This window comes from Hibiscus syriacus, unplaced genomic scaffold, assembly GCF_006381635.1.
Source record: "Hibiscus syriacus cultivar Baekdansim isolate YM2019G1 unplaced genomic scaffold, ASM638163v2 tig00110346_pilon, whole genome shotgun sequence".
Classification (NCBI taxonomy): domain Eukaryota; kingdom Viridiplantae; phylum Streptophyta; class Magnoliopsida; order Malvales; family Malvaceae; genus Hibiscus; species Hibiscus syriacus.
In genome coordinates, this window is record NW_024062697.1 from 2,334,913 (window position 1) to 2,407,001 (window position 72,089).

General features: G+C 33.5%; 1 non-coding gene and 1 pseudogene across 1 annotated transcript; both read right to left on the reverse strand.

The window, feature by feature from the left end:
- Positions 1-19,796: 19,796 nt before the first annotated feature.
- LOC120120746 lies at positions 19,797-27,614 on the reverse strand (annotated as a pseudogene).
- A 36,354-nt stretch (positions 27,615-63,968) lies between these two features.
- On the reverse strand, positions 63,969-64,075 carry LOC120120751. Its single transcript, XR_005515928.1, has one exon. It is a non-coding gene; the product is annotated as a small nucleolar RNA R71 (small nucleolar RNA).
- Positions 64,076-72,089: the final 8,014 nt, after the last annotated feature.

A 72,089-nucleotide genomic window follows, 5' to 3' on the forward strand; every position in this document is an offset into this window, starting at 1 on the left:
CTAACAATCAAACCAATGATTCAAGCATGGAAATAATTATATATTAAAACCAAATGATAGAGAATTTAATATAGATCATTTTCTATATCATAACATAATCTGAAGATCAAAGGAAAAAGGATTAAAATGAAGAAAAAGAAGAAAGCATACCTTGCCCCTTTTTCCATATGGAACACAATTTAAAGGGGAGGAATAAACTCTCTTGAGTTTTCTACAAATATATATATATACACATGGCTTAAATTTTAGAGAAAATAACCTCAGTGACCGAAAATGTCTTATAATATACGATTTTAACCAACTTTTTTTTGATTTACCAAAATGACCAACAAAATTGCAACGCGATCTTAAATTTGTAACGCGAACTCTAACTTCGCAACCCAGTTTCCAAATTCGCGTTGCGATATCGCAACGCCATCTTAAATTTGTAACTCAGTTTCCAATGCGATAGTCCAAATTCGCATTGCGATTTTCCATTTCGCGTTGCGAAAGTCCAAAATCGCATTGCGATTTTCCATTTCACGTTTGCGATAGTCTAAAATCGCATTTGCGATAGTCAAAATTCGCGTTGCGATTTTCCATTTCTCATTGCGATAGTCCAAATTCGCATTGCGATTTTCCATTTCGCGTTGCGATTTTCCATTTCGGGTTGCGATAGTCTAAAATCGCATTTGCGATAGTCGAAATTCATGTTGCGATTTTCCATTTGGCATTGCGATAGTCCAAATTCACATTGCGATTTTCCATTTCACGTTGCAATAGTCCAAGCGATTTTCCATTGCATTTGTTTCTTAAGAATTTTCTCTAAAAAGATGATATCCGCGCGGACGTGTCGAAGATACGTATTACCACGACCATGACCACGACCACGACCACGACCACAACCACGACCATGACCACGACCACGACCCGACCACGACCACGACCCGACTCGAGATGAGATGGCGGCGGCGGCGCACGAGAGTCCCCCTTGTTCTCTTTCACTCAACAAGGAAGTGTGAAATTCAAGCCTTAAATATCCATTCCCAATAGTGTTTCCAATACAATATGGGATTGAGCATTGTAAGTTGCATGCATTGACTATAAATGCAAGAGCAAGACTATCGCAACGCGAAATGGAAAATCGCATTGCGAATTTGGACTATCGCAACGCGAAATGGAAAATCGCAATGCGATTTTGCACTATCGCAACGCGAAATGGAAAATCGCAATGCGATTTTGCACTATCGCAACGCGAAATGGAAAATCGCAATGCGATTTTGCACTATCGCAACGCGAAATGGAAAATCGCAATGCGATTTTGGACTATTGCAACGCGAATTTGGAAACTGAGTTGCGAAGTTGGAGTTCGCGTTGCTAATTTAAGATCGCGTTGCGATTTTGTTGGTCATTTTGGCAAATCCAAAAAAGTTGGTTAAAATCGTATTATAAGACATTTTCGGTCACTGAGGTTATTTTCTCTAAATTTTAAATAAAATGAATTTTAAATTTATTTTAGTAAAAAAAAGTCAATTCCACCCTTAATGAATCATGATATCTACCTCCATTCCACCCTTTTATCTCCATTTTAATAACATTAAATAGATATAAAAAATCATATTTATCAATTTCCATCTTTGCCTTTTCAATTTTCCAAAAAATCAATTTATTCACTAAATTTTACTATTCCACTTTAACATGGAAATTCCACTGATCCACTTCAAATTCTACTGATTAAAAATATAAATATAATATTAGTAATCTCATACTATCATCCTTCAAATTTTTGTTAATTTTCAATTTGATCCGGTTATCTAAATACTTTATCGAACTTTATTGCTTAATAGCTCTTTACACAAATTTCATATCAAAATCTAAATTCCATATAGGATACATTCCTAAGAATGAACTATTTATTTATGGGATCAAAATATTATAACTTTTAAAAATTACACATTTGGTCCCTAAACTTTTTAAGTTTGTACTTTAGCCATTGAACTTTTAAAAATTTCATTTTAGTTACTAGTTAAAATTTTGGGGTATTAATTATTTTGATATTTAGATGATTTTCATTCTCTTGGATGATTTTTCATACTTTGGTTGTGGATTTGGATGTTTTGGATATTTGAGTGTTTTTATGGATATTTACGCTTTTTGATGATTATTATTGTTTATGATATTTGAGACATGTTTATTTTTTATTTATGAACATTTTTATTGCGCAAGGATATTATTTATGTTGACTAATAATTTTGGAAAGTTTTTCCTTCAGAGCATATATATATTTCTATCTTATTCTATCATTTTGATTTAATAAAAAAGGGATAAAAGTTAGAGTAAAGGGAGCATTTATTTTTAAAAAATATTAAAAATATTAATTTTTTTCAAAGGTTTTGTTAAATCAAAGTGGGAGAGACTGTTGAACCAGTCTTTGATATTTTGATATACCAAAATTTAATATTTTTAGAGAAATTTTAAGATTATTTTTAGTCGATTTTAATGTTTATATTCAATTCAATCGTTTGAATATGAAACTTTTGAAGGTTAAAAACTCCACTTTTACTCCTTATTCTTTTGAAAATTCAAGTCATATACTAGAAATAATTTCAAACGTTTTTATAAAGGTTTTGGATTTTAATTGAGTCAAAAATTTAATTTTTAACCTTGTAGTACTGATACTGCAAGAACATGACTGATACTGCTCATGTGGTACCAATACTAGTATCGATACTATTAGCCAAATACTCAGAGTATCGTTGCTCAGGATAAGAGTACTGATACTCCCTCTGCGATTTTAGTAAACACAAACTCCAATAGCCTATTTTGGTACCAATACTATGCAAATATCAATATCGATATCGATACTCAAGTTAGAGTACTGATACTCCCCTATGCTAATAGATAACTTTTTTTTGTATTTAATGTAGGAAATATCAATACTCCGAGCATGAGTACTGATACTCAAGATGTCTGGGAAACATTTATTGCAGGAAATTTCATCTAATAGATTTATTAAATCCCATAACAACCTAAACGGTTAGAATTGAATGAAGGGGTATACAAACAAGATTCCAAGTCATATGTGAAGACAAGAGATAAAAAAAGCCAAAGTAATCACATTGAGCAAAATCAAAGTCAACATTCTTCAATATTCTTTTTTCTTTCAAATAACACTTTTGTATTCATTTGTTTTATTTGTCAAGTGTTTTTATTTGTTCTTTAACTGTGCAAACAACTTCCTTATGAGGTTTTTTTTCTAAGTTTACAAATTTGTAAATTTCTCTTTAAGATAGAGTGTCAAGAATTTAGGGTATAATTCTTAAGGGAGTTATAAGGATACACATTGTCCTCAAAGGTTGATACAAATTAGTGAATTTATGAAAATCTTTATTGTGGATAGTTGTAACGTACTTTGGGAGGCTGACAGCAAAAGTTGTGTTCTAGGAATGGCATCCATTATCTCCATGAGAGTGAAAATTAAACCTCTGAAGAAGGTCGCCTCTGCGACTCCTACACCTAATGGGACCATATAGTTCCCAGCCCTAAGCAAGAACTCCTCATTAACTCTTTCAGGATGAGAGGCTCGACTCCTTATTCTAACATTGAGACCACTCAGAACCATCAACAATTGCAAATTTCTATAAAATAAATTAATAAATGAGGCGCCATGAAGATTCCAAACTTATACGAGTATTTTTCAATACCTAGGGGCATGTATTCACTGACACCTCACTATAACTAACCACTGGCTCTTAGGACCGACTCAACCTGACGTTCTGATACCATTAAATATAACACCCTAAACCTGATTGGGCCTAAAGTGCCACATTAGGCTACTATGGTAAACCTTTTATTCAAAAACATGCCTATTCTCATTTCAAAACATACTACGTGGTACCAAAATAAATATATAGAACAATTATGAAAATTCTTTTATAAAACTGGAGCTTTGTAAACCTAATTTAAATCAAATAATACAACTCAAAATTTATAAATCCCAATACGCAAGTAAGGGCCCTATGAATACACATGCCCACTACAAGTAACCAACTAGTACTCTACGATAAATACTGGAAATCCTGCTGCGACGTTGCTACTCGAACATCTCAACATACTAACCTACAAACAGAAACATATGAACGTTGAGATTACAAAGCCCATTAGTATAATCTCTAATCTAGAACAATATAAGAATCTCATATCATAAACATGCTAGAGGATAAGGTATTAAGCAATAGGTACATGCATGATCATAATCAAGAAGATTCCAAACTTATACGAGTATTTTCAATACGTAGGGGCATGTATTCACTGACACCTTACTATAACTACCCACTGGCTCTTAGGACTGACTCAACCTGATGTTCTGATACCACTAAATATAACACCCTAAACCTGATTGGGCCTAAAGTGCCACATTAGGCTACTATGGTAAACTTTTTTTTTCAAAAACCTGCTTATTCTCATTTCAAAACATACTATGTGGTACCAAAATAAATATATAGAACAATTATGAAAATTCTTTTATAAAACTGGAGCTTTGTAAACCTAATTTAAATCAAATAATACAACTCGAAATTTATAAATCCTAATACGCAAGTAAGGGCCCTATGAATACACATGCCCACTACAAGTACCAACCAGTACTCTACGAGAAATACTGGAAATCCTACTGCAACGTTTCTACTCGAACATCTCAACATACTAACCTACAAACATAAATATATGAACGTTGAGATTATAAAGCCCATTAGTATAATTGCTAATCTATAGTAATATAAGAATCTCATATCATAAACATGCTAGAGGATAAGGTATTAAGCAGTATGTACATACATGATCATAATCAAGTGCTACCTACTTAGGGTTCAATAATTCTATATCTCTAGTGTATGTCTCACACTTCCCTTAGTCTTCGGTAAGGGTTTCACCATGAGTAAATGTATACTAGGACTCTAACCTTAATATTATACTATAATGCACCACCATGCAACACACAATGATAGTACCTGGTATCACAAAGATGCTTGGTACCATCACACAAACAAATGTATGCATCATGGTGTAGACGGAGGGTCACTCAGTATCTCAAGACTCACACCCCTCTTTCCTACCAACTGTACTATATATAAAACCTGGGTCACTTAGCATGAGAATCTTCATCTAGAAAAGCCCTTATTGTCCAGTACATAGGACGTCTCTGGGTCACATAACATCGGAGCCTATGTTCTCCTACTCTACTCCTTAGAGTACTTGGGACACCTCTTGGTCATATAACATCAGAGCCTACGTTCAACTAGCGACTAAAGTGCTCTTGAACTAACTTTGGATATATTTGGATATTTCTCAGACAATTGGATGATCATCACTTACACACATAAGTAATTCAGGGGTCCTCATCATTTTTATATGAAAACCAAAAGAATAAGTCTTATGGAATCTTACCTCATAAGGTTCTTATGATTGGCATACAATTAACACTATTATTATCTCATTTTTATTATAAGGCTTTTTTCTAGAGTGTCGTCTCAACACACGTCAACTGATGCCACACTAAGGCAATAGAAGTAGATCGGCTACTCGGTGTCGAACTTATTAAAGTCATGTGAGGTCAGTACACTTTTTTCATATACTATCTCACTCGTCATGTTATCTAGAATGTTATGGAAAGATTTATTATTTTTTATTACTGATAATTTATTAAACGACTTTATTATGGTCATTAGCATTTAAAGGGTATTTTAGTCATTTTTATCTCTAGAAATATCTCTAAGCATTTCATGGTTTCCTAAAGATTATTGTGATTGCTATTCATAAGCTATATCACTAGTTTGCTCGATATATGACTTGGGTTCATTATTGGGTACCGACTTTCTATCACTCTTATCGTAATTCCCTTTAACACCCCTTGAATTGAAGGTACGACTTATATGTCCTTGATTCACTAACGTTTTTAAAGACCATTCTTTTTGTCATTACTGAATCTGACCTACTCATCATATTGCTTGTCGTTACATACCCTACAATAATCCTCATTCTTAACCCTTTGAATACATGCTTGATCTAAGGAACTTTGTCGTATTATGCTTAGTATGGTTACATCAGATGTAACCCACTGCTACAAGTGTTTCTAGGTATGTTTGGTCATTTATGTCCCTCATAAACCAAGTTCTACCATTATAGATCATCCTTAGCTCTTATGGGAATTAAACCAGACAATTCTAACCATCAAACATGAGTAGTATTGATACCCTAGGATCAAGTATCGATACTTTATGAGTATTGGTAACCAAAATGCATTCTATTGCTGAAGAATATGCACAATATCGATACTATTACCCTGAGTATCGATATTTTAGGGGAAATATTGATACTCTCCCCTACACCTTTCAAATTTCTCCAAAATTCATTCTAATTCATTCAATATCCATAATGTTTATCCATTATCGATACTCAAACCTAGAAAAGTCTTATTTAGTCTCGGGAAACACGCAAAAATCACCCTAAAGGTCTTAGTTTGGTTCCTAATCATGTGCTAAAGGTTTAGGGAGTTATTTAGGGTCTTAAAGTGGTATAACAACACATTCTTTACAATAATTTCGTCATCTAATCATGAAGTTAAGCATAAAACCTAGAAATGCCTAAAACCCCAAATCTCAACAAAACTTCATGATTATGAAAGCTTATGTTGAACCACTTTTTTATAATATTTTGATATAACAATTTAAGGCAAAATGTTTTTGGACTTGAATTGAATTTATTCAAAGTTTTCAAAAATAATTCAAAGTCCATTAAAAGTTAATTTGAGCATAAAACTGATTTTCAACGTACGTAGTAACGATACTATTCTTACAGGATCGATACTATGTGAACAGTACTGGTACTATTCATGTGAGACTGATACCCTAGGTAAGAGAAGTGTCAATACTCTCAAGGTAGTATCGATACTACTAGCATTGCTAAAATCCCATAATATAAAATAGGTACCGATACCCAAAGGGGTACTGATACTACTTTACATAGTAGCAATGATACCATAAGCTTATTATCGATACCTTCAGGCCTAACAGCTAGTAACGACTAGTTTTATTTAAATATTACAAAGGTAGTACCGATACGCCTATAGGAGTAGCGATACCCTATATACTGGTAATTTATTTTTGTAGAGAAATCATTCCCAAATGGCTAGAAATCATCCTCAACAACTAGAAACAACTAAAAAATCATTCCAACATATAAATACAAGTTCAAGACAATTGAAGAAGGGTTAGAACATCTATCCAAGAAATCAAACACAAGAGAAACTTTTCAATCTTTATTTATATTCTCTTGTAAATATTTTGTTCTTGTGAGCTTTAATTTTGTAAACACCCTACCTCATAGAGATTTATTATTTACTTATTTTTAGCTTTTGTAAAGAGGATTGGTTCTAGTTTAACTAAGTGAAAAACTAGGGAGTTTGTGAAGGTTACTCTTGATCCTTGAAATAGAAAGAACAAATTACTGGATTTGTTAGATAATCCTAAGTGAGGAGCTTAGGTAGTGGAGGTAGATTTAGTTGAGAAGTTGAACCACTATAAATCTCTGTGCAAAATTGTTTATCCTTTCTTTCTTCTTACCCCCTAATTAATTTTTGCCAATTCACCCCCTTGTACATTTTTCGGTTGTTCAAATTGAGCTTCATCAATCCTAATAATTGGTATAATAGCTTGACTTATTAGAAGGTTTAATAACCTTGAGACGATCCTAAAAGAAGCTCTACAGATTCCCAATGCAACCGATAAGAAGATAGCTTTGACCTCCAACTTTTACTACATTGAAGACTCTTAACCGATCAACAATCCATCTTACTTAAATGGAGAAAATTATGCCTATTGGAATAATAGGATGATGCTATTCATTTAAGCTAATGATCTAGGAGCTGGAAACTCATTCATGAAGGGATACTCCATTTCACCCGGTGAGATGGATGATTGAAGTGATGGAGAGAAGAAGAAGTTCCAACTCAATGCTAAGGATATGCACATTCTATTTAGTTCATTAGGCCTAAATGAATATGGAAGAGTCTCATCTTGTTCTAATGCCAAGGAGATATAGGACAAAATCCAAGTCACTCATGAAGGAACAGATGAAGTGAGGGAAACCAAGATAAGTCTTCTCAAACATAACTACAAAAATTTCAAGATGAAACCGAATGAAGACATCAAAGCTATGGTGGATAGATTTTCTGTGATTGTCAATGGTCTCAAGGGATTTGGAAAAGTAATCCCTAATGAGAAGCTTGTGAGGAAGATGATCTACTCTCTTCCAAAGTCTTGGCAATCGAAGAAGACGACGATCATTGAGACTAAGAATCTAAAGTATCTCACTCTTGATGAGTTTATTGGTTCTTTTCTCATTCATGAGCTGATGGTGAAGGAAGAGGAAGAAGATGAAGTGAAGCAAAACAAGAAAAAGAATGAGGTAGGCATTACCTTCAAATCCACCAATGAGAGCACTCAAGATTCAAATGAAGAGGTGGATAAAGACGATGATGAAGAATAAGTGATGTCCAAGCACTTCAAAAGATTCAAGAGATTTATGACTTCTAAAGAAGTGAAGCATGAATCGAGCAAGAAGAAGAGTCCCCCAGTGTGTTTCAATTGTCAAAGAACGAGGTATGTTAAGTATGATTGTCTAATCCTAAAGAAGAAGGGATTAAACAAGAAAAAAGCAATTTTAGAGGCTTAGAGTGATGAATACGACTCCAATGATGAATATGAAGTAGCCAACCTATGCCTCATGGTCATCGGAGAAGATTCATTGGTAACTTCTAACTCTAGTGAATTAGATTCTTATTCTTTTGATGAGTTACAAATTGCTTATAATAAGTTGTATTTGGAATTTGAGAGCATGAATTCCAAATATAAGGCATTAATTTCAAAACTTAAAGTTGAAAATAATTTAGTTTTGAAAGAAAAAAATTGATTTTGAAAAATTAAAATGAATCTTCAAAAAATGATTTAGAGCTTTCAAAAGTCAAAGTCAATGATTTAGAAAAAGAAAATTTTGATTTGAAAGTTAAGCTTGAGAGCTTAACAAAAGAAAAAGAATTAATATCTAAAAACAACTCATTATGTTTAAAAATGACAAAATGCTCACATTGTCATTTTCATGATCATATGTAACATGCTTTTCCTATAAAGAAAAGAAAATATTTTAAAATTATACAAGTATGGGTTCCTAAGGGAATAAGGAACATTAAAACTAATGTCCAAAGATCCAAAGCAATTTGGATACCAAAATCTACTTAAATGTCTCTTATAGGTGTGTGAGAGCAATGGTGATGAAAATGAAGATATTCAAATTATCTAGCCACACTTGAAGAGGAATGAGTATCCTCTTAGCTGAATGCTTTGGTTATTTAATTAATTGGTAAGAGAAGTATCGATACTCTTAAGGTAGTATCGATACTACTAGCATTGCTCAAATTCCAGAATACAAAATAGGTATCGATACCCAAACGGGTACCGATACTACTTTACATAGTAGTATCGATACCATACTCTTAGTATCGATACCGTCAAGCCCAACAACTAGTAACGACTAGTTTTATTTAAATATTACAAATGTAGTACTGATACTCCTATAGGAGTACCGATACCCTATGTACTGGGCAGTTTATTTTTACAAAGAAATCATCCCCAAATGGCTAGAAATCATCCCCAACGGCTAGATACGACCAAAAACTCATTCCAATATATAAATACAAGTTCAAGACACTTGAATAAAGGTTAGAACACTTATCTAAGCAATCAAACACAAGAGAAGAGCTTTTCACTCTTTATTTCTATTCTCATGTAAATATTTTGTTCTTGCGAGCTTTAATTTTGTAAACACCCTACCTTGTAGAGGTTTTATTGTTTACTTCTTTTTACCTTTTGTAAAGGGGATTGGTTATAGTTTAGCCAAGTGAAAAACTAGGGAATTTGTAAATGTTACTCTTGATCCTTGAAAAAGAAAGAACAAATTAGTGGATTTTTTGGAAAATCCTAAATAAGGAGCTTAGGTAGTGGAGGTAGACTTAGTTGAGAAGTCGAACCACTATAAACCTTTGTGGAAAATTATCTATCATTTCTTTCTCCTGACCCCCTAAACAAATTTTTTCCAATTCACCCCTTGTACATTTTTCGGTTGTTTAAATTGAGCTTCATCAATCCTAACAGTTTAACACCAAAAAAGATTAGAAATACACTACCTTAGTGTGGGAATCTCGAAATGAAGCTCCTTTAAACACCAAACACTTTCCTCTAGGACTTGGATGATAGAACCCCCACTTTCTCTTACAAAATAAGAAACCCAAACTTTAATCCTTAAAACAAAGTTTAAGGAGGAATTATGGATGAATTTGAAACTTGAAAGAAGCTCAACAACATACCTTGAGCTATGGATCTTGAAGAAGAAGAAAGAGAAAATAAGAATGAAGAGAAATGAAGGGAAGAAGAAGATGAAATGAGATAAAAGACCTCATCTTTGCAAAATGGGAAAATTACGCTTTTGGTATTTTCTCATATTTTCATTATTCAAAAACCCTATTCTTATGGCTAAGTGGGACCAAGTCCTACTCAATTAAACCTAACTTGGCCCAATGATTGGACTTATAAAATTCACATGATCCACATACCTCTCAAGTAAACCAGAAACTATTAGCCTAGAATTTGGGATGTTATATGTGAAGTATGATTGTCCCTAATTTAAGAAAAATGGATCAAGTAAGCCAAAGAAACTATTGGCCTAAAATTTAGGGTATTACAAGTGAAGTATGATAGTCCCTAATTGAAGAAGAATGGATCAAGTAAGCCAAAGAAGAAGACTTTTGTTTCTACTTGGAGTAATGAGGACATCATCGATGATGAAGAGGATAAAGTAGCCAACCTTTGCCTTATGATAAGTTATAAGATGATTATGATGAATTGATTTTGGAGTTTGAGACAATGAATTCTAAATATAAGAAAATATTTCTAAATTTAAAAATGAAAATGATTTTCTTTTGAAAATTAAATTGGATTTTGAAACCAAAAAAGAAATTTTGAAAAAGGATTTGGAGCTTTTAAAATTGAAAAATAAAAATTTTGTAAAAGAAATTATTATTTGAAAATTTATGCTTTATACCTTAATAAAAGAAGAAAAAATTATTTATAATAATTCATCAAAGTCAATAATGGCAAAATGTTCACATTGACATTATCATGATAATAATTCTAATACTTGTCCTATTAAGAAAAGAAAATTTTATTAAATAAGACAAGTAAGGGTTCTTAAAGGAACTAGAGGCATTGAAACTAACAATCAAGGATCCAAATCAATTTGGATACCAAAAATCAAGTAAATTTCTCTTGTAGGTGTGTTGGAGTAATGGTGAGCAATGTCAAGTTATTTGGAAGCTTTAGACACACTAAGGAAGGACACTTGAAGAAAGGGAGACCTAAGAAATCAACCTTAATTAAAGTGGTAACAAAGTTTTAATTTCTTATAATTTCTTACTTTTATGTGATTTTATATACTTATATGCATGATTGAGTTCCCCACATAGTGCTTAATTGCAATTAGTTAGGAGGAGTTATTTTTGCATGAGTTGCATTTTTATGGCCTAATATGCTTATGTTGATGATTTTTTGCCTTAGATTTGCAAAGTTGATTGTTGGTACAAAATCATATTCTCCATTCTTTTTATTCATCATATTTGTTGATTTTGAGAATATGGTGTTTAAATGTAGCAAAATAAAAAATATGCATGTTTAGGATCTTTAGAGCAATTGTATGTTTTTGTGACTTAATTTGGTCTTTATTTGTGCAAAATAAGGACTAAACTGATCAATAATAAAAATTTGCATAATTAGATGTTTCAAGTTGACATTCATGCATATTTAGTATCTTTTAAGACATAAAATTAATTTCCTATCAATAATATGACTTAGGTTGCATCAAATTTGAGTATAGATTCATCTAATTTGGTCTTTGAAATAAAAATGAAAATTTCTAGAAAAAGAATTGATCCCTTTAAGAAAATGATTGATCTCTTGCATTTTCCAGAAAAAGGATTGATCCATTTGCAAAAAAGGATTGGTCCCTTTTGAAATCGCCATTTTTGTGCCGCCACCATAAACTTTGTAACTGCACCAAATCCATGCTATCCTTACTTCAACCATACCCTGCATCAATACCATGCCCTACATGAAGGAACAACATCGATCATAAATTTGACGTCCTGAAGTGAATGATCAGATATTCTAAAGGCAACTAGATCTCCTCAACATGAAGAAGCATATTGTCTGTCTCCCTTGAGACAATTTCTCTTGAAACAAATTTTGTCTTGCTTGAGACAGTTTCTCTTGAAGCATAAACCTTTGAGATTGTTTCTCTTGAAACCAAATTTCATCTTGCTTGAGACAGTTTCTCTTGAAACATAAACCTTTGAGATTGTTTCACTTGAAACAAAATTTTGTCTCACCGAGATAACTTCTCTTGAAACAAATTTCTTTTTACTCATTTCTTTTCACTTAAATGTTGAATATTTGACAGGAATTCAAAGAGTTAGCAGAGAATTTCATTGCAGAAAACCATGTTGAAGAATAATATTTCATTTCAAATCAATCACAGAAGAATATGGATAAATATTTCCAATAGAAGGGTTTATAATGAGAAGAACTTGTAGCTAAGGAATTCAAGCAGTTCGGTACAAAAATGGTGCTTTAAATCTTTGTTCCATTCCTGTTCCACAGAAACGAGCAAAGAGGGGCAACTGTAATCATAATTTTTTTACTGCCACCACCAACTTTGCAGTTGTATCGAATCCCTGCCATCCTTACTCCAGCCATACCTTATAACACCACCATGCCCTGCCACTACTCCCACGTGAAGCATTAGCTCTTACCCATGCTGCACAAACCATAACCAACCTAATTACACGCTAAATATGGCTACCAAATCAACAATTTATTCATGTACAAAATAGGGTATAAAACCCCAAAAAATCATATTGTAATGAGGTTTTCATTTGTCATCTTTTTTCTTTCCTCTCTAAAAAATAGAGATTTGTAAAAGGGGTTCTCCCTTTTTCTGAAATCAATACAACATTCAAAGGTTAAATTTTTTTGGTGCACTTTATTTCTTTGTTTTTGAATAAAAACTTTAAAGGAGGGGGTCGTTAGGCACTAAATTTTTGGTTGCTTTCGATGACGTTGGAGTGAGGAGGCCACTGTCGTGGAGGCCGGATGGTGGAGCCTTCGATCTCCTTTAATGAGATGCCGTCGGGTTAAGAGAGTGGGGAAAAAGGATTGAGCAAAAAATGAGTGGTTTAGTTTTAGGTTTTTAGGTTAGTAAATTAGGTTTATATTAAAATTTTAGGGGCAAATCTCTCTTTAGTTTGCCAGGTTTGCCGTGATTTTGCAACTTGGTCACATGATCTTCCTCTTTATTTTGTTAATTTTGAATTTAACATGCGAAATTCATTTTTTTTATTTTATTTTAGTCACTTTTTCATGTTATTTATTTTAGATTTGGATTATTTTCTTCATTTTGTTTCTATTTAGTCACATGTTTACTATGTAATTCTTTGAAATTTGTCACTGATCTTTATATTATTTCATTTTAGTCACTAATGGGTTCTGCTTTGTTATCTTATTTAAATTTGATGTTGTAGTTTCAATTTATGCATCTTGGTCACCATTGCTTCCTGCTTTTTATTATTTTTGTTCTTGACTTTTCGTTTTGTTTTATTTCAATATGGTCACTTACTTGTTTTTTTAATTTTAAATATAGTAGTTCTTTTATATATATTAAAATATAACCCATATTTTTAATCACCATTTGTTAAGATTGCAACTACTCTTATATTCAATATTAATACCTGGTAAGATTTCATTATACTCGATGCTTTCAAGAACACTCTATCATAGTATGGGCGTGAAAAGCTCTACTTAATCGAATTAGTGTGATTCGATACAATATTAGAACGAAAATTGAACTTGAAATAAATTGAGTTTATTTTTATAAAAGTGATTATTAATTCCTTTTTATTTTAATTGAATTGATGCAATGCATGTTTCTTTAAATAGTAAGCTATCTTATGCAATTACTAATATTCAATTTACATTCGATTTGTGCTTCTTGATAACGTTGAGAGGGGATATTTTTCTTATAAAGGAGAAATAGATGGGATAGCCTTCCCATTAGAGAGTGTGCAAATCTCATGATTTCTTTTCAAGTTAAGGAGTATTCCCTAATAACTAATTCGATATAAATTAATTAATGTTTAATAAAAGGATCACACTTTAAATATTGATTCAAATTTTTTAAATTTTTACCACGACAATATACAAGAGATTAAGTACCAATTTTTGGGCGTTGTGGGGGTGCTTACCTTTCCCATGCATAATCGATTCCCGAATCCTTAAAAATGAATTTCTGGTAAACATAAACCAACTTTTGTCTTAAAAACAATTTTTCTTAAAATTGTTTTAAAATGTATTTTTAGGTATTCGACCTACCTAACCCAAAGGTCGATGGCGACTCCTACTCAATTTAATAAAAAACATAAAATTTTGATTTTTTCCAAATAAGTCAGAAATTCGAGGTTTTCATCAAAACTTATCGTTCGTCAAAAAAGATGTTACGAAACCTTTTTTTAAAAGGATCGATCCCTTTCTACGATGGATCGATTCCTTTAGGCCAAATGTGCGAAGAAAGGCCATTTTAAGTCTGTTTATGCGCATTTCAACCATACCAAGCCTTATTTCGAAGCAAAATACCCAAAATCCTCCCAAACTTTGAATTTCTTAAAAAAACTTCATATTGGATCAATTTCAACTGGGTTTTGAGTGAAAATCAATCCCCTTTCACCCTTTCAACGAATCATTCTTCAATTTTTGAAGAATCAACCTTTGGGTAAGATTTATCAAAAGCCTAACTTTTCAATTTTCTAAATTCGAACAAATTAGGTTAAATTAGGTGATTAAACAACAAATTTTAAATTGTTTATTCCTTGTTTTGTTGCAGGGAGCATTACCCATTACCAAAATTGTCAAAAATCCCAAATTTTTATCTTACACACATAAGTTGTTCAATAAAAGTCCCTAACTAAAACAACCACCAAAACCATCTAGCCATACTATTTTTTAACCTAAAAAGATTGTTTTGATTCTTTTTAAATTATTTTTAAGCATCTTTAAACACATTTTTTTTGTTCAAGAACATTTTTTTATTTTTTTACAAAACCCCAAAAAGAAAAACCACGACTTTAAAGGGGAAATCCAAGTAACACTCAAATCGATTCTCAGATAAACCAATGTTTTCAAAAATCCAAAGCTCGTGAGTGTTTTGACTCATTCTTTGCATATCGATATGTTAAGAAAACATGAAAAATCAATTTTAATTTTGAGAAAAAAATTGGATTTTCTTTACGAGTAAAATTTAAAAGATATTAAGCTTTTTACTTTTCTTAACTTTCATGGCCCTACTCACCCTTATTTGTTTCGATTTTTTACTTGAATGCTTGTGTGTCATCCGCTTCTCATGATGGCACCACTTATTGGACGAGTATTTCTTACCTTATGGGTATTACAGTCCCCATTTCCATCAATTTCATCACCCAAATCTTTGACCTCCCTCTTACCGACGATGACAATGATAAAGGCCATTTTCCTCTCGATATACGCCTTTTAAACAATAGAGCCATCATTTTCTCAATTAATAATCGTTTGCTTCATCTCATTATCACCCATTTCAAACGTGCTTGTGGCACAGAATTTTCCACCGTCCTCAAGAGTGACTATTGGTGGATGTTCTGCATCTGACAATGTCACAAGCTCTATCTAGCTAGTATGATCTTTAATGATATTGTGAGTGTCATCAAATTGAAAGCTCAACCAAACCTTGTATATGGGATGTATCTTAGTCATTTGTTTGAGCTTCTCAATGTCGACACTTCATATGAGACCGTGGCATTCCTTTCCGATGAAAAGATCATTAGTCGTGACACTATGGTGCAGATCGACTATATGAAGGATCCCGAGGGATAAATGCATTGAATCCGTAGTCACCATGGAGAGCATATGGATGATGATTACGATGGAGATGAGCATATGGAGGAGGCTCATGACGACGATGTCGGCACCTCCCATAGACTTCTTTTGAGGTTTTGAGGAGATGATACCTTAGTCTATTGGTTCTATTTGAGCCTATGTCGAATCCCACTTTGATGTGATCGAGCATCGTTAGGATACTTATTTACATATATGAGTGTACTATAATATGGCACGCAAACTGTGCATGTATACACAATCAAACAAGTAATATAGTAATGAGTAAGTATCATCTCCACAAGGATTGAAGGGATTTTCAGGTTAAGTTAATGCACTAAAACTATAGACTTTAATGTATAGATATATGGTGGTTTGAATAATTTATGGGATGTTTTGGCAAAATAACAAGTATGAAGGTGAAATGTTTTGGAAAACAAAGAAGTAAAGTTAAAGAATGCTATAACAATTAAATCGAGAATCTGGGTATAAAATAAGATAACCAGATAACCTTGAACAAACAAGCTACAATGGGGATAAATGGTAGGGTCTAATAAAGAATCATATGCTTTGTCTTCTAGAATGTTCCATGCCTTTCATGAGTATATTGCTTGAAAAAGTTTGCTAAATATTCTCCTAGGCGATCTCTAGTAAGGAACCTGACAGTAAAATGCTACGGTAATGCCTCTCAGCGTAAACAATAGCAAAATTATATCGACTAAGTATTACTCCTTTTTGTCATTGAAATCCTCTCCTTATATCTAATTTGGATTAGGGCTTTGCTTCCCAGCTTATCCCCATTGCTCACGTTGATCTCACCTAATTCTCTCGATATTAGGCATAAAACTTAGGAAATGGCTAACTCTCGGAAGCTCTTACAATTCTAAGTAAATAAATACAATGAGCAAAGCAAGTATATAACATGAAAATATAAAACCATTCATTTCAACAAACACATAATCATCCAAAGAAAACCCACACCAAATAAGTTAGTTCATGGAGTGGTACAAATCATCCACAAAGATCATTTATTCTATTGCAAAAGCTACAATAAATAAGAGTGAAAAATAAAAAAGGAGAAGAGAACTCCCAAGTGTTGTCGTGAGCTTTCTTGAACTACTGTGAACTACCTTAACAAGCTAGCTTCTCTCAAAGGCCTAGCTTACTATCCCATTGAAGCTTGACTATGGAGGACACCACGAAAGTAGAAAGAAAAGAAAAGAAAATTGAGAATTTGTTTTAGCTGTCTCTTCTCTCTCCTATCTCATATTCCCAAAAGCTCTCTTTTAAAATGTAGGGTATCCTTATCTACTTATACCAAGGGAATCCCTAGGGTTTTGTTCAAAAATTCCCTTTGTGCCATATGTATCATTCCCTTTACGTGAAAGGGTAGGCACGACTGGCAGTGGGGCTCACAAGGGAAGTTGGTAGAGGAATTCACATGTGAACATAGATAGCTGGTAGCTCTCATAAAAATATCTTCGTCATTTTTGTCATTTTCTGTTCAGAAATATAATCCAAAATGTTGTAGCATTTCACCAAATCTCCTCATCCAGTATGCTACGACAAATCACTGTTTCTCCTCTAGCCCTATTCACCTGCACATCAGCACAAGAGCACAACCTTTCCCATTAACCAACACCAGTTTTTCAAAAAAAAATGATGCAGTAAAACAACAACACCATATGCAACTATATGAGCCTAAATGCAACTACATGCAACTAAATGTGCTTTTAGACAACAAATAACCTAAGTAAAAAAGGCACACAACTTAGCCTTTTTAGGGGGTTATCAATGCTCTTGAGGCTCGTATGATTGAGGAGTTCGAGCGATCCAGCGTCAGCGTGACAAATTTTCCTTCCCTCATTCATCACCATCTTAGTTCATGCACACATATCATATCATTTTACCGCATTTTTAGACTTTGTTATATTTGGTTATTTAACTTTTAATGATTGGTGTTATGAACCTATGTTTATTCGATATTTGGATGCTTTTCATGTTAGATATTTGAACTTATATGCATTTGATATTATGGGATATTTATGTTAAAGTACCTTGATGTTTCATATATAATTCTTCATATGTGCTTAATTGACTCTAGCTTTATTTTTATTACTTTATCTCATTTGTTATATGATACTAACATTGTTGAAATATTTTTGATATAACAAAAATGGAGAGAAGTAAGTATAAAATGAAAAATGGTTTTTCAAACTTAAAAATTGGAACTTAAACTTTTCACAAGTTCTCAAATTGTTTTATTATTTTTCAAAAACATTTTTTCAAATAGTTTTGTTATATCAAAAAGGGGGAGATTGTTAAATTAAGATTATGATATAACAATAAATTGCAAAATTAGTTTTGGAATTTATCGAATTTGTCAAAAGAATTTATCGAAAATAATTCAAAGTCCAAATTAACTTGAAAATATACTTTTAAATATTTTCTACTTAGTCGAATGTTTTCAAAAATATACTCGATCGTTTTCACGCTTTAAATTCAAGTTTCCAAACATTTTTGGTTCAGAGGATTGATCCCATAACAAAATGATCAATCCCTTTGACCAAAGGATCGATCCCCTTGAAAAAGAATCGATCCCTTGGATTCCAGTAAGTATTGGATCGATCCCTTTACAAAACGATTGATCCCTTCACCAAAAGTATTGATCCCTCGACGAATAGGATCGATCTCTTCTTCTAAAGGACCGATTCCTTTACTGCAACGGTCGAATTATTTGAAAAAGGATCAATCCCTTTTCACCATAGGATCGATCATTGTGCATTAAATCTTGGTTTTGGTTATAGGTAACAGATATAATGATCTCAATAACTCCAAACAGATAGAAATTGATGGATAATGTATGAATTGAAGGTCAAAGCATCCCAAGGTCAACAATAACCATATTGAACGAAACTAACAACATCAAGTATTCTTTTGTGCTAATTTGTCAAATTCTTTGTTGTAAACACACTTGTGAGCTACATTGTTTGTTTTGCTCAAGTGTGTATTGGGTGAGTGCTTAACTAGTGTAAACATATTTGCCTTGTTAGGTTTCCTCTTTGTTTGCTTTATTTGTATTTACTCTTTGGGAGAGTCTGTATTCAAGGTTTTGAGTATAAACCTTGAAATATTTGTAAGATTACACATTGTCCTTAAAGGTAAGCAAATATAGTGGATTTGAGAAATTCTTAGTGTGGATGCTAAGGTAGTGGATGTAGACTTGGTTTAGAAGTCGAACCACTCTAAATCGTTGTGCAAATATTTCTATTTTTCGTTTGCTTTCACAAAATTTCTTAAAAGGTCAATTCACCCTTGGCTTATTTCGGTTGTTCGTAAGAGCTAACATTTAGTCTATATAAAGAGGTAATGGTTCTCAAGAAACATTTTAACTTGTATTGATCTATCTTGTCGGAGAGTTTTTACGACAAGAGAAAAGTTATCTTCTTGGTAGATCACAACCAATGAAAGAATGAAAGATTTTAACTTATAAATTAGTTCTAGTGCACTTTCATAAATCTAGTATTGTATTTTATTCTCTTTGATTTGATATGTCTAAATATTGGATTCTTGATTTCATATAAATTAAGTTTTAATTCTAATCAGATTTACATGATTCTGTACATTGATGAGCCTATTGATGATGTGCATCGGTGAAGAAAAGAGGCAGATATTTACATTCAAATGCGCATTTACAGTAGACAGGATATGTGTAATTACATGTTATATAAAACAATAGGGTAAATTATGTGATTGTTTTCAGTTGCCTATACAGTTAATATCATAAGAGTCGACAACATTGTAGTAGAGAGTAGATATTTTGCCATCAAATCTAGATGCCAATTGATGTACAGATAGCCCACAGTAACGCTTTCCCAGGCGGGCAATGCAGATTTCAGTTACTTTCTTGAACATGCAATCTTCTTTGATCAACGCTTGCTCCAAAAACTCTATTGAAGGCAACCACTGCATCGTATCCATTTCACAAATCAGTCACTCTTTTCTTCTTCCCTAAAAGTATTTTTATTCGACTCGTATTTGGATACAGGTAAATGGAGTACAACAGATGCGTACCTTGGCTGCCTGAATTTCCTTATCGTCGACTGTAATCCGAGTTGATAGAGGCTTCAACATGCAGATGAAGAACATATCTGACTTTCCAAAGGCCACTTGTGCACATGCCTGAATGCTACTACTTCCAGAAACTCAGTATCAATCTGCAAAGTGGAATATGACAATTTAATAACTTAAGAGTCAATATAACAAACAGATAGGCATGGCAATCTCAAATGTTACATGATATCAATATATATATATAAACACATTGCTTACCCCGGTTTCTTCCTTGACTTCCCTTATAGCTCCTGTATGAATCTCCGCTGACTGACATACCAAACTAAACTTTATGACATTGAAAACTAGGGTGAAGTACATAAATAGTCCCCCAACTATAGGGCACTACTTTATCTAGTCCCGACTATAGGGCACTATTTTATTTAGTCTCTGACTATTAAAGGTTATAAAATGGTTATTCAACTATTCATATATCTAAAACTCGTCATTTTTTTGTTAAAAAAATTGGTGGTCGTATGAGCTGGATGTTAACTTTTTTTTATTGAGATATGATAAAACTTGATCCCATAATCGTTTGAGTTGTACATTTTATATCGACTCTTCGTTTACATTATGTTGTTGAGTCAATATTTGAAACATTATGTCTTCGAATCAGTGCTTGAAAGCAAAAATGATGCCATAAGACATCATTAAAATATGATTTTATGATATCTTAATCAGCAGGTTAACATCTAGTTTAGACGGCTGTCAATTTTTTAATAAAAAATGAAGAGTTTGGAATATATAAATAGTCAATTGACTATTTTACAACTTTTAATAGTCTGGAGAGTCAACAAAATGTCCTACAGTTGGAGGACTCAAAAAAGTTATGCCCTATAATCAGGGGACCATTTGTATACTTTACCCGGAAAAATAAAAAAAAAATTACTATTTCTACTGCCTAGTTTGTTTTTGTTTTGATCTAAGACTTTGGAGATACCTCGTCTATGAAACATGTAGGTATTTTCATTGGTGGAGCAGAATATTTCTCTCGTATAACCAGAACCTGCAATTAATCAGTAAGTTAACATTACATTACGATAAATATTATTTTGGTTTTGAAGAGATTTGGTACCTCGTTGTCATTGATGACAAATCCTCCAATCCAACTTGATTGGATCATGGGTGGCGTTACCAAGAAGCATGTTGGGTCCTTTGGGTAGCCAATAAGTTAACATTACATACCCTTTCTGTGCGTGGTGATACTCGAATCCTTCCAGCATCACCCGTTGCAGTTAAAAAAATCTTCCATGAAATTTAACTGCACTCCATTCTGTTTTCTGCGTCCTATGTATGCAAGTTTTAGTGTTCGGGAGGATACCTTGACTGCAACTGGTACAAGCTCTGATTTTTCAGCTGGTAACTTGAGCCAAATTCCCTTCCTTTCCTCCAGATTGATGGCTGAAGATCAGTCTCGAGTACAAGTCACTACTACAAAAACCCCTTTAATTGTGCGTCATCTATGGGTGCGGATGACACACAAATGCCTGTCGTTAAAGCCACCGACATGAATCTCAGATGACACGCAATTGTATGTCATAAATCTATGACACGCATTTATGACACTCATTTATGACACTCATTTATGATGCTCATTGCGCGTCATTGAAGCTCCCGTCATAAATGAATATGACACACATTTGTGTGTCATAAATTTATGACACGCATTTACGACTTACATTGCGTGTCATTGAAGCACACGTTAGAAATGAAGATGACACACATTCGTGTGTCGTGATTGTATGTCGTAAATTATATACATATATATATTGTAGATTGACAAATAATCAAACTAAATCACATTTAATGCCTCATAATACTAAATATATATATCACATTATATATAAGCAATCATTTGCATACAATATATTAACATGAAGTTATCGAAAATATTGTAATCATATGTCGATAAAAAATATCACGGCATAATAAAGTTTGCCACATAAGATACCCATTCTTTGCGAATATCATCAATGTCATCATCCGTGTATTCTTTCTTCCCATCGCCAACCTAAGTAAAAAATATGTAATAAGTATATAATTTATACTTATTTAAAGTGAAGTATATAACAATCAAAGAGTACTAAAATGACAAAAAACGGCTAAGAATTCCAAAAGAAATGAGAAGCAGGTTCAACATATAGTGCATAAGCTTCCAATTACATATTGTAATTATTTTTCAGACAGAAATGTACCAAAAAACGTGTTGATGCCTGAACCTTTGAGAGATATTCAATAGTAGTCTTCTCTAGTTTTATATTTGGTATCCTGGCACCCATCTTATTCAGGTAATCTACTATTTCCTTCGGTAAGTTGGCCTGCACAGGAGTTTCCACACAAACAGCAAATAGAAAGAAGCAATGAGTAGTGGATAAACTAATAGAAGCCAAAATTGCATAATTCTTCAAACAAACACATCATATAAAAAAATTCAAGGATTGATTATTAGATTTGAAAGATTAGTCCAATGTATACAAATAGGAAAATGGAAGAAATTTAGATAGCAATAGCACACAATAAGCAGGTAATCATCATAAACTTAGAATCACAGAGGTTCAAAAGCACTTACAATTTCAAAGATATTAAACAAAAAAACAAAAAAAAAAACACATATATTGAATAGTAAACCCATGGTTATGCTCCAACAGATGTTGTAGGGTTCAATATCTCCTTAACATGCTCCCAAAATGGTGAACCAAGGATATTGCCAATAATGCAATGTGTTAACATCATTTTGGGCATTCAAAAAAAAAAGATAGCTTTAAGGTAAGTCCGTAGGATAAGACAAACAACAAACCCAAGATATGTTATGCATCAAAAGAATATTGGCCCAAAAATGTGAATAGAACAGAGAATTCAAAATAAGTTTTTAAATCACTTCAGGGCACAATTACCTTGCAACATTACTTGGAAAAGCCAATAGATAAGTGGTAGTGAGAACAGGCTGCATTCCTGATGGATTAATATTAAAAGGAATATAAGGTTCTACTTCAGTGATCTGGGTATCTTCTCTATCCAACACACAAAACAAAGAAAATACGACATTGAGAAAGAACATATAACCATTATTATAAGTTAATAAACAAACACTGAAAGTTACAAATCTCCTTAAATGAATTCAACAATAGTAGTCCTAGTTCACATAAAATTAGTTACTGCTCGCTGCTCGAATTAGCCATGAACTATACTATCTATGTTGCACAAAGAAGAATTGAAACCAAAGTCTATGTCTCTCAACCAAATGCATCTAATGTCTAGGTAAGTAGCACTGACTTTAACTTGCTGTAGATGCTAGTTTAAACCCGTAGTACTGCAGCTTTATTTTCCTACAACCCTCAGTTACATCAACTGCCCACATGGTGACTACAGTAAAAACACCTAATACAGCAAGCATGTACAGACAAAGATTTTATTTTGCACACAATATTTTAAACTAATATATCCTCGCCATTTAGGCATGTACACAAGAAATCAGTGGATCGACCGAGAAGCTCCTACAAAGAAGAAAAAAATACTTGCTTCATATATATGACAATAGTTGGCAGAATCAAAGAAAATGATAAGTACAAACAAGAAGCATCCATCAACTAATACAAAACAAATATTAGCAACCTGCAACAATCCTAAAGATATTTCAGACATTATTTGGAAATAACAAAAAATAAGCAGTACATGACAAAGAAAGTCTAAACAATACAATTGAATATTTATCTTTTTTCACAATTAAAATATTATATTCCTCAGCATGTAGAAACTCTATGAAATTGCTAGAATGGGTATCAAACTTCTATAATGTGATGGTACCTATCCTGGAGCATCATAATATATACAGAAAATAAGTTTAAAAATATTAATAATCCTCTAATATCAATAGACATGAGAATGTTCTGGCACAGTTACATTAAATTTCACCTAAAGATAGCAAGTATAATATTTATGCCTGGGCGGTTTAGGCAAAAACAACACCAACCAGAAAAGGTGGCAGTGGATTCACATAAAGTCAAGATAGATTACCTTATGTCTCGATTTCAGATGTGATTTGGACTCAAAGTTTCATCATGCATATCATTTCCATAATCATAACTTGACAGCATAGATGAAAAATATAATTGCAAAATGTGACTACCAAGAATATTAGCAAACATAAAGGCAAGAATAATTCACTCGAAGAAGACAACCAGGAAAGGGAAGTTCCACCACCAAAAACCGAGCCTGATTCATGTATTACCTCAAGAGTAATGAACCCACAAAGGGCCCTGAATTCTGTTATGGCCAAAGCCATATCAGGTTTATGATTAGCATCCTTATAGAGATTTGGCTTCAACTTATACAATTCTTTGGCCAATTCTTTATCTGGATGTTCCTGTATTGAAAGGGGTTTTGCCACTGAAAGTACCTATATTAAAGTATATGAAACACGGAATCAAGTTGGGATTTTACTGCAAAAGATAAATACCAGAAGAAGAAAATACTCATATTGTAGTTAAAGTTATGTTGGTTTCCATTTTTAAATGTCAAGCTTAATTCTTTGCCATTAACATCTCCAATATCCATTCTAGTCCCCTAATTTCTATCTTGATCACTTTGATCTAAAATTAAATTAAGATGAAAACAACCCAAAAAGTAAATTTTACACTTCTAAATACCAAAAGAAGCAGAGGGGAAAATAATAATGGACATCACAAAAAATGGTAAAAATGGAAATTTTAGATGAATGGTGAGAATTCAATTTCCATGAATACTGAAGTAAAAGTACTCATTCGTTGTCAGATAACAATATACAGTTTAGTGATTAATGATTTAGTGAGTACTATATAAATATGGTAAAGCCTCTCATATTCCATTTCCAAGTACTAGGTTGTCGCATAAATTACCTTTTAACTATGTACAATGTCTATCTCTAGTTGAAAGCTGTAATTTTAAAATAAAAATAATAATAAATGTTACAAACCTGCAGATAGGCCTGATTGGATTAATGGAGTGTTATCTGTAGTCTAATATGAGATTAGATGAAAATATTGACATCTTATTTTTATTATTAGGAATTAGAAAAAGACAAAAACCCTGTGGAAAGACAAATTCATTTTTCAGAGTCACTCAACTTTGGGATATAAACAAAAGACAAAACCCAAATGCAAAAATGAGCCATATCTTTCTCTTCCTTGTCTTTCAAGGATTTTCTGTCATTTATGCAACGAGGAATAAGATCAGTCCACAACTGCATACGCCATACCAATATTTCTTGAGCTGTGAAATCTTGGACGTTTTCGATGGATTCAAAGCTATATATGAGAATGAGGTTATGTTGCTTTCAAATACAACCCATTCTAATTATATCAGTAATTTTAGCATAGAAAATGGCTGATTGAACCATCATCTAGGCTTCCCTTATCATCCTACTTGTTTTATTGGCAAGTGCAATGAATGTAGAAGCAAAGAGTTATGGTGGCCGTAAGACAATGCAGAAAACAATGATTGATATAGTTATGGCCATTACTATTAAAATGAAAAATAAAACTCATTAACCCAATTCCAAACACATGCACACAAAAATCAAAATTCAATTTCCTAGTAATCAAAGGAAACGAGAAAAAGAAAAGAAATTCCCAGAAATAAAGTAGAGAAATACGTGTAAAAGAAAAGAACAAACCTTGAACAGAAAAGGAAGATAATGCCCCCATTTTTTCAAAACCTTGTGACCAAGCACATTCGGATTCTTCAAAATCCAATCTTTTAAACCCAAATTCCCACCTTCTCCATTGTTATCAGCCATAAAACTTGGCCCTGAGTCATGGGTTCCCATCCAAAACTCAGCATATGGCCTATAAGCTTAATCTCAGACCCAGAATTCAAACCCAAAAGCCTCTCCACTTGTGCCTCGGTCCCACATCTTCCCAATCGTAGTTTTGAACCCAAACTCTTAGCCGTTTCACCTTCTCAACAGTAGCCTTCGCCCTGAACAGAACCCCCAGAAACGAAACAAAGGAAACTGATTTTGAAGAAAAATGAGAAGAGAATAGAAGAGAAAGGGATACGAGATAATGGTAATGCAGAAGGGAGGGGGCATTTTTTGCTGGTATTTGAAAAGTTTGAAAGGGTACGTAGAGAGAGGGAAACATACTGGAAAAAGAGACCGAAAAGAAGTGAAGATGAAAATTATAGGGGGAAAATTAAAAGACGACCTTTAGAGATGACACACAATAAAAAGTGTACTCCGTGTATTTGCTAAATTTTTTAGATTATGACTATTAAATATGACACACATTATTGTAAGTCATAAATCGTTAAGATTTTAATAAACATGTCATTTTTTTATGACACACATGTTTTACAAGTCATAAATTAGCGTGTCATCGTTCATGTGTCGTTAAATGTATATTTTCTTGAAGTGAGTTGTAAATAGATACAGAGACTCGAGCGAGTCCATCACGAGCTGAGCAATGCTCGAGTCGATACTCGATAAATTTGATAAATTTTTGTTCGATTCATTCTTATTTAAAATATCATAATACTGTGTGATGCAATTCCAAAATTTAAACTCAAAATTAACATCTATAAATACACCAAACTAATATATTATAATCGAAGTAACAATCCCCAAAAATACCAAACTAACATATTACAATCATTATAAAAAGTAGGTTTAACAATAATACATAATCAATCCTAAAAATAAGACTATCAACATCCTAAAAATTTATTAAAAAATAACGAACTGTTCCCGAACTTATGAAGTCAAGTCGGACCTTGTTTGACTCAACTCGTTAAGATCTCGAGTCGAATTCAAATCAAATTAATTCAAATCAAACGTTAACTGAATTTTACCTGAGTCGAGCTCGAACCGTTAATTCAATTAGAAACCTAGACAGGGATCATTAATTTACCTTTGCCTTCAAATGAGAAAGTGAGAAACGAAGGTTGGAAGCAAAGACAAGGGGGTTAGCTGGTAATCTCTCCGAGTCAACAATAACACCATCATACTCATCATCAAAGGCGTTCAGTATTCTCAAATTCTTTCCACTAATCTCATGCCCCAAATCTGCAGCTCCAAGTTTCTGTTGCTCAAATGAACTCAGATTTCTTTGGCACATGGATATCATTTCGGGCACTCGCAAAAGAAGCCTTTGGAGATATGCCTGCAAAAACAAACCTTCAGTGAAGAAACTATTACTCGTACATGAACACGAGCCAAATGACTTGAGTGGTTAAGGGAATTATTGTTATCTTATCCCTTGAAGTTTCAAATTCAAGCATATCGTATGAAGAGTATAAACATTCATTGTAAAGTAAATTAAAATCTTGAACAGACACTACTTGTATTCACTCAGATTTATCAAAAACAAATCAACCAAACCAATGGAATTTACCTTTGCAAGAAGTGAATACTTGGTGTGGGATGCACTTCACATCAACCCAGGCCCTGAAATGGCATGAACATGTGGTTTCCATGCGTGCTATTTCCATTATTGGCTTAGACATTGAACAAAAATGGCTGCACACCATTTTTGACAGGTAGAATCACAGTATCCAATACTCCAAACGACTTTGAAGTTTAAACCACTGATGAAAGATCCACTGATTTTTTTTTAAAACAGCTGGTTAATATCCAAAATAAAAATCCTTGGTTTAAGAATGGGTCCAATTTTAGTTTTGGTCCTTCTAATGTGCTGAGTTTTTGGATTTTTTTTTTAATTTAACATAAATTGGTCTTCTACATTTAGTTGTTATTAGTTAGTCTAGATTAGTAACACCACTGATTATAGACTTATATAATAAATTGATCCATGTCAAATTAGATGATATTCGAGTAAGTCTTGAAGTGAAATATTTTCTTATCAGAACTCTAATTTGAAAGTTTACAATAAATAAGCTTTTAAAATTTGATTGTATAATTTTTAAATAATAACTCATTTGAGATATTTTTTCAATTTAGGTGCTGATTTAATATTTTTTTTTGTTAATCTGTGTAAGTATAAAATAATATTTGTTCAAAAATAACTCTCAATCACTTCACATTCAACACTCATACCCTTAATATTCATGGTGCTCAAACTCGATACATTAAGGAATAACAACAATTCTTTCAGCATCAAGGTCATTTGATTCGTGAATAATAAATTTTTAAATAAGATCTTAGTTCATATAATATCTCATTGCTTACTTGATTATCATCTAATTTGACTCAGATTAATTTGTTATATACACTTTAGTTATATTAAAATTCACTTGGTTTTTAAAATATATGTTAGTCGATTTTTTTTAAAAAAATTACAGTCTAACAATTACGTTTACTAAAATCCAGTGTTTTGAAAACTGGACCGGACCGGCCGATTCAATCGGGAACCGCTGCCTAGTCCGGTTCATTTTACACCGGTTAAACCTCTACTAGTGAACCGGAAGGAACCGTTCGAACCGGACCGGACCGTGAACCGGTTATGTTTTTTTTTCTTAAAAAAAATAAATCAAACGATGTCGTTTGTTAAACGAGCCGAGTCGAACTCGAAAACTTTAAAAGTAAGCTCAATTGAAGCGAAAGAATAGTTCGCTCTGTGCTCACCAAAAGGCTCCATGATTTTGAATGCTAAATTACCTCTATTATTTATAGAAGTCAGTTGGGATGCTCTTCTATGTTTCTTAACCATGTAAGATTGTTTTGTTTTCATATTTTTACTCTTTAGACTTTTGTGATGTTCTTCTATGTTTCTTAGCCATGTGGGATTTTTTATAAAAAAAAATTAAACCAAACGACATCGTTTGTTATGATTTGTTTAGCCCCAAATTTTTTTATTATAGTTATATAATTATATTTATTATTTAATATGTTTCACCTAAAATATTATGTTGTAGTTGATTTGAATCATTTTGTTTCACTTGATTTTATGGGTTTTAACTTATTATTTTAAAACTTGCTTTGAATATGACTTGTGATATAAAAAACTATTTTTATTAAATGTTTTTTATATTTTTATTTAATTTTTTAAATAATTAATTAATTATGACGTCGTCCGATTCTTTCAACCGGTCTAACTGGTTCGATCGGTTGAACCAGTGAACCGGTAGCACAGCCGGTTCGCAGTGAACCGGTAGCACAGCCGGTTCGCTGACCGGTTCGGTTCTGAAAACCATGCTAAAATCTTTATAGGTTAACTGAATGGTTAAATGTGTTCTTTTAAAAAAACTTTTATGTCAACAATTGAATTCAAATTATATCAGATTAAAATATAAAAAATTAATTTCAATTTTTAAAATAGTAAAGAACAAATAATATAATTTGAATGTAAAGAAAAAACAAAACAAACGTTTCTATGTCTGCTTTGTTCTTGATTCCTCAAAAACAAGAAAGAGTGGTAGAATATATTGCCAGCTTAGGACCGGATTGACCAAAGAGACTTTGATGAGAAACTAAATTCAATTCCAATGTTATTAATTTAATCATCGTTATTATTGCACGAACCAAACGACCTCAGTGGTTAAGAGATGATTGTTATTTTTAGATGTTCTGAATTCGAACATAACGTCTGTAGATGTGTTTGAGTATTAATTGTCAAATAGTTAAGAGTCTTTCGAATATATAATACTTTATGATCACCTTAGACTAATTAAAAAACTCTCATTATTATTTAACTAACTTCAATTATTTAAAAAACAAATTATATTTTAAAAATATTGAGTAAATTTAAAATCTTAACAATCTTAATAGGACATTCCCTATGTATTTCATATTGATATATTGATATTGAACTAGTTATCTTATGTGTTCTATCAACAAATAATTTAAAAATTTATAAAAGAATATTTTAAAATTAATATGAAATATACATCAACTTTCATGAGGAAGTACATTGATATTGAACTAGTTATCTTATATCTTCTATCAACAAATAACTCAAAATTTTATAAAGAAATATTTTAGAATTAAAATGAAATATACATTAATTATCACGAGAAAGTATATATGAATTGTCATAAGACATGTTGTATCCATATTGTTAAAATTTGAATTTTTAAATACTTTATGAAAAATTAATTTGAATATTAAGTTCGAAGGTAAAATTTACTTTTTTTTAGAAGAAACGTCCATTTAAATTTAAATTAATAAAAAGATAAGGATTAAATTAATAAAAAGATATAAAATTGAACGGTTAATTTATTATTATGATCTTTTAAAAACAAAATCGACTTTTAAAGATGCATGACTGATGACGTGACGCTGAATATGTGTCGTGGTATGTGTGTTGATTTGGTGATGAAAGAAACAACTTAAAAAGATCTCCTCTCTTTCATTCGCGGCTAAAATGAAGAACACAAGCGAAGTAAACTAAACTCAAATATCTTTGAATTAATTAATTTTATAGTAGAACTGACACAAGATTGAGAAAGAATACAAGAGAATAAATATTTAGTATATTTTTAATTCAAATTTTATTAAATATATTTATAATATGTATAAATAAGTCGACTACTTTATTTACCAATTTAATATTTTAATTAAATATAATTATTCCAATTTTTATTTGTAAATTTTTTTTTATTTCATATTATAATGGTATTTCTTTATTATATTTAATTAAAATTTGGTTTTTAATTTTTTTTATTAAATATAATTGTAATATCTCAAATATCGAGTCGGTGACCATAGTGAAAGGATCAAAAATTTGGTGGGTTAAATTGAGTAAATTGATAAGTATAGGAAATTCTGTTTGAGACTTATTATTAAGAATGGAAGAATGGAGGGGCAATTAGGTCCTTTATATGGAATGAATTTAGTATTCATTTAAATTGGGTTATTTAATAAAAGTGAATAGGAGAAATAAGAGGATAAGTTCTGAAAGTGGTTCTCTCCTTTTCTTCTTCTCGTCCTGTATCCCCCATAGCAAACGTAAGGTTTCATCTAGTTAGTTTTTCCTTTCATTTTTGGGTTGGTTTTGAAGCCCTAAGTAATATAGAGGCTTAAGAAAAATTCAATGAGGATTAAAACTAAGAGATGAATGATTTATTTGAGATTTAATAAAAATAAGTTTTTAAGTGATTTGGTGAAATAAGGTCATTTATTGGAGTTTAAAGGCATATTTGACTTGTCAAAGAAGTAAATAAGAGATTTGGATCCTAAGAAGTGATTAAAAACATGTTTGAAAAATTGGTGTGATTCATAGTTTTGAGTGTTCTTTGGATATTTTTGGATATTATAGGAAGATTTATGGATATAAGTTAGTTGGATTAAGTAATGATGAGTTTAATGGTATGGTTGGTGATATAAGTAAGATATTTAGACGAAAATGTGGTAAAAATCGAAGTGAAATATGTAAAATCTGGGTAAGGGTATCAGTACTAGAAGAATAATACCGATACTATAGAGTTAAATTTAAGGAAAGAGGATGAACACGATGAACAATATCGATACTTATTCAAGTAGTATCGATCCCAAGAGGAAGGTATCGATACTATTATTGAAAAATGGATTACAGAATGCAAAAATGGTATCAATACCGAAGGGAGTATCGGTAACATAGTATAGAACAAGTAAGCAAAAATGCAAGGATAAAGTAGTTGATTAGTCGGTCTACAATTAAGGCATAATAGTGAGGCATACCAGGTGAGTGCATTTATTGTAATTATATGAGACGAGGATGACTTGCGATAAGTTAACCTCAAATGTTTGATAAAAGTATATTTTACAGAATTTTGATATGTTTTCATAATGTTTATGGAATTGATGTTACGAATAATGTTAGAGTACGAATAGCTCTAAAATGAATAGATGAAAGTTTATATTGTTTAATCTGCTAAGTTGATTGAATAGCTCATTGTATGTGAATTGAGAGGCATATGTGCATTACGACATAAATTATATATAAAAATTATCGATCGATTTTGTTTAATGCATAATTATGCATTTTCTTATCAGTACTATGTGTACTTTCGTATCAGTACTATGTGTACTTTTGGCGCAAAATGTGCAATCATGGTATTCATAATAAGTTTGTGAATTACCATTTCGATATAAAATTATGTATAAAAGTTATCAGTCGATTTTGTTTAATACATAATGGTGCATTTTCGTATCAGTAGTATGTATACTTTCAACACTGGTGTGTATCCATGGAATTCATAATGAGTTGTGAATTTCCATTTCAGCACTTTGGTGCAATACATGTACCTTGCATTCTCATTTGGCATACATTGAGCAAACAAAGGATAAATTGGAAAAATAATAATTGATAGGTATACTGGGCATACTAAATATAGTTTATCAGGTATTGTAAATGAAACTTGGTTTGCCAAGCCAGTTTATGATATGTTTGTATTTAAGTACACTTCATTTTGTATTACTATGCCTCACTAAGTAAATACTCAGCGTGTGTTGATTTCACATGTAGGAAAAAAAAAGACTAGCGAAGTAAGGAGTGTCGCAGATATCATTAATCAAAGGTTGCCTCATTAGTAACTGTAAGACAATTATGTCTACTTTTGATAATTGGATGGCATGTATTGGATTTATGAAAATGTTATGGATTGTATTTGACTTATTAAGTTTGTAAAATGTTATAATTTAATATTATTTTAACTATTGAAAGTTAACAAATATTTTTTTTATTATATTAAAATGTTTTATTTTTAGAAACAAAATTTTATGGTTTTATAAATAAGGAAATGTTTTCAAAGTCATGTGACACTTGTGACTTGTGTACGGAAATGTATATGAGAAATGGGTGTTACATTTATTGGTATCAGAGCTACAGGTTTAGCCGATTCTCAGCCGAAACCGGGTGTAGTTTACTTTAAAAAGGGTTTACATGCCAATAAGATGTCAAGGTTACTGATATGGTATAGTTAGAATATGATTTATGTCACTCATTACTAACTTGAGTGTTATTATTATATATGTTCTAATAGATGTCAGAATCTACGAATTCGTGAAGAGCTACAGATCAAGAAGATAGAGAAGGGTCGGCTAGTGAGAACTATGAAGCTAATAGTTAGTATCCGATCCCGTTTGAAAACGCTAGTGCACCGGCACATAAGGGTATTCTAGTGCCAGAGTTTGGAGCTTTTATGCAGGCTCTCGATGCCATATTGACTCGATTTCAACCTCCTTTGCCTCTCCTTGGTCCTCCAACATCATGAATGTTGATTCCAAAAGAGCTGAAAAGTTTGGGAGCTCCTGAGTTCCGGGGAGCAGTACATGAGTACGAGGTTGAGTATAACAAGCTGAGTCATTTCACCATTGAGGTAGTTCCCAATGACATAGCTTAACGTGATTGGTTCATCGAGGGTTTTAAGCCTAAGTTGAAAGAGATGATGTTGGCTTTAAACTTGCCTAGCATGCAAGAAGTTATTAACCGAGCTAAGGCTATTGAAAGAGCTCAATAAGAGACTCTAGCAGTAGAGCAAGATTTGCAGATGGGAAAAAGAGTTGGAATGTCATTAACTTCCCATCATGCTACCAGAGACAAGGGTTCGAGTTCCCGATATAATAATAAAGATGGATTTGTTGTAACTTCACAGATAAATAAGCAATCATAGTCTTTTGCTGCTAGCTCGGGTAGAGCATTTTGAGAAAGAAATACTCTATGTCAGACTTGTGGGAAATTTCACCATGGAGTATGTAGATTTCTTAGTAGAGTTTGTTTCCAATGTGGTGAAACTGGTCATTATGCTCAAAATTGTCCTAAGAAATATAGGGATAATACAGTGCAAAATGAGATATCAGTAGCAACATCAAATAGAAGAAGAGGAAGAGGTAGATCAAGAGGATAATCTGAGACAATCCTGCAACTAAAGACTCACGAGTAGCCAGAATTTATAACATTAAGAATAAGAAGATTGGGATGACACGGAGATTTTAACAGTTACATTCCATATTTTCGATGAGCCTGTATTTGTTTTGGTTGACCCTGGTTCTACACACTTTTATATTAGTACAAAGTTGGTTAGAGCTAGAGGAATTCCTTTAGAACCAAAATTTAGTGAGATGATAGCGGTAAATCCCATGGGCCATATTGCAAGGGTAACTCAGGTACGTAGAAAATGCCCGTTAAAGATTTTGGGGGTTTTGTTTCAGGAAAACTTGATGGAATTGCCTTTTGATGAGTTTGAAATTAATTTGGGCATGGATTGGTTGTCTCCTCATCATAGATGGATGGATTGTCGCAAGAAGCGATTATTTTTTAGAGATGTAGAATGCTTAGAAATCATAGTGACAGGCGAAAAAGTGAAATCACCATCCAATGTGATATCAACAATGACTGTAAAGAAAATGATATTGGAAGGATGTACATCTTTTATGGCCAACGTGATAGACACTCGAATTTCAAAAGCGGGATTAGTTGATATTCCAACAGTTAGGGAGTTTTCGGATGTTTTTTTCGGAAGAATTACTGGGCTAACCCCCAGCCCATGAGGCGGAATTCCATATTGAAGTTTACTTGGGTACTGAACCTGTTTGTATAGCTCAATATTGAATGGATCCAATAGAGTTAAGAGAGTTAAAGGCCCAATTGCAGGAGCTGCTCGACAAGGGATTTATTAGACCCAATGTTTCTCCTTGGGGAGCACCTGTGCTTTTTGTGAAAAAGAATTACGAATGTTTACAATTATGCATAGATTATCGTCAGTTAAATAAAGTAACAATAAAGAATAAGTATCATCTTTTGAGGATTGATGATATGTTTGATCAACTAAAAGACACAGTAGTGTTCTCTAAGATAGACTTGTGGTCAGGATACCGCCAATTAAAGATTAAAGGGAGGATATTTCAAAAACAACTTTTCGAACTCAGTATGGGCATTACGAATTTGTGGTGATGACATTCGGATTGACAAATGCTCCTGCAGTATTTATGGATTTAATGACCCGAGTATTCTAACCTTACCTAGATCAATTTGTGGTGGTATTTATAGATGATATTTTGGTGTATTCAAAGTCAAGGGAGGAGCATGATGCTCATCTTCGTGTTATTCTTCATACTCTTCGAAAAAAGAAGTTGTTTGCCAAACTATCCAAGTGTGAATTCTGGTTAGCTGAGATTGCTTTCCTTGGTCATATAGTCTTCGCAGAAGGCATAAGAGTAGATCCCAAAAAGATACAATCTATACTGGATTGACAACCCCCAAGGAATGTTTTTGAAGTTTAGAGTTTCTTGGGGTTTTCTTGTTATTATAGACGGTTAGTGAAGAACTTTTTAATGTTAGCTTCACCGCTACTAAGTTGCTACGAAAAGATGTGCCTTTCGTTTGGTCGGAGAAATGTCAAGAAAGTTTTGAAATGCTAAAAAGGATTGTAACAGAGGCACCAATGCTTGTACAACCTGAGTCAGGTAAAGACTATGTAGTTTTTAGTGATGCATCTCATAATGGATTGAGATGTGTGCTTATGCAAGTAGGGAAAGTTGTGGCCTATGCCTTGAGATAACTAAAGAGTCACGAGACAAATTACCCGACACATGACTTGGAATTGGTAGCGGTCGTGTTTGCGTTGAAGATTTGCCATCATTATTTGTACGGTGAGAGGTGCCATATTTATATGGATCACAATAGTCTAAAGTATTTCTTGACTAAAAAAGCACTGAACCTGAGGCAAAGAAGATGGATTGAGCTTTTAAAAGATTATGATGTGATCATAGATTATCATCCAGGGAAGGCTAATGTGGTAGCTGATGCACTTAGCTGAAAGTCTTTTGTAGCTTTACGGGCTTTGGATGTACGTATGTCTTTAAAGGAATATGGCGCATTGATTGTTGAGCTTAAGTTAAAGCCGATGCTCTTGGATCGGATAAAAGAGCTGCAAGGACAATATGAAAATTTTTTGGCAAGAATGGCACTATTAGAAAAAAAGTGAGTCCAAAGACTTTGAAAATAGGATGGATGGATGGATGTTTATATTATCGTGGAAGACTTTGCATTCCAGATAATGAAGAACTGAAGAAAGATATTCCTTCTGATGTACATTATAGTCCTTTGACTATGCATCCGGGCGGGGATAAAATGTATCAAGATGTAAAGAGTCGTTATTGGTGGCCTGACTTGAAAAGAGTTGTATCAGAGTTTGTTGCAAAATGTCTGACATGTCAGTAAGTGAAAGTTGAACATCAAGTGCCTTAAAAAATTTCTACAACCAATATCCATTCCCAAGTGAAAGTGGGAATGAGTAACAATGGATTTTATTTCAGGGCTACCTTTGACACCTAATAAAAAGAACTCAATATGGGTAATTGTGGGCATATTAACCAAGACAAATCACTTTATTCCAAATCAGGTTGATTACTCGATGGATAAATATGCAGAGTTATACATAAAAGAGATAGTTCGACTGCATGGAGTACTTGTTTCGATAGTATCCGACCGAGATCCCAGGTTTACTTCAAGGTTTTGGAAGTCTTTGCTTGAGGCATTGGGTACTCGATTGAATTTCAACACAACTTTTAACCCACAAAAAAATGGGCTGCCAGAGGGAACTATTCAGGTATTGGAGGATATGCTAAGAGCATGCTTGATTGAATTCAAACGATCATGGAAAATATATTTTCCTTTAGCGGAATTTGCTTATAATAAAGTTACCAATCAAGTATTAAGATGCCCTCAAATAATGCCTTGTATGGGATAAAGTGCAGAACACCATTAAATTGGTTTGAGTTACAAGATCGAGACCTGGTTGGTCTGGATTTAATGAAAGAAATGGAAGATAAAGTGAAAGTTATTCAGGATAATCTTAAGATAACATTTGATCAGCAGAAGTCTTATGTTGATCTAAAGAGAAAAGAGATTCGATATCACGTAGGGGATAAAGTATTTCTGAAAGTATTGCCTTGGAAGAAAGTGTTACAGTTTGGGCGTAAAGGAAAGATGAGTACGAGATTTATTGGACCTTATAAAATTCTAAAAAGGGTTGACCAGTAGCTTATCAGTTAGCTTTGCCTTCTGATATGGGCAAGATCCATAATGTTTTTCATATGTTGATGCTCAGGAAGTATCGATTAGATTAATCGCATATCATCACACCAAAGGAAATAGAGATGATTTGATTTACGAGGAAGAACCAGTGCGGATCTTGGCACGAGAAAACAAAGAACTGCGTAACAAGAAGATTCCTCTAGTAAAAGTACTCTGGAAAAATCATAAAGTCAAGGAAACTACTTGGGAAAGAGAGGACATGAGAAATACTTTTCTATACCTCTTCGCATCAAGTACGTCTTAAAATTCGAGGACAAATTTTCTTAAGGGGAGGATTGTAATACCCCAAATATCGGGTCTGTGACCATAATGAAAGGATCAAAAATTTGATGGGTTAAATTGAGTAAATTGATAAGTATAGGAAATTGTGTTTGATACTTATTATTAAGAATAGAAGAATGGAGGGTCAATTAGGTCCTTTAGAGGAATAAATTTAATATTTATTTAAATTGGGTTATTTAATAAAAGTGAATAGGAAAAATAAGAGGATAAGTTCTGAAAATGGTTCTCTCGTATTCTTCTTCTCGTCTTATTCCCCCATAGCAAAGGTAAGGTTTCATCTAGTTAGTTTTCCTTTCGTTTTTGGGTTGGTTTTGAAGCCCTAAGTGATATAGAGGCTTAAGTAAAGTTCAAGGAGGATTAAAACTAAGAGATGACTGATTTATTTGAGATTTAATAAAATGTGTTTTTAAGCGATTTGATGAAATAGGGTCAGTTATTTGAGTTTAAGGTCATATTTGACTTGTCAAAGAAGTAAATAAGAGATTTGGAGCCTAAAAAGTGATTAAAAACATGTTTGAAAATTGGTGTGATTCTTAGTTTTGAGTGTTCTTTGGAGATTTTGGAGTAAGTTAGTTGGATTAAGTAATGATGAGTTTAATGGTATGGTCGGTGATATAAGGCAAAAATGTGGTAAAAATCGAAGTGAAATATGTAAAATCTGGGTAAGCGTATCGGTACTGGAAGAACAGTATCGATACTATACAGTTAAATTTAAGAAAAGAGGTTGAACACGATGAATAATATCGATACTTATGCAAGTAGTATCGATATTGAAGTGGGGTATTGATACCAAGAGGAAGGTATCGATACTATTATTGAAAAATGGATTCCATAATGCAAAAATGATATTGATACCGAAGGGAGTATCGGTACCATAGTATAGAAGTATCGATACCATAGGAGGGGTACTGATACTATTCAGCCTGGAATTTAAGTTATGATGAACTTTAATAGAATTCAAGAATAATAGTACTCTTGAGTATTATTATTTTGTATAAATGTTAGAAACCATACTAACATTTGTATTGTATGTGTGTGAATATGGATGCTTGTGTAGATCGTAATCAAGGTCCTGAATTAAGCAAGCAAAAAGGCAAGGATAAAGTAGCTGATTAGTCAGTCTACAATTAAGGAATACCAGGTGAGTGCATTTATTCTACATATATGAGATGAGGATGACTTGCGATGACTCAACCTCAAATGTTTGATAAAAGTATGTTCTATAGTATTTTGATACGTTTTCATAATGTTTATGGAATTGATGTTACGAATAATGTTAGAGTATGAACTACTCTAAAATGAATAGATGAACGTTTATGTTGTTTAATCTGCTAAGTTGATTGAATAGCCCATTGTATGTGCATTGAGAGGCATATGTGTATTTCGATATAAATTGTATATTAAAGTTATCAATTGATTTTGTTTAATGCATAATGGTGTATTTTCGTATCAGTACTATGTATACTTTTGGCACTAAATGTGCAATCATGGTATTCATAATAAGTTTGTGAATTACCATTTTGATATACAATTATGTGTAAAAGTTATCTGTCGATTTTGTTTAATGCATAATGGTGCATTTTCGTATCAGTAGTATGTGTACTTTAGACACTATGTGTGCATCCATGAAATTCATAATGAGTTCAGAATTTCCATTTCGGCACTTTGGTGCAATGCATGTACCTTGCATTCTCATTTGACATACATTGGGCAAACAAAGGATAAATTGGAAAAATATTGATTGATATGTATGCTGGGCATACTAAATATAGTTTATCAGGTTATATAAATGAAACTTGGTTTGCCAAGCCAGTTTATGATATGCCTATATTTAAGTACACTTCATTTTGTATTACTATGTCTCACTAAGTAAATACTTAGCGTGTGTTGATTTCATATGTAGGAAATAACAAAGACTAGCAAAGTAAGGAGTGTCGCGGATATCATCAATCAAAGGTTGCCTCATCAGTAACTGTAGGAAAATTATGTCTACTTTTGATAATTAGATGGCATGTATTGGAATTATGAAAATGCTCTGGATTGTATTTGACTTATTATGTTTGTAAAATGTTATAATTTAAGATTATTTTAACTACTGAAAGATAACAAATATTTTACTTTTATTATATTAAAATGTTTTAATTTTAGAATTTTTTATGGTTTTACAAATAAGGAAATGTTTTCAAAGTCACGTGACACCTATGACTTGTGTACAGAAACGTATACGAGAATGGGTGTTACAATAATAATTTTTATCATATAGAATATTAAAAATAATTATTTCATTTTTTATTTCATATTAAAATTTATTTTTATTTAATATTATGCTTTTTAAAATTAATGTTATCAATAAAAAAAATATATTGCATTTAATTATAAATTTAAGAAATAAATATGTGTCGGATTAAAATTAATTAATTTTTTTGGAGAATAAACCGAATAAAACGAAAAGATAAAAAGGTACATGAATTCCTTGCACTTTAAAAAAAATATAATGTCCCTCAAATTAATTTTGCACCCATCAAACTTTGGTATTACTTATGCAAAATAATTACTTTAAAAATATATTTAAAAATATTGAATTTATATTTTGATATAACAAATATTTATAAAATTGATTTTGGACTCAATATAATATTTCAAAAATAATTCCAAGTCTAAAATAATTTGAAAAATATGTTTTCTAAATTATTATTATATATATATATGAAATATTTTTTAGTTAACTAAAATGTGTTTAAAGATTTTAAAATATAAAAAACACTATTCAATCACTATTTGACATTGTTCATACACGGGTACTTTTCATAAATAGTGAGCTTCAAAATTTTCCCTTAAAAAGTTTTAATGGCTCTATTTTTCTTCAACAATCATATTTTTAAGTAAAAGTATCAAAACTTTCATCAAAGTTTCAAAACTCTCGATTACAATGAGTTTAAGAGTTTCGAGACTTTCCTAAAAGTTTTAAAACTTTATGTACATGGGGCCTTAATTGTACATTTTTAAAACTTCCATGGCTGTTGTAACACCTCAGTTTCTGGGTAAGTAGTTTCGGGTAAAACCCGAATGGGTTTTAAATACACTAAGGAACTAGTCAAGAGTGTTGGGCTAGTAAATGGTTAGTTTTGGGTTGGGCTTAAGCCCTACAAGGCTTAAAAAGGGTGTTTTTTAGTTGAGTATCAAAGAGAGGAACTAGGACTGAAATTAACCCCAAACTATTTCAAAGGCTAAATATCAATTAAGAATGGTGATGTAAACGTGTAGAGCTCTCTCATTCCTCTTTTTCATTTCCCTTTGTCTTCATCTTCCATTATTGTCTTCTTTCTCTCATTCAAATTCTCTCATATTTCTTCTTTATCTTAAGGTAAAGGTGGGAACTTGTTGATCAACATTCCCACTTCGAATTTTGTAGAGGTAAGTGTAATACCTCAAAATTTATTTAGTGATCAAAATGTAAATTTTAAAAGTTTAGTGGCTAATGTATAAACTTTGGAAAAGTTTAAGGACTAAAATGGTAATTTTAAAAAGTTTCAATCCGACCTCAAAAATAAATAGTTTACCTCAAGGATGAAGTTTCTATGGTAATCAAATTTTTCGTACAAAATTTGTATTAAAAGCTATAAAGCTATAAAGTTTGAGAAAAAAATTCGGTAAATCGGATCAAATAGAAATTTCATGAAAAATTGAAGATTGATAAATTAGACTTAAAAATATTATTTCCATATTTTAAAATGTTGGAAATAATAAAAACCATTGTATTTGAGGATTTAATTCCATGTTAAATCTAGACAGTTGGATTAAAGTGGAAAAATTGAAATTTTTGGAAAGTTGAATGGAAAAAATGGTAAAGGGTGAATATGTTTATTCATATTTGACTTTTGGATGATGATAAGGTTGAGGTATCTTGGTTTGATGGTAAATATGAAGTTTCATTAAGGGTAATTTGGTATTTTCTTAATTAAATGAATAAAATATTATTTTAAGCTTAAATTAAAGGTAAATTAACATGAAATTTACCTAACATTTCATGAACTTGTTCATATTTTTCCTTCCCAAGTCGTGAGCTCCTCCCAAAGGAAAGAGCAAGTTTCTTTTCAATTTTTAAGCAATTTCCTTTGGATTATGGGTTATGCCGTGAAATATATTCTACGCAAGAAACACTATCTTTTGGTACCATTTATTATTTCTAATCTTGAGTGATTTCAAATATACCAAATTCTAGAGTTTGTGTTCATATTAGGGTTTATGAAATTGATGATTAATCCGATGTTTTTGAGGTTGTAGATTCATTTTCAAGATTGTTTGATGATTAAAACATGCTCAATCTTCCTAGAAATGCTTCTATGATTTTCGGTTAAATGATGGAGTTGTAGAACTTTTTGTTTTGATGAAATTTGATTAGGGATTTGATTGTAGAGATGTTGTAAGGTTGGATGAAAGTGGATTTTATGCTTGAATCGAATCAAAATCGAGCAAAATCATGAAAACCTAGTTTTAGAGCTTTAGAGCATTCGACCATGGCTTGTTTGAATGAGAAAAATTATGGAAAAATTATGTAAGGGCTGGAAATGATGTAGGAAGTATTCTATAAGCCTTAGAAAGTTTATGGATCATTTGGAAATTTTTGAAAAGTTGGTGACCAAATCGACAATTTTAGAAAAATAATGGGTTGTTATGTATTTATTCTATAATTGTTGTACTATGCTGGACATTGCTGTTTGGGAATTAAGTGTTAAGATGTGAAATTTGACTATTATGGAAGTTTGGAAAGTTTGGTGATTTAAATATAATATTTGAATAGTTTGTGGTCTTTATTTGTAATTATGCCTTTATATATATACTTGGTAGGTAATTATTTCAATGTTGGAATTTTGGTATTGAAATTTTAAGTCGTAAAATGGTGAAGGACCATTTTATATAAATGGGAAAAGTTGGTACTAATATTAAAAGAATTAATAAGTGTTAAAGTATTTGGTGGTGAATAAGTTTCAAGTATGATTATGGATTTTTTTTTGGAAATGTATTTATGTTAGTATAATACTAACATATGTATCGATATCAATTTGTGATTTTTGTACAGATTATGATTGACCTTGCGGTCGAAGCGAATTGAATAGAAAAAGGATTAAGTTGGAGTATAGTGAATCAAAATCTTTTGAAAATTATAAAGTGTCAAGGTGAGTGTAATGCATGCATGACATTATACATGGATGTTTATAAATCATCGAGAAGACTTGCGATGAGTCTATCCTGTTTATATCAGCATGATATTATGTCATTTTTCATAACATCAACATGACCTTGATATGTCAAAGTGTGAAATCATAATGCATTGATCATGGATAAGTATGATATTTTCCCATGAATGTTATTTCAGGTATGAGCTGACATAATGTTAATTACATGATTATATGATACCATGGCTGAAATAAATGATATTATATGCCAAAGTAAGTCATTGATGGACAGGGTATAGTTGGCATGCCATAGAGTATAGCAGTTGCATGTTTATATCAGCATTATAGTGTGCAAAGACACTTAGTGCAACACTATGGTGTGTAAAGGAACTAAGTGCATATGGTGGGCGTGACCTTATGTGTATTATAGTGGGCAATACCTTATGTGTATGATGTTGGGCATGACCTTATGTGTATTAGCACTTCAGTGCATATATTACTCAAATACCTAGGGTCTTCAGAGGTTTACGTTTCAGCTATAATTATTGGTAAAAATGATTATATTTATATCATATCATTTTGTTTATGGTAAAATATTGGACATGCAGATAAGGTGATCTTATGAAATTGGAAAATGACATTGAATTGCATGCATTAGTTGTGTTGCACTGTTTATTATTTTAATTGCCTCCCTAAGTATATACTTAGCGTGTGATGATTTTCTCGCGTAGGTAAAGATCAGAAGTAGGAGTAAGGAGTACTGAGCAACACCATCATCAAGGAGATATTACAATATCAATAAGACATCCTTTGATGTGATTTTGACTTAGTTAGTGGCATGTACACATGAATGTCCTAGTTGCTCTGTGAACTATTTTGGAACTGGTTTGTAATGGCTAAACTAAACTGTTTTACTCTATTTCACTATGGATAGTATGAATTAGTGTTATTATTATAAAGGGGTGTATTTTATATCAATATATGTTTTAAATATTATGCGACAGATTTATGTGATTTAATATTTTATTGTAATAACTCCCTTTCTTTGTTTGTTCTAGTGAGAGATGTGGGTGAAAGCTCTAAAGGGACAAGGCAAAAGAAATGAGACTTTTGGGTGAGCTTAGGTTTTTTTTACTCTTTAGAGTAAATTAATATATTTTTGACCCTTCTATATTTCTTGTAGATCAAAATATAAAGCTTTGATGCATGATGTGTGTATGAGCCTTTGTGTATACTTGGGTGGGCGTTTAAAGAATGGAATCAGGATTTGTTGTTATTTATGCTAAAAGTGATAACTTTTTATCTTCATTGCATGCTAAATAATCCTTAAACACAAAATGGGGATGTTAGGGGTACCTTAGTAGTGATTTGGAAGTGTTTTCATGAGTGAAAATAGAGGTTCAAAGCCAAAGGTGTCGATACTGCAAGAATAATATTGATAATGTTCTTAGTGGGAGGTTAAAAAAATTTAAACGTTGTTAGTGGTATCGATACTTAGTAGGGAGTATTGACACTTTTCGTGTAGTATCGATAGTCGAGATCCCAAATTAGATTCCAAAATGCAATTTAGGTACCGATACTCTAGGGAGTATCGATAACAAGGGGCAGTATCAATACTCCCTATAGTGGTATCAGTACCGGGATATTTTCTGAAACATTGAATAATAATTTGGTATCAATACTCAAGGGAGCATCGATATTAAAGAAGGTGATTATCGATCTTAAGTGAGTAGTATCGATACCCACGTAAAGTTTTGGACAATTTTGCTAGCTGATTTGAGGATGGTAGATTGGGTTTCTTAAAAGAGTATACTCATCTCTAAAAATATGAGTGAAACCCTAATATTTGTGTGATAACATAAGATCTTAATGAGGTAAGATTCCATAAGACTTATGCCCTTGTGTGACGCTCGAGAAAATGACAAGGACACTCGAGTTACTTAATGACGTTAGTGTAATTGTGTAAGGATTATCTGGATAAGTCCAATATAATGCCTAGGCTATTAAATTCCAGTTGGATAATGTACCAATGTTGTGTGACCTGGGCACTCCCGAGTACTCTAGAGGAGTAGACTAGCCAGATAAAGTGTTAATGCTTTGTGACTCAGACTTGACCTGATGTTTAGGGAGACATTTATGGTATGTGACCCAGGTCTTCCTTAAGTGTTGTTGAAAGTTAAGAGGGTGTGAGTTTCACGAGGTTGAGTGTCCTTGAACTACACCATGATACTTGTTTTCTTAGGTGTTTGCAATTGCTTATGACCATATTGTATCATGCTTACATGTTGGATGCATGTAGTATAGTAGGGTTATTCATGTGACACTGATCTTGTGAGCTCAGCTTATGGAATGTGTTTATGTGTGAATATCCTTAGGTGCTAGTTTGAGGACCACGTCGCCGATTCATAACTTTCCAGACTTAATTTACTTACAGAGTACGTCTCGAGTGTACTGTCATAGACCCTTATGTGTATTTAAGTTGTAAACTCTATATTTTGTTTATTATCGTATTTGGAGCCTTATGTTGTGAGCCCCCCATATTGAAACTATTTATATTTTATTAGTGTATGATATTTGGATAATATTGTTGTTCTTTTGATAAAATGTTTAAAAAATGGTTGGCCACGTAGGTGATTCGTGTGACATCATAGTTCATCAACTTTTGGGTCGGATTGGATTAGGGTGTTACATTTAGTGGTTTCAGATCATCAAGTTTAGTCATTTCTAAGACTTGCGGGTTAGAGTCATTAAGTGTCCATGAAGTACATACATCTAGAGTGTCAAGCCCCCTTGAAATGTTTGGAAATAACGATACTGACTCTTTTCTCTTACTGAAAAATATTAGGTTATGGTTGAAGATCCTACCCACAGTCAGAAGGGTCACAAGGAGAGTCGTGCCTCGTTATCCGAGGATATAGGGGATAGGTTTGTTCTCGACTTCGTAAACATGGGTGTCCCAGAGAAGGTGAGCATAGATGATGAAATATTCTTCCGTTACCTCACGTAGACAGTGAGGTACATAGTTAGGTTATCCCTAGGATACCTATAGCAACCACATCACCTGCAGCACACGTTCCACTTCTAGTATCCCCTTAGGAGTCCCCTGTCAAGAGAGTACGACATTAGAAGATAAGTGACATCTTCAGATCTAATAACGATGATCCTATAGCTGCCGACTAGTGGCTCTGTGAGACCTTTCGCACCTTGCGATAGCTTCATCTTACCCCTGAGGGTAACCTTGAGTGCATCACCGCCTTGTTGAAGAGTGATACGATTGATTGGTAGGAGACAGTGGAGATTGAGATGGAGATAGAGTCTGAGCATCCGACGTTGAAGCATTTCTGGTTTGAGTTTAGAGGGAAGTACGTAGGCGAGACCTACGCCGACGATCTAAGAGACAGGTTTACATAGTTAACTTAGGGACATCGCTCGATTTATGAGTATGATAGTGAGTTATTAAGATTGAGTCGCTATGCACCAGAGTTAGTGTCCACTGAGGAGTACCGCTGTAGGAGGTTCAAAGAGGGCCTCTACATCGACATTCTCACTCACCTAGAGGTTGACCCACCGAGAGTGTTTATTGAGCTAACCCCCTGGCTAAAGCAGTTGAATATATCCTGATGAGGATAGCTAGTTTGATGAGTGGCTCTGCAGGCCAGAGTCGTAGAGTACCTAATACTACCAGACTATCCTAGACTCCATCCAAAAGGGCTAGAGACTCTCGAGGATCATGGAGACCTTTCTCTTCCCAGTCCAAAGGTCGAGACATACATTGAGCCATGGATATGGATCAGGGAACCGTAGGAGACCTTTGACTTCAATATATGTGGCGAGTATCAGGGCATCAAATCAGACCACACAACCCCTAACTTGTAGACACTATGGTAGGAGGCACTCAAGGGAGTGCCATAGGGTTTCCAGCGCTTTTTATGGGTGTAGATCCCTTGAGTACTTTGTCAAAGACTAACTCAAGGCAAGGAGTACGGTACCGCCTACTCAAAAGTTGACTCAGTGTATACAAAGGGGTCAAGGATCTTATCAGTGATAAGGTAGTACAACTTCCGGCTAGTAGAGTAGGGGAACCACTAAATCAATAGTCAGATCTTATTCTAGAGTTACTTCCTTCCAATACACCGTCAGAGCCCAAGAGAACTACGAGCCTACTGACGTCATCGTATGTATATTTACATTTTTGGCGTGCCAATCACTACAATGATAGATCTCGGGTCAACTTATTCTTATATTTGTTATGTCCTTATTCGAGAGATGGACATCCTTGCTGAGGACTTAGAGGTTAAGGTTCGTGTGTCAAGCCCTTTGGGGTTATATGTATTGGTATATAAAGTTCAACGTAGATGTTTCACAGAGATTCAAGACCAAATATTTACAGCTGACTTAATAGAGTTATTGTTTTGAGAGTTTGACGAAATCTTTGGGATATGTTGGCTAACCGAGCATGCCGCGAGTATGAGGTTTAGAGAGAGAGAACTCAAACTTTTTAGGTATGATGGTACCAAAGTTGTGATGGCGAGCAAGAATCTCAGTTGCATCTCGAGGGTCGTCTCGGCCCTAGAGGCCCACATGTTGATAAGTACAAGTTGTAAGGCATTACGAGTTTACGTTGTAAACACTCATTTTCTTAGTCTGAGCCTAGAGGATATCCGTGCAGTGAGAGACTTTTCGGATGTCCTCCCGGAGGAGTTGTCAGGTTTACCTCCTGATAGAGAGTCTAGTTTGGCATTGAGGTTATGACAGGTTCAGCTTCAGTGTCCATTGCTCCATATTGTATGGCACCGACATAGTTGAAGAAACTTAAAACCTAAATTCAATAACTTCTAGAACGAGGTTTTATCCGCCCAAGTATATCACCATGGGGAGTGCTAGTGTTATTTGTTAAAAAGAAAGAGGGTTTAATGAGGTTATGCATCAACTAATGCCAGTTGAATAAGCTAATCGTGAAGAACCAATATATGCTTTTGAGAATAGATGACCTGTTTGACCAGCTCAGTGGAGCTAAAGTGCTCTCCAAGATCGATTTGAGGTCAGGATACTATCAGTTGAAAGTTAATGAGAGGAATAGCACGACTACCATCTCTGTATTGTTTTGCATATCTTGAGAGAGTGTCAATTATATGCCAAGTTCAGTAAGTGTGATATTTGGCTATTAGAGTATCCTTCTTAGGTCATGTAGTGGCCACTGAGGGTATTTGAGTGGACATACAAATGATTCGAGTTATAGTTGAGTGGGAACCACCAAAGAATGTAACTAACGTGTGCAGCTTTCTAGGACTTGTTGGTTACTATCGACGCTTTGGAAAAAGGGTTTTCTATTATTGCTTCTCTGATGGCTAAGTTGCTACATAAAAAAGATATGTTTGTTTAGGATGAAAAACATCAATAGAGTTTTGAAAAATTAAAAGAGATTATGAGTCAAGCACCGGTGTTAATGCAACCGAAGTCAGGCAAAGATTACACAATGTTTAGCGATGCTTCACTAAATGGGTTAGGTTGTGTGTTGATGTAAGAAGGAAAGGTAGTTGTGTATGCATCCTAACAACACATGCTACATGAGTGCAACTACCCTACTAATGATTTGTAGTTAGTGGGTGTGGTCTTAGTCTTAAAGATTTTGAGGCACTACCTTTTTGGGGAGAAGCGTTATATCTTCACCGATCACAAGAGTTTGAAATACTTACTCTCGCAAAAGGAATTAAACTTGAGGAAACGACGTTGGATAGAGCTACTCAAGGACTATAATTATGTGATCAACTATCATCTGGGTAAGGAGAATGTGGTGCTCGATGCCTTAAGTCAAAAGACAATGAATGATCTTCGAGCCTTACTTGCGCATTTGAGTTTGACTACTGACGAGGGGCTATTAGCTGAGTTGTAAGTATAGCCCGAATTGGTTAGAGAAGTCAAGGAACTTTAGAGGACCAACACTTGTTTGATGAACAAGGTTGATCAGACTCGTCAAGGTAAGACACCAGGTTTTTCACCTAAGGATAACGATGTATTATTCTATCAGGGACGGTTGTATGTCCCGTCAGTAAGTGAGTTGCGAGCCAAGATCCTTGGAGGGGCTCATTTTAGTCTATTTTCAGTCTATCCCGGAGGAAATAAGATGTACCAAGACCTTCTACAGTTATATTGGTGGTCGGGTATGAAAGAAGAAATATCAAAGTTTGTATCTAGATGTTCAGTGTGTCAACAAGTAAAGGTGGAACATCAGGTTCCATTAGGGTTACTCCAGCCTATTTAGATTTTACAGTGGAAGTGGGATAGGGTAACCATAGATTTTGTAATTGTGTTTCTTATGACGTGAAAGAAGTATGATTCCATTTTTTATGGACATTACTCTAGAGAGGTTAACTATGTTGTACATTCAAGAGATAATGATTCTACGTCGAGGTTCTGACATCGATCATCTCATATTTTGGGTACCCGACTGCATTTTAGTACCGCTTTCCACCTATAGATTAATGGTCAGCCAGAGTGTGTGATCCAGATCTTAGAGGATATGCTTCGATGTTTTGTGATAAACCTCGAGGGTGCTTTGGAGGATCATCTTCCATTGGTTGAGTTCACCTACATCAATAGTTACCAATAAAGAATCCAAATGGCTCCTTATGAATCTTTGTGTGGGAGGAAATGTAGGACACCCTTGTGTTGGACAGAGCTCAGTGATAGGAAATTAGTTGGTCTTGATTTGATCCATGAGGTGAAAGAGAAGGTTCGACTGATTCAAGATCGACATATAGAGGTTTTTGACTGGCAAAGATCATACAGAGATTTGAAATGAAAAGGCATAGAGTTTAAGGTTGGCGACAAGGTCTTCTTAAAGGTATCACCGTGGAAGAGAGTACTTCGATTTGGATGAAAAGGGAAGTTGACTCTGCGCTTTATTGGGGTCTTTCAAGTTTCAATGCTTAGAATATATCATTCAGATCTATCCCATGTCATTCCATTCGAACAAATTAAAGTAAGTCAAGATATGACCTATGAAGAGGAACCGATAAGAATCTTGGATCATGAGATAAAGGAGTTAAAAAATGTAAATTCCCTTGTAAAGGTTTTGTAAAGGAACTATGGTGCTGAAGAAACAACATAGAAGACCGAAGAGGACATGCAACTTCAGTATCCACACCTTTTCTATTTAAATAAATTCAAGGGTGAAATTTCTTTCAAGGAAGTGAGAGTTATAACACCTCGATTTATGGGTTAGTAGTTCCGGGTAAATCTTGAATGGGTTTTAAATAGATTAAGGAACCAAGCAAGAGTGCTGGGCTCGTATATGGTTAGTTTTGGGTTCGGTTTGAGCCCAACAAGGCTTAAAAAGGGTGTTTTTGAGTTGAGTATCAAGAGAGAGAGACTAGGAGTGTAAATAACCCGTAAACTATTTCAAATGCTGAATATCAATTAATAATGTTGATGTAAATGTGCAGAGTTCCCTCATTCCTCTTTTTCATTCCCCTTTGTCTTCATCATCCATTCCTATCTTTTTTGTCTCTCATTCAAATCTCTCATATTTTTTCTTGAGCTTAAGTTAATGGTGGAAAATTGCTGCTCACCATGCTCACTCTGAAATTTGTAGATGTGAGAGTTGAAATCATCTTCCCAAGAGTTTCAAAGTGAGGTATCAACCTTGAGGATTGGCCATGGTGATCAAGGTTGGGTTTTAAGTTCTAGAGCTTAGAGAGAATTGTTGAACGTTTCCAAACCTTAAAAACCTTACTTCTAACGTTTTTAGGCCTTTATGAAGTTAATAACTCCTTTGTATTATTAGTTCTAGTGGGAGAAGTGGATGAAATTTCTAAGGGTTAAGGAAAAGGAAATGAGACTCTTGGGTGAGCTTAGGGTTGTTTTACAACTCTTAAGAGTAAAGTAAAATATTTATGATCGTTCTCTACTGCTTGTAGATCAAAATGTAAAGATTTTATGCATGATGTGTGTATGATCCTTTGTGTGCACTTCAGTGGGGGTTTAAAGCATGAAATCAAGATTTTTTGTTATTTATGCTCAAAGTGATGACTATTTATGTTCCTTGCATGCTAAAAGAGCCTTAAACACAAAATAGGGGCATTACGGGTACTATAGTATTGATTTGGGAGTGTTTTATGAGAGAAAATAGAGGTTCAGAGCCGAAGGTATCGGTACTATAAGAATATTACTAATACTATTCTTCGTAGAAGGCTAAAAATTTAAATGTTCTAAGGGTATCGATAATGTTCGTGTGGTATCGATACTCAGGGTCCCAAATCGGATTCCGAATGCAATTTTGGTACCGATACTCTAGGGAGTATCGATACTAAGAGGCAGTATCGATACTCCCTATAGGGGTATCAGTACTGGGATATTTTCTGAAATATCGAATGCATTTTTGGTATCGATACTCAAGGGAGTATCGATATTGAGGAGGGTTTCTTAAAAGAGTATATTTTCCCTAAAAATATGAGTGAAACCCTAATATTTGTGTGATAACATAAGATCTTAATGAGATAAGATTCCATAAGACTTATGCCCTTGTGTGACACTTGGGAAAAAGAAGAGGACACCTGAGATATTTAATGAAGTTAGTGTATTTGTGTAAGGATTATCTGAATAAGTACAATATAGTGCTTAGGCTCTTAAATGCTAGTTTGATAATGTAATGATGCTATGTGACCCGGGCACATCACGAGTTCTCTAGAGGAGTAAACTAGTTGGGTAAAGTTTCGACGCTTTGTGACCCAAACTTTACCCGATGTTTAGGAAGACATTGATGGTATATAACCCAGGTTTTCCTTAAGTGTTGTTGTACGTAAAGAGGGGTGTGTGTTCTGCGAGGCTATGTGACCCCAAACTACACCATTATACTTACTGTTTGCTTAGATGTTTGCAATTTCTCATGACCATGATGTATCATGCTTATATATTGGATGTATGTAGTATAGTAGGGTTATTCATGTGACACTGAGCTTGTGAACTCAACGTATGGAATGGGTTTTCGTGAGCATGTCCTTAGGTGCTGATTTGAGGAGCACATCACCAATTCAGAGCTTTCCAGAATCTATTTACTTTCAGAGTACGTTTTAAGTATTTTAGTGGGCATGTACTATCATGGAACCTTATGTGTATTTAAAACTCTATATTTTTATTATTATCGTATTTAAATACTTATGTCAGAAGCTTCCCTGTATTTAAACTATTTATATCTTGTCAGTATAAGGTATTTGGATAATATTATTGTGTTTTTGATAAAATATTTTCAAAAAAGTTGTTGGCCACATAGGTGGTTCTATGTGACATCATAGTCCATTGACTTTTAAGTCGGATCGAATTAGGGTGTTATATCTATAACTCATCCCCAATGGCCATAAAACAACTAACAACTCATTCCATACTACAAAAAAACTCCAAGGACACCTGAAGAATAGTACTACAACTATCCAAACTTAGAGATCAAGAGAAAAGTATTTTCATTCCATTTTTCTCTTGTACCTAAGGATATAGAGGTTAATGACATATCCTTTATTTTATTCTTGTGAGCTTAAATCTTTGTAAACACCTACCACGTAAGGTATTCTTGTTTTCCAATCATCATTTGAAAAAGGGGGTAGGTTTTAATTAAGCCTACAAAAGCTAGAGTTGTAAAGGTTATTTTTTTTTTGGAAAATAAAGAACAAATTAGTGAATTTGTTGAAATACTTTGTTTGGACCTAAGGTAGAAGATGTATACTTTAGTTCAGAAAGTCAAACCACTATAAATATTGTATCTATTATTATCTTTTATTGCTTCCACACCAAAGGTTTTTAAAGGCCAATTCACTCCCTCTAGGCAGTTTTCAGTTTATCGATCGAGCCTAACAATTGGTATCAGAGCAGGTCTATATCGACAGTTTAACAACCTTGAGAAGGTCCTAGGAAAGCTCTATCAACTTCTACATTCAACCCAAAAAATGGCTTTCTTGCTCATTCTACATGAAGGATGATAACTCTCCAAAAGAGTTATTATTTATAGCATTTTTACTTTGGTTAGGCTTGTATTTTAGCATTTTTAGAATCATATTTAGATTGATTTTAACATAGTTTACATAATTTGCAAATTGAGAGTGAATTGTTGGTACTTGGGTTGATTTTAGTGTTTTTACTATAAATTGATATATTAATGATGTGGCCATGCTAATGATGTAGTCGTAGTTATATGCTGATGCTACACTGGATTGTCGAGGCGACTCTAAAGTAACTGCTAAGTCACAAGATGGTTAGAGCAATTTTAGGAATTGATAAATTTATGGGATAAAAGGTTGGGATTTGAATTTAAAATGGACTTTTCAGGAAAAATGGATTTTCCCATTGGAGGAAAGTTAGAATTTGATGGGATATAAATATAATGTTTTCTACACACTTTAAATATCTTTGGAAACCCTAATTTTTATAGCCTCCATTAAAGCCTAACAATGTAACACTTCTTTCCTATATCTGACCCCAAACACGAGTCAGAGATGTTACAAAACATTTTTAGACAATCCAAATTTGAAAACTGGTAAAATTTTGTTTCTTTATAAATCAAACAATTTAACATAAATAATTTAATCACGTAAAAATATTATAGACTTTTTGTACACATATACATGCCAACTGGAAACCTAAAACAATATTAAGATGTCATTACTAATACCTGAATATATTACTTGATGATTGATACAGAGCTCAACTCCTTACTACTCTTGTTTTCCTTTACGGAGTGTGAAAATCATCACACGCTAAGTATACACTTACTGAGTCAATCAATAGAAATATTCAAGTCAATGCAACACATAAATGTAAATGAGTAACAATATTCAATGCATTATGATCACTTGTAATCTCAATCATGTTGCTAATATTAACATGATATGAATCACATATAAAAAAAATTACCAATATACTTGCCATTTATTCCACAAGCTCAATAGCTTATTCACCTATTTATCATGTATTAAACCATAAACCATATCCCAAATATAAACCTATGAGGACCCTGGGTACATGAGTCAATTATGCATCGAAGTGCTTACACATAAGGTCGTTCCCACTATATGCACTGAAGTGCTTAACCGATATGCAGCTGCTACTAGAATCTGTGGCATGCCAACTATACACTGTCCTTCAATGACTTACTTGGGCATTTGGTCTATTTTATTCCATCTATGATAGTGTATATCATTATAATTTTAACATTGGACATTTCATACCTGAAATAAGATCTGTAATAAAATCATATATATATATATATTCATGTTGAACATCATATATAATAGTCAATGATCAAGGTATTTTATATTAAACCTTTTACATATTTAGAATATGTCAATCATATGATAAATGACATCAATATCATGCCAATATGAACAATTTAGACTCATCACGAGTCTTCGTAATGATGTATAAAACATACATGTATAATGTCATGCATGCGTTGCAATCACTTTTAGATATTTATATATGTCAAAATATAAGCCTCACTTAGTTTTAACTTGATCCTTTACTTTTGATTTGGTTTGATCCCAATATTTATCACAACTTCATTTATGGCAGTTTGCACTACCTTCAAAATAATATTAATATGTATTAATATACACACTTAAAAATTATTCCATTTATATCACTGGAAACTATACTCTAATATGAATCCAACCATATATCACACTTCTTCTAGTTCAATATGTAAAATTTATATTGAATTTTAAAAGTTGACTTACAGAAGCTGTTTTGAGCATAATTTGTTACCCTATTTTCTAACCTATTCTCGATTAAAAATTCATATCTTTTTGTAAGATCCTCTAAATAAGTATCCATTTGTTTTAAATAAAACTAGACTGACATAAAAATCTAACGATATAAAAATCACCCTCTAACAAGTTTTGTAGAATTTATGGTGATTTTCTATACTTATTGTTCAAATCACAAATCTGGGAAGATTTCACCGATTTGCATTTTTAACTTACTCACTAATTCTATTAGCTCACCAATTGCACATATATGAATTAATCAAAAAGACACCTGACATTATGAGTCACTTTTTTACCATAGAAACTCTGTCACTGGCCTGTCATAAGACAATGTTTATTATTCGATAACATGATTACAAATTTAATATGCACTCACCTAGTGTCCTTAGCTTGCAAACTTCCCTTAGAATTTCACATTCATCCTAAGCTTCTCCTTAGATTTAATATTGCTTGATATTGATTTCAATCATAATCTAAATAAACACCATTTATAAAATATGTAAAATTCAACCCACACGTTAAAATCTTACTAATATAGGCACACATTAGAAAGTAAATTCCTAAATATCTTCCGATGCTCATTTAATACAAATTCCATGTCACAACATACTTGTTGATCTTAACACTTCAAGTTGAGCATTCAAAATCCTTTTTATCCAAAATTCACATAACAGTTTCACTTAAGTTCCCAAATTTGTGATTTAATCGTCAACTTTTACCAAATTTCCAAAATGGCCCAATTTCACATTCTAACATTAATTTCCAGCATAGTACATCAACTTTTAAACAATTACACATTATTCCCATTATTTTCCATAATTGTCGAATAGGTCCTCCAATCTTCATAAAATTACAAATTGGACCAAACAACTTTCTAAAGCTTGTAGAACCTTCCAAATATCATATATAAGCTTAGGGAAATTTTCCATAATTTTCTCTAATTTATTCCTTAAGGCCAAAACTTTAGGGTTTCTATTTTCATGGATTTTGCTGATTGTACCACCGGATGGCTGAATTAGATAAACTTTCCCGGAAGCAATGAATTAGGAGTTGATCATTTCCTACATATCCTGTCATCTTTCGATAGAACATGGTAGTGTGGGCTGAAGGGCAATTGTTCCTATCAAATTTCTCAAATTCAGGAGCTTTGAATTTTGGTGGGAGCACCAAATACGGGACTAAACTTAACTCTAGAGCATCAACTCCATAGTAACCATGGTCCCCTTAACCACCTTCAATTGGTCTTCCAACAGTTTGATCTTTTCTTCCATTTTTCTTGCCTTATCTTCTTCATTAAAATCTGGTATATGGTAATCATCCAGATTAGTCCTAGGGTGAGATACAAAAGTCTATATCTTTACAGCAGATGAGGCTTTTGCTTTTGCAGCAAACGAGTCCCTCTGTAGTCCTGGTAAAATTCTAGGTTAAATAACCACTTGCGGGGTAGGTGGCATAGCTACACCTTCAGATGATCCTTCCCCATGCGTGCTTGCCTGATTCAAGCCAGATACACTAGCTACAATTTGATCAACCAAAGACACTTGGCTTTTAGTGATCGATTCCATAGTACTTTGATTATTCTGGCTTATCTTTTCTTCTAACTCCCTTCGCAACTTCAACATGTTCTCTTCGAGTTGAGATATGAATCGCACTATATAATTTACCATGCCCAGAAAACTTTGAACTTTTTTTGTGTTTGTGGGGGAGGTAAATTCTGGATGGTTTTGATTTTATCTGGATCGACTTCGATACCTCTCCTGCTGACCACGAAGCCTAACAATTTTCTAGATATTACCCTTAAGTTACACTTATTGGAGTTTAGTTTCGAATGGAACTTTCTTAATCTTTGAAGGAGCTTTCTCAGATTCTCGACATGTTCATTTTCGGTTTGTGCTTTGACAATCATGTCATCAACATAAACCTCGATTTCCTTGTGCATCATGTCATAAAAAAATGTCACCATAGCTCTTTGATATGTTACCCCCAGCATTCATTAATTCGAAGGGTATCACCTTGTAGCAGAAAGTTCCCCATATTATAACGAATGTAGTCTTTTCCATGTCTTCATGATGCATCGTAATCTGGTTATATCTTGAGAATCTATCCATGAATGAGAATAAAGAGTTCCCGACAGTATTATCCACCAAAGTGTCTATATACGGCAGAGGAAAGTTATCTTTAGGACTTGCTTTGTTAAGATCTCGATAATCGATACACATACGCACATTCCTATATTTATTTGGAACCGACACTATGTTAGCTATCCATTCTGAATATTTGGCCACTTGAAGGAAGTTGGCATCGAATTGTTTCTTGACCTCTTCCTTAATCTTAAGGAGCATTTCAGGTCTCATCCTCCTTAACTTTTGTTTCACGGGTTTGTATTTTTGTTTGATAGAAAGTTTTTGGACTACCATATCTCTATCTAGCCCCGTCATGTCTTGACACGACCATGAAAACACATCCCTATATTCTTGAAGTAAGAATATTAAGTTTTATCTTGCTTCAGTCGAGAGAGTTATGCCAATTTTGACTTCCTTTTTTTTTCTATACCCAAATTAAGGACTTCGATTTTCTCTTCATGTGGTAATATTTTCTTGTCTTCTCTTTCTACCATCCTTAAAAATTTAGAGGGTAAACTGCACTCATCTTCATTGTAACACTCATCAACGTCCCCAAGATAACAAACTATTCAAAATCCATATCCGGGTCAGTATCATCAGCACTTGCATTATCATTATCTTGGGACATGAAGGATAAATGAAATGTTTATATGTGAGAGGAAAATATCCCACACAAAATAAGCAAAGATTAAATTCCAAAGAGAATGAAACGTAGAACTGAACGAAAGAAAATTGACTTCAAAAGAAAAGTACTGAATGAAAGAAAATTGAGTTAAAAAGAAATAAGAAAAATGTTTGTCGTGAAAGAAACTGTATCTTTTATTGAATTTAAAAAACTTTATTCACCCTTACAAAATATCACCTATTGCCCTGGGTGTAAGCAAATAGGGATAGTTTGAGTATTACTCTGAAAGAAGTTTGAAAACCATGGGTAATTCTTCAACTGTCCAGTTGCTGAGCACCGACCCAGGTGACAAAGGGCAGATTCCTGACATGTCTGTATTTTTGATATTTTCTGTGGTTATAGCATTAATACTCCAATCTTTCAAAGTAGCCTCAAATATGGTGAAATCGTCTCAAACTCATAACCACTGGTTTTAAATGTTTTATAAAGAGGTGGAAAAACCATGGGTTCCCATTGAAAATCTTTCCCGTTTAATCTGGCCAACCTTCTATCTCGGCCTTTATGGATTTCCTTCATCTTCTGTTGTTTACTGGGCTAAAATCCAAGCCTGAACTAGTCTAGCTTTGTTATAGGAATGACGGGATTGATTCTTCCTTGTAACAGACTCTTAAATCATCTTCCCATCTTGGCTCCTCTTCCCAGGGTGGGTTTGATCTCTATTTTAGTGCATTCAGAGAGCCGTAGTTTGGAAATACTTCCTCCTTCAGCCATAAATGTGGCATTCAAAAATTCTAAGGAGAGGAATGAACTTTCTATCTCTTCATCATTTGTTTCTATGTATGGGGCATCAGTGGTCATACTCGCCACGATATCTTCCTCAAAATTAACAATTACCAGAGCCCCGTCGATGACAAACTTGACTTTCTGGTGTAGCGTAGATAGTACTACTCCAGCTTGATGGATCCAAGGCCTTCCCAAAAGATAGTTGTAGGAAGGCATGATGTCGATTATAAAAAATGCAACATTGTAAGTAGCAGGTCCAATGGTTAAAGGCACCTCAATCTTGTCAATTACCTCCCTCTTGGTCCCGTCAAATGCTCAAACCACACTCTGGCATGTTCTCATATGGGAAGCATCTATTGGCAACCTTTTCAACTTAACTAAAGGCATCATATTAAGGGATGAACCATTTTCAATCAACGCACTTAGTAAAGCATGCCCCTTATAATGAGTGGTGATGTGTAATGACTTAGCTCGACCACTTCATCCAACCAGGATCTCATCATCAAAAAATAAGATAAGATTATCAACTTGAATATTGTTAACCAGTCGATCCATCTCGTTGACCGATATTTCTTGTGGCACAAACGTCTAATTTAAGACCTTCAAAAGTGCTTCCCTATGTACGTCTAAACTTAACATCAGTTCCAACATTGAAACACGTGTCGACAGACTATGTAATTGGTCTACGACGCTCTACTCATTGTGCTTTAAAATTTTCAAGAACTCTATAGCTTCTTCATTCATTATTGGCTCGTTAATTGTCAGCACATCCCCTCTGAATGGCTCAAGTGGTCTTTGGGGGTACTTAGCCTCTTGGAAGTAGCGCTTCCCTAGAGCATGATACGCTTTGTTGTCATCTTCTTTTAGGGTGCTTACTTGGCATTTATACTTCCAAGGCACTTGCTTGTTGTCCTTGTAGAAAAAAGGTCAGGGTGTTGTGACCACCACCTTTGCTTGTGTCTTCTCTGCTATCTTCTTTTAGAGTACTTTGATTACTCTGGCTTGTCTTTTCTTCTAACTCCCATTGCAACTTCAACATGTTATCTTCGAGTTGAGCAATTTTGGCTTCCATTTGTCTTTTCTTGTTAAAATGTTCAAGTGACGAGCTATTTTTTGTATTTGTTCTAAGAAATCTCGGATAACTGCATCTGTCACTGGTTGAATACCTTGTTGGACCACTCCGGCTTCCCTTTCTTTATTATTCAAGTGACGAGCTACTTTTTGTACTTGTTCTAAGAAATCTCAGATAACAGCTTCTCTAGATTTCACCTTTTTTCTAGGCATGTTCCCAATGAAAGAGCCACTGAAATCCCCCATCAAAGGGAACTATCTAAAGCTCACTTGCTTGTTTCTTGAATCCGTCTACAATGGCCTCCAACTTAGCTATGGTTTTGTTATCCCGTTCTTGTTGTTTCTAAAGAGATTTATCTAAATCAATTACCTGGATCCCCAAATGCTTATTCTGGTGTTGGTTGTCTAACAATTGTCTCTGGGAAGTCTTTACCTATTCTTTCAAGGTCTCTCTTTTATTCTTCCCTTCAAACTTCCTTTTCAGGCTGCTAGTTTCACTTTTCTAGTTTTCAGAAGACATATTCATATTGGAATTGTTATGGACTTGTTCTTGATATCCCTTTCTCAAATCCTCAATCTCAAAACAAATTCTCTTTTGTTCTTTCTATAACTTGTCTACCCGATGCTTCTGGGTATCAGTATCCATCTTCCACTGGATTCTTTCAGCCTTGAGTTCCTATACACTTTGTTTTAGCTCCTACTTTTCGACTTCAAATTCTTTCCTTGCTATCTTTAGCTCGGAGGGAACATGCTTAAAGTGTACTTCTATGGTTCGAGTTTCTTCATGGTCTGGCACTGGGATGGTGTCATTTTTCCTTAACCTTCGTCATTCCAAATAGTCAGGAGTAAGTATGTCCTTATTGGCAATGACATCCATACGGATCATTTTCTTCTATGACTCAGTTACTTCTTTGACCTTTTTCTTCTAATTGTCCCCATGATATGCAAATTCCGATCCAGATATTACATGTGTTATTGGGAAAAACTGGCATGCCCCATACTGTAGAAGTGCCAAAAGTGGAGAGTATCTGACTCCTCCCCATAATCTGAGTAATGTCATAGTTTATGAGTATCCACATCGGAAAAAATGTTGCTATGGGTTAACAGATGGGCTTTCCAGACAATATCCCTATCCTGAATGTGTATGAATACCTTCATCCATTTTTCTTTTGGGACACCTTCTTTCCATTTCAGGGTGAAGAATTCCCCCAAAGGAGAAAAAGTTATGCTTAATCGGTGGTAAGAAATTTCGTTAGTCTTCCAAAAATGACTATGGATCCAAACTTGGAGAAGCTGTGCACACCCTATAAATCTACCTCTTCCAGTCTTCCTGCAATGGTTGAAGGAGTGAAAAGTTTCAGTTAAAATTGTCGGTGCTGGATTTACTCGTTTCAGGAGTTGTTCGAATAGTTCCACCACAACCTCCTCAATGTATCCCAAAGTCTTTGGGAAGATAACCAAACCATAAATGCCCAGTGTAAAAGGGTCCATTGCCTTCCATTTATCGGGGTGATTTTAATTAGTTGCTTGATATGGGTCAAAGTAATTCCTTCTAATGCAGCAAAGTAGTGTATTCTTCAATTGTGGGTACCATGTCTTCTTGGTTAAATGTAAAGCATTTGTACCCCGGATTCTAGAATTGTGCTAGGGCTCGAATTAGGGGCTCATCTGTCTTAACGTAGAGTATAAGTGCAATATCACCATACCACTAGCAAAACCTCTTTTTTTGGTCACTTTTCCAGCAATCCCAAATACTCCGTAGTTCTTGAACATCATTATGCTTTAGGCTGATTGAAGCATAGTCAACCAGATATGACACATAGTTTCCTTGCAGATTGTCTCCCTTTTCTTTCTGAGTTTTTTCAGACCATAGTCGTACCTCAGCATTTTTCACCTCTTGCATTACAACCCCTTGGTCCATTAATGCAGATTATTTGTGTGTAATAAACACTTTTGTGGATCAATTACCTATTTTTATGATGCAAGTTATAAAAAGCAAGCATGAAAGAAAAATCAGTTAGTAAGATATAAAAAGTAAAAAAAATGATAAACTGTATGATAAAAGTAAAAAATCCTAATTCCCTGTACTCTCCCGGTTTAGGTTCTAAAAAAGGTACCCGAGTTCTCTTTGCTGGTGCCCCCTTGGGCTTGCCAGACCCTCAGTCCTAAGCCCATTACAAGCTTATATGGACCAAGTTAAACTCGAGAGAATACATTCCCTTATGTCCATACGGAGAATAAATTCATACGAAGACATAAGGTATATGAATCCTGAAGGTTACTTGTTAGGCCCATACAGAGAATAAATTCCCACGAAGGTGTCGCTTTCACCTCCACTTAAGAAAAGGTTTAGAGCTCGGGTATAGAGCCTGAGATGAAAATGTTTAATAATCTGAAACCATTAAAAAATGTCAGTACAACTATTTAATTGAAAAATAATCAAAGTAAGTAATAAGGATCCAAAAATTACATGAAAATTTAAACTTACAATTTTCACTTAAGAAGACAACCGAAAATTAGTCTTATCCTGACTCACTTACCCTTCCCCAGCAGAGTCGCCAAGCTGTCGCAGTCGTCTTTCAAAATGGGACCGGAATTGGGCTTCCGATTTGAATAAATGGGTTAGAGCCGCCATCGATAATTTATTTTTAAAAATAAAAACTAGGTTGATCGGATACCTCAATTTATTTTCTTACCTAATCTACGTCTTACCAAAAATATGTCGGATTCGGGAGTCGGTTACAGTCAAGGAAGGATTTACACCCTTGTACTGCCCTTTCGGTACTAATTTAATTTTCAGTTGTCTTAATTAAAAAAATTGCAAGTTAAAATAAAAAGTAAAAATCCGATCCAAATTACTTATCTCCGATTGATTAAAAAGTACTCTTAAAAGGTCAATAAAACGTTAGATTTGTAAAATAAAAGGTATTGAATTGATCAAAAAAACAAAAGTTAAATTATAATACTTTAAACAAAACATAAAAAAGAAATATATACATACCAGGAAATAAAATTAACATAACGGAAATTTAAAAAAAAAACAAATCACACATATTGAAAACACAAAGTAATAAAAAATAATGTAAAGAAAAAGTCAAAAAAATTCAATTACAAAATTAAACAAAGATAAAAATTACTAAAATTAAAATAAAAAAGAGATAATAAAAAAAGAAAAATAAAAGAACGATTATTATTGAATTAATGACTCATTAAGTGTAGTAGTCTTTTAAATATAATTAAATAAAACATGAAATAAATAAAGACAAAACCAAATTGAAAAATAAAATATAGTGAGGGTGAATTTAAAAGAAAAATCAGAATTAAAATCGAATTTAAGGCGCAAAACAAGTTTTAAAAAGAAATCAGGGACCAGTTTGGTAATTAGCCCCTACCCAACTAAAACACGCGGATCCTATGATGAATACGATCGGGTTTCAGGTTGGCTATAAAGCCATAAATAACAAACTAAATTCATTTTCCACCCCCTCAAAATGGATCAAAACCCCATTTTTTGTTTTCTCTGAACATGTTCATCATGTTCTTTATTTTATGAAGAACACTTCGAAGAGGTTCATGCAAACCTAGATTCCGACCGTGCGCCGCTTCGCCGGTCGCTGTGGACTAACACTGGTCGCCATTTATCAGCAGAAAAACCAAACCTTTTTTACACCAATAGAAAGCTCTTGTTCCCCTCTATCCAACTCTCCGATTAGCTTTCACAAAAGAGCCTAACAGAGAACTAGATCTAAAAAAATCTTTCGAAAAATATCTATTTTTTCTTAGATCCTCAGTTTTTTTCCTTTTTTAATAAAAAACAACAAAACAAGCCTAAACAACCACATGCAAATGAACCGAAAAAGAAAGAGAGTGCCTTATTTATTTATTTTCTTTTCGAAGTTTACAAGTGTTTTTTTCTTCGATCCTCTGTTTTTTGTTTCATTTTTTTGCAGGGATTTCTAACATTAGGAGTCCCTTATTTTACATTCGGTTTTTGTGTTTCATTAGGATAGAAATATATGTGTTTGAATCCTATTAAATAAAATTGTTGGGTTGATTGTTGTTGTTGCTGGAAAATTTTGTTTCCACTAGGGAATGGTTTCTTCGAATTGGTCGAACTCCACGGCGGTTGAGGGCCGTTGAAAAACTTAAGACCGGTCTCTGTTTTGGGTCATTGGATTAGCTACAGATCCAATGGCTCAGGATTGTGTGGTGTTTTTGCTTGAATTGGAAACCCTAATTCGCTAGGTTAAACAAACTCAGGTTGGGTTGGTGTGCTGGGCTCCTGGCCAGGTCGGTTTGTTGGGTAAGGCTTGCCCTCCTGGTTGGGTTCCTTGCTGGGCCTCTTGGATTGTTGAACTTGAACCTATTTGGACCAAAATAAATAAATAAAAGAAAAATAAATAAATAATAAAATATAATACATGAAAATGTTTTAAATTTTTTTTCAAAAATTAAATATTATATAGATTTTCAAAATGTTTTCAAAAACTATATATTATATATATATTCATAATATTTTCAAAAATTGTATATTATATACATATTTTTAAAATATTTTCAAAAACTATATATTATATATATGTTTTCTAAATTTTATAAAAAAAACTATATACTATATCTTATATATATATATACTAAAAAAAACGGACGAAAATGAGTGACTACAACCTCAACATTGATGACAGAAATATGTCAATTTGAAAGGACGTTGTGCACATTTTAGATTATTTAAATCATGGCATTGTTCGGTCGACTATCCATGTTGGCCACTTTGATTAGAAGCTGATGATGTTCCAAATGTTACAATCAATGGGGAAATATAGTGGGATGTACATTAAGGATCCTAGAGCATACTTGAGAACATTTATGGAAGTGTGTGATTCATTCATACAACAAGGAGTGCCTGAGGAGGCCTTAAAGCTAAAGTTGTTCCCATACTCACTTCGTGACAAAGCCAAGGCTTGGTTTAATTCGCTACCACCCAGTGCTATAGCATTGTGGAATGAACTTGCCCAAAAGTTCTTGCTGCAATTAAACTCTCTCAACATGAATGCAAGATTGAGAAACGACATCACATCCTTCAAGTAATTAGAGGATGAAAACTTGTATGAAGCTTGAGACCGATTTAAAGACTTGTTGCGGAAATGCCCAATGCATGATTTCTAGCATTAGACTCAAATGGAGATATTCTACAATGGACTTAACATACAAACAAGGATAGTTGTAGATGCTTATGTGAATGGAACATTGTTGGACAAGTCCTACAATAAAGCTTATGAAATCTTGGATAGGATTTCCAACAATGACTTCTAATACCCCACTACAGGGATTATGTCGGATAAACATGTTACTACAGTAGTGGACAACGATGCTCTTGACAGATTGACTACAGAGGTGATAATATTGACTGAAATAATGAAAAAGTTACATAAACCTGGAGGTATGTATAAAATTAAATCAACATCAATTAATTCTTGTATTTATTGTGGTATTAACTATAACTTTGAGGAATATCCACAAAACCCCTAGTTTGTGTACTTTTTGAGAAATTATAACAGGAATGAAAATGCTAACATATATGAGAGCATTTATAATCCAAATTTCTAGAATCATGACAACCCCAATGTATCATTGCAATCCATTTTTGGGAATACACAATAGCATTATTCACATCAATAGTATACTCTGCAGTAGGCAATGCTCAACATCATCAGTCACATTATCAGGCAATACCATAGCAACAACGTAAAACCAGCAAGTTTATCGAGGTATGATCAGCAAGGATGGAAAGGAAAAGGTATACTTTATCAAGAAGCTTCACAAACAAGTTCGAGATAAAATTGAGAAACGAACAAGACAACATGAACAACAAGCCAACAAATGACGAAAGAAAGTGACTTTTAAAAGTGGAGATTGGGTATGAGTTCATTTCCAAAAAAAATTATTCCTTAACTAAAGGAAGTCCAAACTCATGCCTAGAGGTGATGGTCCATTCCAAATCATTGCAAAGATTAATGACAACGCTTATAAGGTGGACCTACCAGGAGACTATGTTATGAGTACAACATTCAATGTATCACACCTTACCCTTTATGAAGAAAGTGATTATTTGAAGGCAATCACTTTAAAAAAGGGGATGATGTGAGCACACCTACTTATGATCTAGAAGTTATACCATAAGGACCAATCACAAGATCTCAAGTTAAGCAATCCAGGGAAGTCATAGCACTTAAATGCAAGCAAGCTTTTATTTCTTTTGAAGAATTTCTAATCACAAGGGAAAAACTATATAATATCATACATTTAGAAGACTAGGGATTGAACACATGTCTTTACTTAACATATTTCATGCATTAACCTTCATTCCTAGCTTATCCTATGCATACATGACATTTTTGAGCATATACTTAGCTCATTAAAGGTTGTATTAATCATTTATAATGTTTTCCTAAGTTTACACAGCTTCACACGTTGATTTAATACCCTTTTATAGGTACTTAGGACATAAGGACACAATATACTAAGCTCTAGGAAGATCACATAATACATGCCAGGTCAAACAAGCTCAAGAAAGCTCCAAGAAAGTGGAAAGCAGCCGAGGCTTAGCTAAGGGAGCTAAAGTGTAGCTAACATTAGCTGGAGGGCAGATAAGGACTACAATACCTGAGATACGGACCTGAGGAAGTTGAAGGTAGATAAAGTGACACTATGTACGTATCTAGCTACCCACATTACCTAGCTAGCTACCTAAGGTCCTAGCTAGCTTACTAGCCAAGCTAGTTACCTAAGTCACCTCCAAGCATGCACCTAACCAAATAAACAACATGTAGCCGAAGCACTATAAGGAAAGGTGTGGAGAAGCACATCAGAGCTAGGAACATGTGTTTTCATTAAACAAGCATGTTTCAATTCCCTTTTGAATTCAAATGAGGTGCCAAAGATGAAAGGGAACATCGCCATTTGTCCAAGCCTTCTCCACCACTCATTTTAATTCACCAAGGTTGAACCATCACCTCTATTTGGAAAAGGAGAAGCACCCTCATTCCACAAGCTATTTTAAACCAACACAAGGATTTAAATTGCTCTTCTAGATGACCAACATCTCCATTAGGCCTAGGGACATTGGTTTTCAATTGAATAATCATGTAACTTCAAAGGGATGCAACCTAGCGGAACCATTACCTTGTTATTCGGCCATGCCCCATGAAAAACTATAAATAGCCAATTCCTTGGCTCTTGTAAGGCCTCAATCCCATCACTATCAATATACTATGTGAGGCTTTCCTTTTTCTTAAGTTCTTTGAACTTTTATCGACTTATTAAGGCCTTAAGATCTTGCGGCATTAACCCCTTTCCATTAATACTTTTGGTGAATTTGGTTTCATATACCAAAGTGGTCAAAATCCTTCACTACCACCCCTTGTTCAACTTATAAGGATTGGTTTTAGGTTTCATATAGCCCAATTTCTACCTTAGTTGTTCAAGATATTATCTTAACCTATTCATTTCTTTCATAAGCCCATCACCACACCCCAAATACTTCCATAGCCATCTCTATTTTCATATTCCATAAACAGCCCACCATTTCACATGTACATCAACTAACAAGCCCTTCATTTGTGTCAATCTTCTTGCAGACACTTTCTTATTCACTAGATCCACAATCAAAGGGTACTTTACCCTACATCACTTACAAACACTTTAAGATTTATACCCCAAAACTTTAAGTACACACTCTCCCAAAATGAAATTACAAATTTAGCAAACAAAAGAAAAAAACCTTACAAAGGTAAATTTGTTTGCACAAATTAAACACTCACCAAAAACACACTTGAGCAAAGTGTTACAAAGGGTTTCTCTAAATTACTATTAATGTTGGTTTGATCTTGCAATTTACTTTCTTGTTGTTCTTCATTTGAATCTTGGTCCCTTTTATGTCTTTTAACATCAAATGAGCCATTTGGAGCGGTTAGGGATTGAATAAATCTGTTATATTCTATAACTTTGAGCATTTAATGCTCATCAACACATTTGGTATCGATATCAACAAGTTCGTCTCGAGACCGAGCCTTCCAATGCTAAAAAATATAGTCATTGAACCATCAATATCGATATTATTTGAATCAGTATTGATACCCACCTATCGGTCTTGAGACTGAGGCCATGGTATCGATACCAAAAAATCCTCTGGAATTTTGGTATCGAGACTGGTAGTGATTTTGGCAAAAATTAAGTGTTTTGAGCATTAAAACAATGTTTGTAAAATGTAAAATTACTCGATAACAATTGTAATTATTTTTCACACTTAAAAAATCTTTAAAATTGTTTATGAAATTTATTTATAAAATTGTGAACTTAAAATTTTAACAACTTAAAACATTTAAAAATAATGTTATATTAAAATCAAATGTTAGTTTAACAATCTCCCCATTTTTTATATAACAAAACCTTTTGTGAATATTTGCTTTAAATTTGATTTATAATATTTTGTTAAAAAAAATCTCCCCCCTAAGAAAATAATTTTTGGCTAGAAAATTGCTAATTTTACACTTATACATATTTCTCCCCCTCTTTGTTATAACAAAATCAAATTAAGCTTCAAAAAATAAAATATGTTAGTGTAATAGGGAACTCAAATATTCAACATAAAGAAAAAGTCAAATTATGTTTAACAAAAAATAAACAAGTTTATATACATAAGATCAACATCAACAATAGTTCAAACCCATAATGTACCAAAATAAGAAAGTATCAAAAATAAAATAACATAAAGTTCCAAATTAGGTCATAAAGTGCATAAGTTAAATTCAAAATGTAAAAGTCCTAAAGAAAATAATAATAATGTTAATCTTTCGATGCAGTGGCGAAGGAGAGAGAGGGAACAAATGATGACGTATCGAGCGAACGGCATTCTCAAGCGCATCCAAGAAAGCATTATGTTCCTGAGTCCTTGAATCACGTGATCGTACAAGGTCTTCATCGATATATCCTCTTGAAGTGGGGGCACCGATGGCTCTTCCATTTCATTCTCTTCCTCCTTGATGTCATCAAAGATTTGTCTTCTATAAGGATGCCACTCACCGAAATTGTCATCGAAATCTCAAATGTCCTTGTGAGCCTATTTGAGACCGATGACACTAACGAGGGGAATAGGCGGGTCAAGAGCGGTAGACACTTTAAGTTTGTCCCTAAAGATATAGCTAAGAATACAATTATAGGGAAGCATTTTAGTATAATTGACCCCTTTAAGGATAACATTAACAAGATCTAAGAATATGATCTTGGCAAAGTTTGGATGGATGTTATTCTTGATATGATAAAACCACTAATAGTCGCAAGAGCATATATGGTTAGCTTTACCACCAGAGGTGCGAAAGAACCAACTGATGAGGAGTAGCAAGAGACGATCTGGGAAATCAAGAGAGGTTCGGCTATCATTTGGGAATCTCTCCATTTGAACATAAAAATTTTCTTTGAATGTGTCATCATCATTTTCAATGATATTTATGTAAGATGCAATGGAGGAAGGACTACGAGTGAAAGTTTTACCCATGAGATATAACTCAATCCCATAAACTTTATCCTCATTACCTTTGGTATGGACAAGAATAGCATTAGAGAAGAAAACAAAAAAAGGTTTGGATGAACCTTGGGAAGAATGCTAAACAATTCTAACCAACCCTACAAGACGAAGGTTTCAAAGATAAGGAATTGATAATCCCATGACATAAGAAAATTAAGGTCAATGGTACGTTAAGAACAAATAGGTTTAGTTTTATAAAGGCTATTGAACACGTAGAGATCATTGTCCCTAGAGCAAGCATTTTCAAAGTTTCCATAGTTAGAGTATTGACCTTGATGGGTGGACACACTAGTCCTAGGAAACTTGTTGGAAGTTCTAGGAGGCATTTGGGATAAAACAAAGTGTTTTAGGATTAGAAAAATTCGTCGGGTAATTTAACCGAACACTTGAAGGACAAACTTAAAACAATTATTCTAGTAAAAAAATGGTGAATGGGTTAACCTCCACTTGAATAAAGGTCGATTTGTTAGGCATCTCTTTCTTCAAGTGTTATTCCTTAGTGTGTCTATAGTTTCAAATAACTTGACATTGCTCACTATTGCTCCAACAAAACTACAAGAGACATTTACTTGATTTTTGGTACCCAATTTACTTTGGGTCCTTGATTGTTAGTTTCAATGCCTCTAGTTCCCTTGGGAACCCATACTTGTCTTGTTTTATAAGATTTTATTTTCTTTATAGGACAATTATTAGAATTATTACCTTGATAATGTCAATATGAACATTTTGCCATTATTGACTTTGATGAATTGTGAGAAATTAATTTTCTCTTTTATTAGGCTATCAAGCTTAATTTTCAAATAAAAATTTCTTTTTGAAAATTTTCAATTTAAATTTTTAAAGCTATAAATCCTTTTTCAAAATTTCTTTTTGCTCTCAAAGTCTAATTTAATTTTCAAAAGAGAATCATTTTTTTAAATTAGAAATGATTTTCTTGTATTTGGAATTCATGGTCTCAAATTCCAAAATTAATTCATCGTAAACATCTTGTAACTCATCAAAATAATATGAATTTAATTCATTTGAGTTAGAAGATACCTTTGAATCTTCTTGGATGGCCATAAGGCAAAGGTTGGCTACTTTATCTTCTTCATCATAGGTGATGTCCTCATCACTCCAAGTAGAAACAAAAGCCTTCTTCTAGCTTGATTCATTCTTCTTTAGAAGAGGACATTCTTATTTGACATGTCACGTTCTTTGGCATTCATATCACACCGGGGGGCCCTTTTTCTTGCTCGATTCATGTTTCACTTCACTTTGTTTGAAAGACGTGAAGCTTGTGAATCTTTTGAAGAGCTTGGCCATCTCTTCATCTTTTTCATCCACCTCTTCACTTGAATCTTCTTTATCTTATTAGTGGACTTGATAGCGATGCCAATATCATTTATCTTCTTCTTCTTTTTTCTTGCTCGTCTTCTTTTACTATCAACTCACAAGTGAGCAAGGAACCAATAAGCTCATCAAATCATCTTCTTCATCCACCTCTTCACTTGAATCTTATTTATCTTTATTGGTGGACTTGATAGCGATGCCAACCTCCTTTATTTTCTTCTCTTTCCTTTCTTATTCTTAATCCTCTTCTTTTATCATCAACTCATGAGTGAGCACGGAACCAATAAGCTCATCATGAGTGAGAGACTTTAGGTTCTTTGCTTCTATAATTGTCGTCTTCTTCAATTGCTAAGATTTTATAATAGAATAAATCATATTCCCCATACGTTTTTAATTAGGGATGATCTCTACATATCCCTTGAGACCATTGACAACCACGAAAAATATATATATCATAGCTTTGATATCTTCATCTAGTTTCATCTTGAAATTTTCATAGCTTTGGTTGAAAATACCAATTTTTGTTTCCATTACTTCATTGGTTCCTTCATGAGTGACTTGTAGCTTGTCCCAAATCTCCTTGGCATTTGAACAAGAGGAGACTCCTCCGTATTCATCCGGGCCTAATACACAAAATAGAATATGCATGGCCTTGACATTTTGTTGGAAATTCTTCTTCTCTTTTTCACTCTAATCTTTCATCTCATTGGTTAGAGTAGACTGACCTTTCCTTATAGATTCCCAAGCCTCTAGATCACTTGCTTGAATGAAGAGCACCATCTTATTTTTCCAATAGGCATAATTTGATCCATTAAAATAAGATGGCTTGTTGATCGGTTGATAATCTTCAATGTAGTAGGAGTCAGAGGTTAAAGCCACCTTTATCGGTTGATTGAATAAGTTGATAGATCTCTCCAAGGACCTTATAAAGGTTTTTAAACCATCGATAAGACCAACTCTGATGCCAATTATTAGCTTTATCAATCAACCAAAAATGGCCAAGATAAGGTGAATTGGCCGTTAAAAATTTTGTGGTGGAAGCAATCGAAAATAAAAACTTTGCACAATAATTTAGAGTGGTTTGAATTCTAAACCAATTCTACATCCACTACCTTAGCTATCAACACTAAGGATTTCTCAAATCCACTAGATTTGTAAACCTTTAAGATCAAGGTGTAACCTTACAAACACTTCAAGGCTTATACTCCAAAATGTTGAATACACACTCTCCCAAAGAGAAATTACAAATTTAGAAAACAAAAGAAAAAACCTCACAAAGGAAAATATGTTTTCAAAAATTAAAAACTAACCAAAAATCACACTTTAGTAAATTTAAGAATGTATCTCTAGATTGTGTTACAAAAGATTTGACAATTTTTTCTCTAAAACATTATTGATGTTGCTTTGTTCTTGTAATTTATTTTCTTGTTACTCTACATTTGAATCTTGGTCCCTTTTATGTCTTCTAACATCAATCTATCCATTTGTAGCCATTGGGTATTTAATAGAGCTTTTGGATTCTTTAATTTTGAGCATTTAAAGTTCACCTGCACATTTGGTATCGATACCAAGAAGTTAGTCTCGAGACCGAGCCTTCCAATAGTAAAAAAAATATTCATTGAACTATCCATATCGATACAATTTGAATCAGTATCGATACCTACCCATCAGTATCGAGGTTGAGGCAATTGTAACGATACCAAAAAGTCCTCTAGAATTTTGGTCTCGAGACTGGACAGATGGTGACAAGCCTGGCAGTGGTTTTGGTAAAAAACTATATGTTTTGAGCTTTATAACAATGTTTATAAAATATAAATTTACTCAATAACACTTGTGATTACTTTTCACATTTAAAAATGCTTTAAAATCGTTAATGACAAATTATTTAGAAAATTGTGAAATGTAAATTTTAACAACTTAAAACGTTTAAAAATAATGTTATATCAAATTCAAATATTAGTTCAACACAATGCCTCCAGCAATGCTGACAACAATGTCACATGTGATGCCACCAGCATTGCCAATATAGCAGAATCCAAGACCTCCACCTCTATTTCCCCAACAATTCTAGAAAAAATAAGGAGGGTTGGCATTCAAAAAATTCATTGATGTGTTGTGGAAATTGTGTGTTAACATACCATCACTGGAAGCGTTGGAGTAAATGCCAAACTACGTTAAGTTTATTAAGGAAGTGATTTCCAAGAAACTTAGGATTGGTGATTTTGAGACCGTTGCACTCATTGAAGGTTGTAGCACCATTG